This window comes from Gastrolobium bilobum, unplaced genomic scaffold, assembly GCF_033153095.1.
Source record: "Gastrolobium bilobum isolate Gb01-03AN ecotype WA unplaced genomic scaffold, APGP_CSIRO_Gbil_v1 utg12170, whole genome shotgun sequence".
Lineage (NCBI taxonomy): Eukaryota > Viridiplantae > Streptophyta > Magnoliopsida > Fabales > Fabaceae > Gastrolobium > Gastrolobium bilobum.
The window spans coordinates 433,553-505,641 of NW_026898901.1; the positions used below are offsets into that span (position 1 = coordinate 433,553).

The following is a 72,089-nucleotide window of genomic DNA, read 5'->3' on the forward strand; positions in this document are numbered from 1 at the left end:
AAATTATATTATATATGTTAAAAATATTATTTAATATCAAAACGTGTCATGACGTGTCAAAATATGTTATTTTTTGGAATTAACGTGTCGTGTCCCGTATCTCATATCCCGTGTCAGTGTTCGTACATCATAAAATATGACCTCCAAAGTTCCAAACCACTAAGCGCTTCCGACAGCCGCCCATTATTAACGACCGAATATGTATTTGCGTAACATATTATTGAGCAAAAAGATTTAAAAAAAATAAAAAGTCAGAATCCAAATGATACCATATCTTAAGGAATTTATAGTGCCCGCGTATCACTTCATCTATGATGAGTTATTTATTTATTTATTATTATTTATGAATTTACTCATATTATTTACATGTATTTTTTTAGTGCTCAGTTTTTTTTTCTAAGCGTAATATTTTTCTTCTTTTACATGACACAAATAATTTTTCTACACAAACATAAAAGTAGACCCATCAATTCTTTTACTTTTTTAATTTTAAAAATAATAGATCCCACAATTAGTTATCTCTATGACATGACTTAAGAATTTTTCCTACAACATAATATTTGTTTTCCCCTTCTTTTAATGTAACTGGTTTTGATGATAAAATACGTTTTTCCCCCTTAAATGCTCATATCATTTCACCACTCTGATTAAACTGCTGTGTGTTTTAAATCTAACAGTAAATTTATTTTTGCATTATCTGCATTTAATTTTCAGAAAAATATTTCTGAGTTAATGCAGATAAATTATTTGCATTTACTCTTAAAGTGATATTTTTTTGAGATTAAAATATTAAAAAAATTATAATTATAAAAACTATAAAATCCTGAAATAAATTAAAATTACAAAAATACCATGATTTTCGCCTCAAAACAACGTCGTATTGAACTTACTGTATATAATTTATATGCAGTAACTGCAAAAAAAAATAAACCCTCTAATTTTTTCATAAATTCTCAATTTTCTTTTCACGCTTTTAATTTAGAGGATAAAATATTTTTGATAATTAACTGTAAATATGTTCTCTTCCTATTCCTTATGAATTATGTTTTTTTTTTGGTTTTCCAAGGTATTCTTCCGCCGGGAGCCGAAGACTAATCCTTTCGAAGTGGGAGATCATATTAAGTGGGCCTTATGAATTATGTTCGGCGTTATTAAATTACTATCTCAACTAAAAGTTTAAATGGTTGACTGTTTTATTTAACATATATCTTGTATAAGAGTTTATTAAACTTAGGATGAACAATATATAATTTATTTATTTGTGCTAAGAAGATTCACAATTAAATATTTATTAAAAGAATGGAGACAGTAATATCATATAATGCAATCAATTTGACCTAATACCTTAAGTTCTATTACTATATTAAATAATTATCTCACCTAAAAGCTCAACTACTATAGTAGTTTTATATTAGACTTCTTTAATAAGCCCCTGCAAACAAAACAATATCCAAACATACAAACATTTCTTCATTGATAGGGGAGAACATGAGAGATGCGGTTGATAAAAATCAGCAATAGAATAGAAATTGAGAAGTATAAACTTAGGGGATTGATTTTCTCATGTTAAATGAGAATTCAATTCTCATGTTGTAGAGATAAAAAGCACGTGGGACTCAGGTGTTAGAAAAAATTATATGTAGGACCCATGTCAGCACGGAAATCGAAGGGTGTGTAGGAAAATTTGAATTCTCATGTTAAATGAGAATTATAAAACCCATAAACTTATAGTGTTGACTATGTAGTAGAAAGAAAAATTAGAGGTGACAAAACAGATAATTCAGTCAGCCTCTAACCAGCCTCAAAATAAGACAAATCACTCCGCTTCCTCCCATAATTTCAATCCCGCGTCGCCAACCCATCTATATACTAAGAGTATGATAATTTTTGAAAAATTATATCCCCATAAATGTAAAGAGTAATAAATGAAGACCAAAGAACTATAAAAAATCTGATTTTTTTTTTATTAAAAAAAAAACCAATCCAATGAGTTAATTTGTCCCGCAATTAGGGGTGTGCAAAATAACCAAAAAACTGAATCGAACTATGAACCGAATCGTCCTTAAAATAATCGATTTTTAAAAACCAGTTCATGAACCGAACCGATTTTTAAAAAACCAGTTCATGAACCGAACCAGTTTTAGAACCAGTTTAAGAACCGAACCATTTTCGAACCGAACCGAAATGTTTTCAAACGGAATCAAATTGATTTTTTATTTTTATTTTTTATTTTTTAAATTTTTATTTTTTTCCTTTTCAAAATAGGGTCGACTCAAACCGGTTCTGAACCGTTTCCAACCGAACCAAACCGAATCACTTCCGAACCGAACCAATTTTGATTTGAACCGAACCACTTCCGAACCTAACCATTTAAATCAATTCGGTTCGATTTTTCAAAAAAAAATCGATTCGGTTCGATCCATACACATTTCTACCCGCAATGAGGTCAACATATCTTAATCCATCCTTATTTGTGGTGGATTCAAATTAGTAAAGAATCTTAATCCAATAATGGATTAAACGGGCAACTCGCCCGAACATAAAATATCCATAACTTAAAAGCTAGAGAGCTAACACATAGAGCATTGTTGTCAAAAATTAGTTTAAAAATGTAAAAACGGTAAAAGCACATTGTAAAAATATGTTAAAACGTAAATAGAAATGACCCTTAGTATAAACAGGTAAGAACGCCGTGTAGAAACATAAAAGCGATAGATACGCAAATTTTTACATTTTTTTATCGTTTTTACTTAAACTCAATTTTTTTATTTTATTTTTTAAAAAATCTTATTTTATATTTTTCTAAATTCAATTTTCTCTTTTAATGTTTGTGGACTTATGTCTTATATAGTTATGTGACTTATATCTTTTTAATATGAAATTATTTATTAAATTTTGAGCAGTGATTTATATGAATTTTTTTTTACTTGCGCATATATATATAATTTTGTATCTTGACTTTTAAGTAAAAAATTTACGTTCTGTTTCATTTCTATCACTCCTTCTGTTTTTATGTAGAAACTCAATTTTAATTACATTAACACAAATAGCAAAGACATTTATAAAGAAAAACAAAACCCATCACTCCCTCCCTTACGCAAATAACCGCAGGAAAGGAAATTATACAAAAGGGCAGGATTGAATTCTAACAATAAAAAACGCGCACACACACCCAAGTAGCAAACCTGTCAATGGAGCAAATAAAAACGAAAACAAGTTTTGAACTTCAAATCAGCTAGCCCAGCATAACATACGTGACATTAAACATATGGTTTTACAAGAGTTATGTTTGCTTTAAAAAAGTGATTGTGTAATATTATTGAGATTCATTTTACGTGCTTTAATTTTTATTTTTATTTTTGTTTTAAAAAATACAGATCTCATAAAATATTATGTGTGTAGAATTTTTTTTTGTGTCACGTGACTAATAGATACAAACCCCTTAAACATATATGCTTATGAAGTTGCTGACACTGAAATGCTTTCTGTTATGCAAATGATGCTGACATTTACCGTGTAAAATGCGTGAGTCTTTGTAAATAAACCATACAGTCAGAATTCTCCTAATTTGTGTGAAATGATGCCTTAATAAGGTATGTGTAGGGCCCGCGTATATTACTTCATCCATGATGATGGGTAAGTTTTTAATATAACTGTTAATTTGCTTACATACATACATTTGTTTTTTTTTCTTTCTAATGCTCACTTTTCTTTCAATATAACTGATTTCGAAAATAAAATACATTCAAATTTATTTTTCTTAAATGCTCAAATTACTTCACCAATTTGACCAAATGCTGTGATTTTTTTTTTTCTTCATCTAAAGGATAAATTTACTTTTACATTATATGCATGCATTTTTATTTTAAATGTTTTCTTAAATCCTCAGTTTTCTTTTCATAACACTAATTTCGAGGACTAAATATTCTTAACGATTAACCATAAATAATCTTTATTTATACTTGGTGAAATACTAATTTCATGTTATAAAAAATTAATTATCTCATGTTATAAACACAAAACATATAAAATCCACTCTTTTAAAATAAATAAATAAATTTCATATGCTTTATGTCTATAATATGAAATTCTAGTCTCCTACACACGTGACTAATATTCCCCCTTATACTTATTTCAACTCCAACTCAAAAGACGAGGTACAATAAATTCTCAAGCATATCAATAATACGTTGTGTGGTAGGAATTATGTAAATTAAAAACAGCCTCAAATAACTGTGAGGATAAGTTTTATACCAATGAAAATTGCTACGCACATGAATATCAATATCCATAATCGGTTGAATTGGACTGCCAGTCACCAAATTTATAAGCAACCGTATATGGAAATTGTAAGCTTAAGTATTTTAAAGTAGTTAATTACATGTTGATTTATAAAACAAATAAAATAATAATTTTTATTTACAAAGTGTGTCATGCAACATATAAAAAGATGAATGAGGCTCACTTTTTTTGTTTTCTTTCTATTTTTTAGTAGATCTCAGCTTGTCTCATGCAATGAGAAAAATAAAATTTAAAAACAAATATGGATAGAAATATATAGATGCATATTTTATGAATTTAAACAAATATAGATAAAACAACTATGATTTCAAATAAAAGTTACCATGAAGGGACGAACCTATAATAATGACTGGTTTACTTGGTATGGATTATTGAATTACGCTTAAATAAAAATTAATTAATAACATGGTGTCTGTTTAACTAGAGCAACAACAGAAAGCTAAACGAGACATTTGAAACAACGTTGGTATCAGTTATCATAGGTGCGGCACTCATCAGTCTCCGGGTTGTCCTTGCAGAAGGCCTCAAGCGGGTCAGAACCCTTCTTCTTCTCCCTTTCGTGGCTCGCCGCCGCGCTCAGCTCCTCCACCTCATCCCACGCCGCCACGCATTCGCCGCTAGCAGCGTTGTCCGAGCAGGTCTCCTCAGCGTTCTTTATGCTCTCCTCCACCTTCTCCGATAAGCCTTCCGGTGCTGCGCGCACGGGTCGGATGCTCATCATCCGACCCGACCCGACCATAGTAGGCCGCCTTTGGCTGAGACTGAACAGTGGTGGGAACTTGATGGCTTGGGTCTTTTGTGGTGAGTCTGATCCCTTGGCAAGTACCCTTGGGCTTGAAAGGCTCACACCTGCTATTGTTGCCATTCTTTTTATTCTTCTTCTCTTGGATGCTTTGGTTTGAGTAACTATGCGTTGTAATAACGATGAGGTTTATTTAATAAGGGGATAGGATATGTGAAGAAGATATATAACCAAAGCTGGTATATAATTGTGTACGCATGCTTCTTATCTGGTCACAACCAATTGTTACCTTCCACGTTGAACCTATGTTAAGATATTTTATTTTTATGGGGACATGAAATGATTTTCTAGCTCTTATTTGTTTTTGCGTGTGTTCGTGGTGTTTCTAAGTTGTAATAGTCATAAAAAAAATCTTTGATATTTCGGTGCTCTTTTAGAAAAATGTTTGTTTGGACGCGAAAATATCAGCCGTCCATCAACACGTTCTCACATTTTAGCCAACCAGATGTTCTGATATTTGCCGTAAAATAATACAAACAAAATGATCAGACGACATGATCTAATATAATCCGGGCGTGAAAAACATCCGTTCTATATTTCTATTATGTAGCCTATTTTTTAGAGATATAACTTTTCTTTCAATTTTTATGTTCATGCATGAAAAAAAAAATTAAATTTTTTTTGAGTAAATATCCTTTTGTGTACTCAATAAAAAACACAAAACTTATTTTAATCTCTTAGAAAATAAGAATTCATATTAATCATTTTTCAGAGATTAATGTGAGCTTTTTTGAATTTTTGAAAGATCACAATTTCAAAGAATCGAAATTTTAGAGGGATTACAAATTGATTTTTTTTAAAGGATTAAAATGGGTTCTGTGTTTTTTTTTTAGAACCAAAAAGAGTATTTACTCAAAATATTTTGAATGGATTACTTATTTATTCTCTAAAACAGAAAAATAAATTATTTTATCTAACATAATTTTTAGTTATTAATTTTTCACAAATTAAAAATAGAGAAAAAAAAATGTTTTTAAGACACTCTTCGTTTGTGGAGAACTTTGAGTAAATTATTGTTAGTGCCACTGTATGTAAAAGATATAACAAAGCTGGAGAACCAAAGAACCTAAGTAGATGAATCCGAAAACAGAACAGTAAAGAAATGAAATTTTGTAATAAAGGAATAAGTGAATGATAATAAATGCAAAAAATTTAAACCCAACTGAAGTTATTCCCTCAAAGTAAATTTGTCCTGTCCACCAATGTAAAAAAACAGTGGACAGTTACCTCACACGGTAGAATGAATTTATCTCAAGCAAGGTGGCACTACCGATTAAGAACAATGAGGCACACAATCGAATGCTTAAAAAAGCGTACAAGTGATGAAACAATACAAAATAATTTTGGCAAAATATCGAACGTGGGATAAAAAATTAGTGAATTTTCTAAGGGAAATAATACTCTCATGCCATATGAGATACTCTCATTTTCCTACACAAATTCGTTTTCCGTGCCAAATAATTCTTCTTTTCTTTTTTAATATAAAATATGGGACCCACATTTAACTTCTCTCTACTTTTTTTCTCTCCTACAATCCTACAACATAAGAAAAGTTAAACCCATTTTCTAAAGCCATTGGGTTTTATTTATGGGTAAAAGAAGCACCATATCACAGGATAAATGTTATATCATGTCACTGACACAATATTTGTGGGACCCACCCATATAAATTTTTTTTTGAAAAAAAAATAACTTAATAAAAAAATATGTATGTGTTTGCAGGAATAAAAATGAAATTCCTGTAACATGACTACCGCAAAGCCCTTTATTTATAGAAATTGAATTATTGTCGAAAACAGGGCGAACCTCTGTGTGTGCAAGTGCACACACACAGTTTTTGGAGAAAAATAAAATAAAATATATTTTGGGTCATTAACAAAAATTACATGACCTAATTTAATCTCTTAAAAATAAAGTCGACTCGTAATCCCTTTAAATTCTAAAATAGACCCATGTTAGTCCTTTTGAGGAATTAATATGAGTCTTTTTGAATTTTAGAGGACCATAATTTTGATTATCTGGATCTATTTTTGAATTTTGAGGGATCACAAGTAGATTTTTTTTCCTAAGAGATTAAATTGAGGCCCGCAATTTTTGTTGAGGACCCAAAATATTCTATTGTAACAGTTTAATTGACTCATGATTACTTTTTTTATATTAAGTTAAAGTTTTTTTTTCTTTTTTTATATTCTTTTTTATTTTAATATATTTAAAATTTTCTTAATTTTTTTTTCTTTATTCTTTTAGTCTAAGTGTGCAGACATTAAAAAAAATTTTAGGTCCGCTATTGGTCGAAAATACATCGATCTGCAAGTGAAACGACACAGGAACAATCGCCATGTGGCCAGTTGGGAACCGACGAAAAGTTTAATGGCGAAGCCACTTGTATGTTAGACTCCAACTAATTTTTAAAAATGGTACAAGTTTTCTTAAAAAATTATGGTACAATGTTAGTACTAGATGAGTTTTTAAAAATAATACAACCTTCACGTTGGCAGAATTCTACCCGGTGAATCTTTTGACATTGATTGAGTTTTTTTTTTGGCCCTGGCCACTGGAAAAATTGTGATGATTTGAGAAAGAACAGTTGCGAACCCATTGACAAATTTGAATTTTTTCAAATAACGCTGGGGCAATTTTGAAAAATCCAAATAATATTTGAATTAAAATTAGTTCCCATATGCATGATAGCTAATGAGTGAACCACACGTTTCACCTACATCTAATTAAGGCAAGGGCAATTGGGACAAAAATAAAAACAAATTTTTTTAATATAATTTTATCTTCTACATGCACGTGCATAGCAGCTGGCTAGCTGCGTGCATGTATAATAGTATATATCACCTACACCCTCCCCTCCCCCTCCCTTCTTGCAAAAGTAGAATATCCTAAGGGGCAACCAAGGAGAGTGGAACTAGACCTTATAGAGACTTCTCCTTCTCCCTTTAAATAGTTTTTTCAAAATTTAAATATCTTTAATTTTTGTTAAAAAACACTTCTATATTGGCATTTAAATGGACTCTATTCACACTTTATCCAAGCATTTTTTTGAGGGCAAACATAAACCAAATATTTAAAAGACTTTTAAAGGGTGTTTGGTAGAGAGAATTTTTTAAGATTTTCGGAAAAGTGATAATAATAATCTTATTTATTCACGTTTAGTATAAGATTTCGGAATTTTTTTTTGGAATTTGATTTTTTTCAAATTAAGTTTTGTGTATAATTTTTCTTCCAAAATGCCATATAAGAATATCACCCCTTTGGTGGTATTCATAGAATCCCCCAGGTATTGAAATTTGTTTACACTTTTATTGAAACAAAATTCCGATAATATTTTAGTATACCAAACAATTTTTTGATAAATTCGAAAAAGTGACTTTCCCATCATATTCCTCAAAATCAAGATTTTCTGACATGAAAAAATTTCTCTTTTATCAAACGTCTTTAATATTGTGCAGGATCGGGTCAAGAGTCTTCACTTCAGAAGCAATCCCCAGATTCTCACATTGAAATGAGGAACATTCATCGTGATTTACATTTCTTGTCTAGTCAGACTTCGATACCAGGCCTTTTAGTAGAAAGACCGTTATGTGATATCCTAGCCAATTATAAAAGCTTACTGTAGGACAAACAGATGCCTATTTACATATTCAAGATAGCGCTCAGCAATATTTTTTTACTCCTAGTAACGAACTTTGCATTTGTAAAGTTTTTTAGTGTTGAAATTTAGGGATTGAATGGAATGGAGAACAGAGAATATATTTTACTAATAAGGTTCTGAATAATAGTCATGTTATGATATAAAACCTATATAACACGGACACGCTACTTTTTTGAAATTTTGTATGTCAGACACGTGTCCGACTCGGACATGCTCTGACACGCGTCTGATATGTGGTCAACATTTGTGGACACGCGGTCAACTCTTTGACACGTTCCGACACGTTTTTTCGACACAGTCAATTTTTTCGACACTCGATCAACGTTCGGACACGTTTTTTTTTTTGAATCTTAATTTTATTTTGTTAACTAAATATAAAAGAAATAATTTATAAATTAATTTTTTTCTGTTATGAAATTTGACATGAAAAATTAAAAAAGTACGAAAAAATATTTATATTTATATTTATGTTATGAAATTTAAATATTTGATTGGTTATATGACTTATTATGGACTCTTATATGTATTAAATATAAATTATATTATATATATTAAAATTTTATTTAATATCAAAACGTGTCTCAATGTTTCAAAATATGACATTTTTTAAAATTAACGTCTCGACGTGTCGTGTCATGTAGTATTCCGTGTCCGTGTCCGTGCATCATAGTATAAAACACTTACCTAATACATGTATACTATTATTCTGTGTCAAGCACAGGTGCAATGCACCTAGTACAAGCAAGCCCAGCCCATCAACAAATTCTAACATCATAAAAATCTCAACACAAAAGATCCAACTATTCTAACAACAGAGACAAATGAAAGGGTATCCATCTAGTATCTTTAAAGGCTATGGGTCATCTGGGCCCTTAAAGCCCAACTAGAATTTCGTTTGGGCGGTTATAAATCTAAGGACCTTTTCTTGTTAATAAATTTTAAATTAACTTTGGAAAACTGTTTCTTTTTCATCGTACAAGGTTAGCTACTGTTTCTGATTTTTACATTGTTAGTAGTAAAATAATGGGATTTGATTTTCTTATGTTGTATGATAATTGAATTATCATGTTGTGACTTAACTAGGGGTGGACTCCATATTTATTGAAAAAAAGAAAGAAAAGAAAAGCTTTTCACGTAAATCGAAAGGTCACATGAGAATTGAATTCTAATGTAACATGAGAAAATATTTTTCCAAAATTAATATATTGTCTTGCAAATTTTACCAATAATTTTTTTTGTGAGCTACCAATATTTATTTATTCTAAGAAAAAAATGTTTGTTCCTTTAAAGTATAGTTATTTTGTTTACCCAAAAAAAGTTGATTATTTTAGTTAAAATTTATATTTTTTATTTAAAATTTAAATTAAAAAAATAAATCAATTTCTTCTTATATGACTTTCATTGTGTATTTTTTCTATAATTTAAAATAACATAATTTAGTATCATGTAAAAGGACAAATATAAATTAATTCTTCTAATATGGGGTGTGTTTTTATCATAGAAATATTATTATAAAAGGATAAAAGATACAAAGTAAAATAGTTATTCTTAAAGGAAAAAAGTTATAATAATAAAAATAGTTAATAAAAAAATTAAAGTTATAATTGATATAGATAACATAAAGATCAAATTAATGTTTAGCTATTTAAAATTGTTTATTTTACACTATTGAATTAAAACACAAATTGGATTAGAGTGATTAAACACAATCTAGACAAAGAAAAAGGCTACCTTATATAACTATACTTTTTAAGTAAGACAAATAATACTAAATTTGTATACGCAAATTCAGTAGTGTAATTATTTATTTCTTTCAAGAGATAAATATATTTAAGCAACAGTTGTTTTTTTTATTAACGTAGATAAGTTATTTATATTGAGTCCAAAATAATATTGTTTTGAGACAGAAATTAAAGTATTTTTATAATTATAATTTATTTTAAGATTATAGTAGTATTTTTTATTATAATTTTTTAATTTTTTAACTCAAAACAACATTATTTTAAAAATAAACGCAGATAACTTTTATACATTTGTTATAAAAAACATTAAAGCCTTTTAAGTAAGGGTAGTAATTTTCTCGTGGAGTAAGAGATAACTATTATCTCCTAAAGACTCATTTATGTAAGTGGAATCCACTTTCAAATATAAAAAATAAAAATAAAGTGAGATCCATATTAAATTTGTGTGTGTAAAAAATAAATTATTTCTTATGCAACATAAAAATAATAAATCCCTTTAACTAATCAGTAAATATCTTTCGTATTTGACCTGACAAAATTTTCCAACATTGGCATTTTATTTAAGTAATCAATAAATTTGAAATTTCTATTCTCACCCTCCCTCAACCAAATTCTACCTACTACTTCTAACTTCTAAGTATCAAACTTGTACCTCGTTCTGTTCCCCTTAATTTTCAAACTTTGTTGTCACACGATCACCTAAACTCTCTCCCATGGCCCTTTCGTGGCTCTGTTCTCCAAAATTTCTCGGCTTCCTTGTACTCCTCTCAGCCGTAACCGTCGGCATCATCGTCTCGTTAGAACGAGCACAACCCACGACTCATGTCTATCACTACCACAGTACTGGCTGGTTCAGAGAATGCGCTAAGTGGGACCCTGTTCACCACCGCTTTATTGTGTCTTTCTTCGAAGGTGGTGTTGGTTCGGTTTCAGTAACAGATAAAAAATCGCCTGTGACATTATTGGAGGAGGTAACAGTGGTCAAAGAGCCAAACTTGTCAGGAAATGCATCTTTGGGTATGGTTATCGATACACCCGGAAATCGGGTTCTAGTGGTTCACGCTGACGTATTCGGAAATCGATATGGTGCACTTGCAGCCTATGATCTCTCCACGTGGAATCGCATCTTTCTTACCCAACTCACCGGTTCGAGTAAGCTTTTCTGCACTTAACTCCATCTTTTTCGTCCTTCACATATGCAGCTCAACATGTTTTTTTTATTTTTATAATCTGAACTAAATATTGGAAAAAATGGGTGTGATTTTAAAGGGGTGTAAAATTATGTGATTTAAAGAGAGAGTAAGGAATAGATAAAGAAATAGAGAGAATTGACAAAATAAATAAATAAAGGTGTATCTTCTTTACGAGAGTGAAATGATTCATGGTTATATCTGTGTAAAGTAGAGTGTATAGTTTTAAACGGAAATTAGGTCTAAAGTGAGTAAATTATTATCTTTTTCTTTTTTTAAAGAAAAAATATTTATTCTTTTAAATGACATAAAATAATCTTATTTTGAGAGAGATAGACATAAAATATTATTATTTTATTTAAAATTTAAATTAAAAAAAATTATTCACTTTTTCTTCATGATTTGTATTCTTTGTGTCTAACCTATATAATTTAAAATGACAAATATCAAATTCATAAATAAATAATTAAATAGATATTATTTGATTCTTATTTTAAAAAGCCCTTAACATCTTAATATTCTTTAATGACATTTGGAATTTAATGATGCATATGGTTTGGAATCTTTGTATAAAGCCGAACGATGCAAGATGCTCGTTTGCGAGGTGCGATCTCCTCGTGGGATTGGGGATATGTCTTTATTCGTATTTTTTATTCCACAATATATTTGAACTGCACGTTTGGTCTTCACTTTTTGCCTTTAGCTTCATGAAAACTTTTTTAAATATGCTCTACGTATATCTAGATGGTTGAATTGCTCACCGTTTCATGCTTGTTGTTATTCTTTTTTCAAATTTTTTAATACAAGGAAACGTTGTAGTGGGTTTTTTTTTTTCTTTGAAGTTTTTATTGAACCTAGATAAAATGTAAAGGGTGTAATTGCTATTGAACTACTGTTACAGTAAAAGGGACAAAAATAATTGCTATTTGTAAAGTATGAAATTATTCGATAAAATAACCATAAAGCTATTAAAGATGTGTGATGTGCATACCCACCCAATATTAATCTAATACAGTCATTTGGAATCCGCTTGGAATAAGCTACATAGTACCATTGCACAGGACAAGTTATGGTTGGTGCTTGGTAATGGTAGGTATGACATTCAAACGGTAATATATATATATATATATATATATATATATATATATATATATATATATAAAGGAAAATATTATTTACAAACTTATTTTCTTACAAATTTATAAACTATACAAAGTATGAATAGTTAGACTTCAATCAAGAGTGTATGACCGGTCACACATAGGTCAAACATAGTATAATTTGTAAAGAAAACGTTTGTAAATAAAAAATTTGTAAATATAATCTGCACCGTATATATATAAATATTGAGAAATACTTTTGTTATATTTTAGAAAAATAGTTACCTTATGTTGTAGAAATACAATTACAAGTGAGATCCATAGATAAGAGGAGAAAGAAAAAAAAGTGGTGGGACCAATCCCTCTTTTGTGTGTGGAGAAAAATTATTTTTCTCATATAAAAGGAGATAAATATAACCCATAAATATATGTTGTATATATGATAAAATTAGTTCTGCAATCGTTTTACGTACAGAGATGACAACAATGACAGGTGTGTGATTATGATTCTCCATATTTATTATTTTCATCTTTTATATAGTTATGATTCTTTACATTTAATACTTTCACGTGTATATATATATATATATATATATATATATATATATATATATATAGCAATTATTTGATTGTTTTGTAGAAAGCTTACTGTCACCGTTCTCACATCGTTTCTCGTTTTTGTTTTTTTTAAATAAATTTGTGGGTCTGGGGGTTCGCCCCTTAATGTTATCAAAAAAAAAATATATAAATTTGTGGGTCTCGATTTTTTGGTTTGTGTGGCAGACAATTTGTTTTCCGACACAACTGCATAAAACTTAATATATATATATATATATATATATATATATATATATATATATATATAGAGGTAGGATACTTTGACACCAGTGTCAAATTTTAAATTTGACATCTTATCTGATAATCGTTAGATCAAAAAAGATCAATGGTGTCACATGCTTGCAAATTAGAGTTGTTGATTTTTTTGATCTAATGGCTCTCAGATGAGGTGTCAAAGGATCCTACTTCATATATATATATATATTATATATATATATGAGAAAAATATTTCTCAAGCTGCTCCGGTAATTTCAAAACTACGTCGTTTTATTTATTTATTTTTTATATTAACTTTGAATCGATATGATTCTCTTTTTCTCTCTCTTCCTTTATCACTACCACCATTGATCCATTTTTGTGAGGTAAAAATTTAATAACCGGAGATAAAATTATCTCAAACAATTTGTGAAACGATAAGATATATATATATATATATATATATATATATATATATATTTTCGCTGGTTCGCTTCCAAGTTAGTTTGTTCATTTACTATTTTGTTGTTTGACATGTATATCAACGCCACAAAACATGTCTGCAAATGCACCAGTCTACTCCAGTGGGCATGAAATAAAAGAAAGGGAACATACGGATGTTTGTCATGTTACCTCAATGTAGGAAGTTATGAACTATGCATGCCAATAGACCTAAGGGAAAGGACATACCAACCCCAGTACCCGTTATTGACTTATTGGATGTCCTATTATTACATGTCCTATTATATTGTTGGCTCTTAAATAATGTATAACTTCCAAATTGTGTTAGCCTAGATACAGCTGGTTGATTGTGGTGACATTATGCATTATTAAATTTGCTGTTGGAAATTGCCCGCGAGTTGCAACGAAACTATTGTTTATTTTAAGAATGTCATGTTTTTCCATTGGATGCAGGCGATGAGAAATCTTTTGCAGACGATGTTGCAGTTGATGCAGAAGGCAATGCTTATGTCAGCGATGCAAAAGCCAATAAAATCTGGAAAGTTGGGGTGGAAGGGAAGCTTCTATCAATCATAAGAAGCCCACTTTTTACTCCAAAAGATTGGTACAATAACTTGGTTGGGCTAAATGGAATTGTTTACCACCCAGATGGATTCCTTATAGTGGTTCACACATTCAGTGGCAACTTGTTCAAGATTGATTTAACAAAAGGAGAGGAAGTGAACATTATAAAGGTAGAGGGAGGACCCCTTTATTTTGGAGATGGTTTAGAATTACTAACTTCTACTAAGTTGGTAGTTGCTGGGAATCCTTCTGCGAGGTTAGTGGAGAGTTCAGATGGGTGGAATACAGCTTCTGTTGTGGCAACATTCTCAGGGCCTAGACATCGCTTGGCCACAGCAGCAACCGTGAAAGATGGGAAGGTGTATTTAAACCATATTCTTGGAATTGGATATCCTAAAAGGAAGCATGCTATTGTTGAGGCAGTCTTTTGAATGATACTTTTTTCAATAAATCTAAACAGTGGGGAATTGGGGATATGTTGGAATCATACATTTATGATTTTAGTGGACGTTTTATTAGAATTTGGTGTGCCTTGGCTTATTTTTATGTTTGGTTTTGTAACATTTCTTTTCCTCAATGGTTTACGTTGAATCTGAACTCAACATTTGTATGTTAGATGCCCGAATAGGTGCTCTGTTTTGTTGTGTTGTCTTGATGGAAGGCTTTTCTCTATTTTTGTTTTGGGCCATTGCATTGGAAGCATGCGGAACTAATCATATACATTACCAAGTAATCTTTAGGGGCCAGTTGCACAGCTTATTTTAAATTCCATAATTAAATATTTTTACTGAAGTAGAATAAGCATGCACTGCTTGAAACATTCCTCTTTAGTAAGGAATAGAAACTTTAAATGTCGGATTACCATAGAATGAGTTAAACGGCAGAGAGGTTGTATTCACCTTCAATTAGCAGATCCTTTTTGCTTTTTGCTCTAGCAATTAGGGATGAAAGTAGACTGGGCTGAGCCAAGCTTTGTACCGAAAAGCTCAATCTCACGTCAAAAAATTTTAATTTGACTTGGCTCAAGCTTAGTATGAGTCTAACTATTAGTCTGGTTTGACCCATTTATAAAAAAACAAATGGCCTGGTCTAGCCTGTTAATTTTTAACTTCCAAGTAGAATCATGAATTAACTTTACAAAATACTGAATCACAACAAAACTCGTACAATCTGCATTTAAGTCAATTTCAAAAGCAAAATGTTCAAACTAAATAACATATATTTCATCAGATCCAACAAACAAATTCATACTATGTAAATTAAAATAACTACATGAATCCAACAAACACATCATGATGCTTGTAATATGATGAGATGTTGATTCTTCCTACATAAGAAATAAAATCTCAATCTAACATGATGAGATGTTGATTCCTCCTACATAAGAAATAAAATCAGATTTCTATTAAAATATAATCGAATATAATTAAGTTATAAATAATTGCAATTGATTAAATTTATATCTTTTGTTTTTTCTTCAAATTATACTTATTCTATTTTATTTTATTTAAAATAAATAATACAATATAGGTCAGCCTGTAGACTTATAGGCCAAACCTTGTGAAAATGAGCATACGGCCTTTTTATTAAACAAGCTTTTTCAAGGTCCAAACCTGACCTGTTTTAGGAAATATACTAGATCAGAACTGGCCTGACGTAGGCCAAGCCGTAAGTTCCTGTAGACCGATCCGGCCCACTTTCATCCCTACTAGCAATCAAACTTGCACAGTATCAACTACCTGGAGTTTGAACAAGTAAGTCTTGTGAAAATGTGGTATAATCCCCCATGTTTCCACGAGAATTAATTTCGTGGACAATTCAAATGGAACCAATATGAGAGAATACTTTTATTTTCTGGGTCAACGAAAACATGGACGGTGAATCAAAGATGTGCGTCATCCGCTAGTTAAAAAATTAAGACCCAAAAAAATTATTAAGACGCTAACTATCTTATAAAAATGGCTTGCCTCTCGGTTCAAACTATATCTAATAACATTTCAGCAATCACACGCATCCAGACATTTAATATGCCCTTTCCTTATCTTTATCAAATCCTTTAAGGGTAAAGGATTTCTCCAAGATAAATTATCTCCGGCGAGCTCAAAACGACGACGTTTTAGAACAGAAATTAAGATATTTTTATAATTTTAATATATTGTAAGATTATATTAGTCTTTATCATTATAATTTTTTAATCTTACAACTCCATAACGACGTTATTTTAAACTTACTGGAAATAATGACTGGAGAAATACTTTTCTCATCCATTATACAAAGAATTAGCAAGAAAAAAATCTTTATATTCAATCTCCATATTCAGTCCAAAGAGTCTAACTCCAATATCAGAGCCACAATGACTTCTTTACCTTTCCATAAGAAATTGTTATCCTTGAGACCTTGTTCTGTTGCTCTTTTCAAGAAGTTAAATTCTTGCACTTAGCATCTAATATATTCTATGTATCAAACTTTTTTACAAAATATTTACATTCATATATCATTGCACATCTAAGACACTGATTGAAATAAGAATGATTCGACTATTAAATATTTCATTTTTGCTTACATTTAAACATTTTTTTTAATGCTAGTCAACAAAATTAATAATTATAAAGTAAAAAATAAAAATAGACGAAGTATTTTTTTTTTTTCTAAAAATAAATCCAAAAGCATCCTTTTACTGTGTTTATAATATTAATGTTGTAAATTAAGAAGTAGAATATTCATACTATCATTTTTTTCTACTACAAATTCACTACCACTCTAATCATCATTGGATCAAATTTTTGAGTTGTTCAATAACTTTTTTTTTCTCTCTTCAATGCACTTTTTGCTGAAAAATTTGATTCATCGGTGATTAGAGTACTAGTGAGTTAATAGTAGAGAAAATATTATATAAATATCCTACCTCGTAAATTAAATGTTATTGTAGTAGAACAGTAAAGTTTTATTTGGACAACAAAACAATAATTGAGATAATCTAATCACAATTTCTATTTAAATTCTATTAAAATTAGAACCAACTATATACATATTTTTGTTATTATAGTATAAAGAATTAAAAGTTGGTATTATACTTAAAATTTTAATATTTCAATTTAGAGCTCAAAGTTCCAATTATAAATCCAGAAGTCTCTCTTGATTTTGTTTTATTTTATTTTTACGCAAGTAATTGCTCATATAATCTTGTATTGAAGCCCCAATGTAATAACTTAAATACTCAAATCTCTGTTGAATTCAAGTCCCTATAAACTATACATTCATACATACAGTCCTTTGAAGTTCTTACTTCTTACTATCAGCAAGATTTAAATCTTATTCATGAAAAAAATTGTCAAATTAGCTTAAGTGCGTGGAAAAATAAATATGCCAACCATCCTAAACAAAATTCTATACTTGCCCCCAACCGCCAGTATAATTTCTAGCTTATTGCCATCAACATTGATTTGCTTCATCTTTTGCCCAATTTATTGTTTATCTGTGTTATATTCATAATTTGAGGCATAATTTCTGAAATTTCATTTTGTGTACAATTTTTTTCTCCAAAATGTCATCTAAGAATATCACTCCTTGGTGATATTCAAGGAATTTCAGGTGTTGAATTTTTTTTATACTTTTTTGAAACAAAATTCTGATAATATTTTGGCCTACCAAATAATTTTTTGGTAACATTTCTAAAAAAATGACTTTTATCATATTCCTAAAAATCATAATTCCTGGCACAAAGAAATTTCTCCTTTACCAAAAAACCATTTAATATTGTGCAGGATCGTGTCAAGAGTCTCCACCTCAGAAGCAATCACCAGATTCTCAAATTGAAATGCGGAACATTCATCATGATTTACATTTCTAGTCTAGTCAGACTTTGTTACCGGGCCTTGGTAGAAAGTCGTTCATGTGATATCCTAGCCAATTATAAAAGTTTACTGTCAAAGCATAATCAAGAAGTCACGTAACTGTACTTGCCGAAAATAGGTCCTCAAATAATCAAAGATTGATATCTGCTCAGTGGTTTTAGGATTGAAATTTCTTCCAGCAACTTGTAAACACATCCAAACTACGAATCGTAATTTGAGAATGACTTCAAAATGCTATAGTGGTCGTTCATCTCCATTAAGCTCAAACGGCTCAGAACTATATTTAGTGTAATTTCGTATTCGTGTTCCTCTAAAAAATGCAGCAATGCATTTTATTTTTACCAACCGTACTCTCCTTAAACCCAGAATTTTACTGTGCTTCTAACACATCCTCTTGTAAAAACTACCCTAAAACCCTAAACAGTGGCGGAGCCAGACAAGAATTTTAAGCAGTGCCAAAAAATATAACCCAGCCATTAAACCACTAGCAAATTATGAGCACAAGCATGGCAATGAGGTAGAATATTAGGAGTCAAGAGATTCTCCAAAAGGCTCCAATGAAACCTGCCAGATCTACAACCAGGATTAGAACCCCTAGGATGATTACAGGTCATTGTAGAAAATTGACACAGGTATTGGCTGGCTCATTTGTTAGCCAGATTCCAGCACCAATGATTGGGGTTGAGAGTAGCACGACAACGAAGTTGATTACAGTCTATAACTGCAGTTTACTCAAACTTATTTGAATACATTAAAAAGAAAAATATTGTACAGTGCATAACTGTAAATCATAGAAGAGTCTCTCATACAAGAAAATTCTCACATACCTTAAAAAGGAAGAAATTTTCTTTCTACAAGAAAAATTGCAAGACCAAGTATATTCAAGGGTGGAATTGCTCTTGGAGGAAGAATAAGCATATAGAATCTCGTAAACCAAAGATTATGTACTGGAAAGACAAGTGCACACAAAAACATGCAGATTCAAAAGCAATAAAAATTAAAAAAAGTGAAAAACTTTTAGCCCAGCAGCACTAGGAGCCATGAGCCCTTGACAAAATTAGCCAAAAAAAAGCAAAATGTCCGACAAAAAAGATGCATTGACAACAAGCAAATAAAATAAGGATACAACCTTTTCAGACAAAAAAACCCAATCCAAGTTAAAAAGACCACCTTTCAAAAAGAAACCTTGGGTGCTCAGGATAGATATATCACAAATTTGATACGACCAATGTTCATTTTTTCCAGAAATACATTTGAATCAAAACTCACTAAAAATTAAAGGGGGTTGTGCCAATTTCAAGTCAAACACAAGTTCCCTGAAAGTTTCTGGTCAACCCAAGACAAGCAAATTCCCTTCATCCATGACTCAAACGTAAACAAATCAAGGTTTCGAATAGACAAAACAAGATTCGAATTCAAAACCAGATCTGTCATGACTGCGTGCAACTTGAGAAAGCAATAAATTAGATTGGTAACAAAACAAACCCTTAATGTAATTTCATTGATTTAAGACCCCAAACGTAAACAAATCAAGGTTTCGAATAGACAAAACAAGATTCGAATTCAAAACCAGATCTGTCATGACTGCGTGCAACTTGAGAAAGCAATAAATTAGATTGGTAACAAAACAAACCCTTAATGTAATTTCATTGATTTAAGACCCCAATCCCAAACAAAACACACGCAAGCTCAAATCTTGATCAAACCCTAGAAAAGCAATAAAGTTCAAGAACAGAAATTTGACCTGAAGCACTGATAAATTCCCTATGTAGAACTTATCGACGAGTTCTTTGAGGAATTGGGATCGAAAATCGGAGCAGAGTTTTTCAGAACATTGCTGCAAAACCTTGTCCAAGCCAATGCCAACAGGGAATTTCTCTCATTTCCCCCCTACCAGGATTACAGTCGACAATGGTTCTGTAGGAGCTGATGAAAACCAAGCCAGTGCGAAGGCACTAGCTGGTCTCAATGAGGCTCCGCCACTTACCCTAAACATTATAATATTTCAAACACATCCGGTAATGCAAAGTATGATCCCTTGAACTCGAAAGGAAAATAGTGTACGCCGCCGCTTTATGTTATGTTAAAATTCAACTAATTATTAGAATAGAGAGAGCAAAGATGAACTCCTTATCACTTGGTAAGAAAGATTTAGTACCATATCAAAGCCTAAGTGTGCATTTAAATGAGCTTTTGTAGACTTAATTTGAATAATCTTCATTTTGCTAAATTGATATCGGTTAAAAGCGAATCTGAAGTAATTTATTTTGGAAAAGTAAGTTTGTAGGAAAATAGAATGAAATTCTAAACCCAACGCAAAAGCTGCATTTTTCCTCTCTTTTTTGGTGCATGCATTTTTCAAATTTTAGTGAAACATGCTTCCAGAAGCAAACTTGATTTTTGTGCAGAAAATCACTGTATCACACAATCGGGCATTTGAGATATGTATAGCATATCCAAACATAAGACTTACGAATAACTTTATAATATCTCTAACATCCCAAGTCACCAAAATCGGAACCATGAAATATTGCCCCGAAAGTAACTGAACAAACATCATAACAATTAGGGTAGCTTCTGCCACCAATAGAAAGAGAATGATTTCCTATTGTTATCAGCCAATTACCTTTTCTTTTTGTGCAAATAACAAAAGCTTGAAGCCACACAGGAGTTTACAGTTAAGAGTCAAGCCTTGGGATATGCCGCGCTTGGGAGGGATTATATATCCTGGACAAACAGATGCCTATTTGCATATTCAAGATAGCGCTCAGCAATATTTTTTTCTCTCCTAACGAACTTTGCATTTGTAAAGTTTTTTAGTGTTGAAATTGAAATTTAGGGATTGAATGGAAAGGAGAACAGAGAATATATTTTACTAATAAGGTTCTGAATAATAGTCATGTTGTGATATAAAACACTTACCTAATACATGTATACTATTATTCTCTGTCAAGCACAAGGGCAATGCACCTAGTACAAGCAAGCCCAGCCCATCAACAAATTCTAACATCATAAAAATCTCAACACAAAAGATCCAACTATTCAAACAACAGAGATGCCTCATCTATGATGTTACTTCTTGCAACTTAGCTGTAGAAAACAAGTTACGAAAATCTACAGAGCAAACAAACGAACATATAACAACATCTACACTTGTACTGCAACCAGAAAATAACTCGAGCACTAAATAAAACTTAACTTCATGAATTTTCTACAAGCCAACATAGTCCACAATCAGTGCAAGAACTTATTTTTTTCAATCTCAGAGTAAGGCGGCTCATTTACATATAAAGAGCCAATTGAATATAGCAGGGGAAAAAAGCCTATAAATGAAGTGCATAGCACCAAGCAAGAACATTCTTACTCTTCCTCTGCAACAACAGTAATCTCACCTCTTTCCAGTAAATCATAAAAGGCCCTGGTTTTTCTCTGTTCATTCCATTGATGCATCTTCCAGACACCACCAGCAGCTAAACCGAGTGCTATTCCAATTATTATCTCCTTCACAACACTTGGTCCCTTCAAGGTAGCATGAGCAAGCCTAGGACCAGCCATTTACGTCTCTTTCTTTAAGCTTGTGAATTCTACAAGATACAAAACATTGGTTTATGAAACATTTAAATATATCAAACTTGGATACAGTTCAAAACAGGCCTGACCAATGTGACAGTATGCTCAGATTCAAGAGAACGAAGGAAAAGTAAAGCGCAGGGAAGGAGAAGAGAATTTTCATTGACTTGCTTTCTCTTTAATAAAAAAGGGAGACGAACACACTCATAGTCCCTTATTTACCCCAAAGTTAGTTCGACACACCCTTAAACATGGAGGACAAAAATTCATGGATGGCCCCTAAATTTTCACCCCCGTTTATAAAATAAAAAATAAAATAAAAAGTTTGCTCATAAATCAAAGTGATCAACAGAATGAACAATCGATTTGTATGAACTAAGAATAATAGAAAGGTGTTGTGTGTGCGTTGCTAGGGTTTGAAGATCTATAACACAGAGAAATGATAGAACTCACCAGAGGCGAAGACGAAGTTGTCGATGGACTTCGAGAAGACGACATATAAAAGGCTATCCATATAGTATCTATAAAGGCTATGGGTCATCTGGGCCCTTAAAGCCCAACTATAATTTCGTTTGGGCGCTTATAAATCTAAGCCTGTAATTATTTTTTCCCCCGAGGTAGTTAGTTATACACCCAAATTTAAATTAAATTAGGGATTAAATAAAGTCCTTTTCATGTTAATAAATTTTAAATTAACTTTGGAAAACTGCTTTTTTTCATCGTAACTAGAGTGTAAATGGGTTAGGATGGCCTACAGGGACCTACGACTAGGGGTGTAAATGGGTCAGGCTGACCCAGCCCAGCCTACAGCCCAGCCTACATTAAGCCTGACTTGGCCCAACCTTTAAAAAAAGTAGAGTAGGCTTAGGCTTTTAAGAAAGTTTTTTTAACAAATAGGCCGTAGGCCAATTTTTTCAAGCCTGGCCCAAAGCCTTGTAGGCTGACCTATTTAATTTATTAAAAATAAAATAATATTTATTTTATGTGGCATGACAAAGTACCAATACCAACCCTAATTTTTAGATGAATGACATTCTCTTGTAGACTTTATTTCAGCACCCAATAATTGTATTTTTCTTATTTTTCTCATTTCTTTGACTCTATTCCTCTATGATATACATCAATGATGCACGGACACGGACACGAGACACGACCGACACGACACGATGACACGTTAATTCTAAAAAATATCATATTTGGACACGTTAGGACACGTTTTGATATTAAATAAATTTTTTAATATATATAATATAATTATACATGTTGATCTTTGCAATCTGTCATTGCTGTCATGTCACGTGATGGAGAAGATACACTAAAATTAAATAAATTTTAAAGGTTACATTACAGGGGATAAGGGAACAGTAGTTATTTGTTAGTGGTTATTTAGCTTTTAACAGTAAATATATACAATGGAACACCCTTTTATCCATTAGTCAAAAGATTGAAGTTAGTAGAAAAAACACTCAAGTGAATAGTACCAAAAACAAAAAGGCAGAAAAAAGAAGTAAGATAGGCATCGCATCGTACATAGTAGAAAAAGCACTCAAGTGAAGAGTACCACAAACATTGATGGCAACAAAAACACAGCAGGGTAAGAGTACATAAAAATAGTAAGAAAATGAACAACAGTATTGGCTGAGCAGCCAACATCAGCATACCGGAGACGAGGAGGGTGTTATAGATCTGCAATGTACAAATTAGGAATCCCATTAATAGATGGGATATCAAGTGGTAGGAAGCGAAGGACTGATAATCAAAAAGGCGAGAACCGAAAGAGACTTACCGGAGACGACGACCGACGATTGACCGACGACGAAAGAAGAGAAGGACGGGGACCAGGCGACCAGCAGCCTCCACTCTCCGGCGCGAGAGAGGATTAGAGAATAGGGTTCATTTTTTATTTTTATTAAATAATTTTTCTTTTTTTTAATTGTAGTTTTATTTATTTTTTACAAAAAATATGCAAAACGTGTCCAGATACGTTGACTGCGTGTCGGATTCAGTCAAACACGCGTGTCCCTCAAGTCAACGTGTCCTAAAAAGTTGACCACGTGTCGGACGCGTGTCCGAACGTGTCCTAACGTGTCCGTGTCCGACACGTGTCGGACACGCATTTTTTTTCAAAAAACACGTGTCCGTGTTTCATAGATATACATTCTAAAGCTGGGGTATTATGTTGACTCTTTCTTGTTTGTTATTTTTTTCTTATGAGAAGTACTATTGCATTCATGAATGAAACTTTCTTTGCTCTATACAATTATTTTCTTTTCTTAGTATCTACAGTGGTAGGCCTACAAGGCCTGTAGGCCATGTCGGGCTTTCTTATTTTTAAAAATAGGCCGAGCTTGGCCTACAAATAAAGCCTTTGATAGGCCAGTAGGCCAGATAGGCTGAATTTTTTTTACGTAGGCTTGGGCCAGGAAGGACAAAGCCCAGCTCATTTACACCCCTACCTACGACCTAACTTATAGTAGGTCAGGTTTGGCCTATTATAAATTGTAAATAGAACAGGCCTAGGTTTTTAAAAAAACATATTTAGAAAACATGTCATAGGTTTTTTTGTACATGTTGGACCTATAAACTTATAGGTCGGCCTATATCATATTATTTATTTAAAATATAATAAATAAAATTATTATTTTAATAATTTTGAATAATAAAATAATATTATTTTAGTTATTCTTTTAATTGTTGAATGTTTAATAAGCTTAAACAGGCTAACAGGTCTAGGTCAAGACTTTTATTTTTTAAATATAAGTCATGCCAGACTTGTAATTTAGGGCCTACACAAGCTAATAGGCCAGGCCATGCGTAATGATTTTTACACAAACCTAACCTATTTAAGCCAAAACCTAGCCTAGCCTATTTACACCCCTAATCGTAACTATTTCTGATTTTATTATATTGTTAGTAGTAAAATTAATATATTGTCTTGAAAATTTTACTAATATTTATTTATTCTAATATGCGGTGTGTTTTATCATAGAAATATTATTAAAAAAAGATAAAAGATACAATTAGGAATATAGTTATTCTCAAAGGAAAAAAATAAAAATAATTAATAAAATAATTAAGTTATAATTGATATAGGAATTCTTTTATCGAAAAAATAACATAACGCTCAAATTAATGTTTAGCTATTTAAAATTGTTTATTTTACACTATTGAATTAAAACACAAATTGGATTCGTGTGATTAAATCACAATCTAGACAAAGAAATTACTTAAGTACTGGGTATGTGATGCACTTGAGTCAGCATAAGTTATTATAATTGCAGACATTTTAGTTTTAAGGCCTTTTATAATTTTAATAATTGGAGACGTTTCAGTTTGCATGACTTTATGTTTGGTTTATGGCTATTTCCGTTTTGTATTAGTTTTAAGACCATTGATGGTCATTTATTGTCAGTTACTTTTTGTATTGCCTGATTAAAAGGCTTCTTAGAAGAATGTGAAAGGCAGACTTTTTTATTGTTAAAGAATAGTAGTATAGCAGAAAACTTCTGCATTTTGCCTACTTTCCCTATAATTTTGCATCATTTGGTATCAGAGGACGAAGAGGTCGTGGCGGCAGAGGATGCAATCAACCTACCGATGACGATTATTATATTGATGCGAGAGATGCTGAAATTGAGGAAAAGGACAGATGAATCCAAGAACTCGAACAACTGCTTGCAGAGGCACAGTTGCACGGGTCAGAAGGGAGACAGGAATTTGAATTGTCATCTCCAGAGGAAGAGGAGGATGAAAATCCATTTTGGAACCGCGAAAGACCAAGGAGAGGTCGAACCGGTGATCAACCCTTCATATCCAATTTTGGGATGAAGATCGAGATTCCAGAATTTGAGGGATCAACTCTCCCTGACGTATTCATCGACTGGTTACACACCGTCGAGAGGGTTTTTGATTTAAAAAACCTCACTGATGAGCAAAAGGTGAAATTAGTGGCAATCAAATTGAGGAAGCATGCCTCAATCTGGTGGGAACATGTCAAGAAACAAAGAATCAGAGACGGAAAGTCTAAGATTCAAAGATGAGACAAGATGAAGAAATTGTTGCAGCACAATTTTTTTCCTGCTCAATACAGACAAGAGGCCTTTATTGAGTATCACAATTTCAGGCAACGTGACCTTACGGTGGAACAATACACCTCTGAATTTGATCGTCTTCGAATGCGTTGTGACATGGTCGAAGAAGATGAACAAGTGATTGCTCGATATCTAGGTGGATTGCGGGATGAAGTTTCTGATGTTGTGTACCTACAACAGTATTGGTCTTATGAAGATGTGTGCAAACTGTCCTTGAAGGTGGCAGGACAATGTAAAAGAAAGGGTGAGAGTTCGAAGTTTCAATTAAGATTTCCTAGAAAGGAATTCAGAGCTAAATCAGTGAGTTCATCAGCAACTTCACCTGCGGAAAGGAGTTCACCTGTTGAAAGGAGTTCTACGCCTCAAAAAAATATTCCCAACAAGGAAGGGTCGAGTAAAGGAAGTAGTGCAGGGAAAAAATGTTTCAAGTGTCAAGGAATTGGACACTTTGCTGCAGATTGTCCAAATAAACAGATTGTGACGTTTGCAGATGCTCCAATTTTTGATGAAGAACCAATTTATGACAATGTAGATGAACAAGAAGAAACAGAATCTGAAGAGGTAGAAATTGTCTATGCTGATACCGGAGAATCATTAATCACTCGAAGAGTCTTGAATGAGGATTTGGTGAATGATGAAACGTGGTTTCGGCACACCATTTTCCACACCAAGTGCACCAGCGGGAGAAAAGCATGCAGTGTGATTATAGATGGAGGGAGTTGTGAAAACGTTGTTTCTACCACTCTGGTAGAAAAATTGGGGCTAAAAACAGAAGCACACCCACAACCTCGTTTGCAGATGCTCCAATTTTTGATGAAGAACCAATCTATGACAATGTAGATGAACAAGAAGAAACGAAATCTGAAGAGGTAGAAATTGTCTATGCTGATACCAGAGAATCATTAATCACTCGAAGAGTCTTGAATGAGGATTTGGTGAATGATGAAACGTGGTTTCGGCACACCATTTTCCACACCAAGTGCACCAGCGGGGACGGAGGGAGTTGTGAAAACGTTGTTTCTACCACTTTGGTAGAAAAGTTGGGGCTAAAAATAGAAGCACACCCACAACCTTATAAGTTGTCGTGGCTAAAAAAAGGAAATGAGGTGAGGGTAACCAAAAGATGCCTCGTGTGTTTTTCAATTGGGAAAAAATATTCAGATGAGGTATGGTGCAATGTCGTTCCTATGGATGCTTGTCACATTTTATTAGGTAGGCCATGGCAATTTGATAGGAAGGAAAAACATGATGGTTTCAAAAATACTTACACCTTCAAAAAGGATGGTCACCTTATTACACTAGCACCTTCAGATTAGAGGAAGGAAGCAAAGAATTCTTTGCTGTCCAAGTCAGAGATTTTAGAACTGACAAAATTCGCAGATGTAATGCAAGAAGAATTGCCGCCTGGATTACCACCTGAAGAAGTTGACGTCAATAAAGACGACGCAGATTCGAGGGCGAATCTTTTCGTAGCGGGGGAAGATGATGCACTTGAGTCAGCATAAGTTATTATAACTGAAGACATGTTAGTTTTAAGGCCTTTTATAATTTTAATAATTGCAGACGTTTCAGTTTGCATGACTTTATGTTTGGTTTATGGCTATTTCCGTTTTGTATTAGTTTTAAGACCATTGATGGTTCTTTATTGTCAGTTACTTTTTGTATTGCCTGATTAAAAGGCTTGTTAGAAGGATGTGAAAGACAGACTTTTTTATTGTTAAAGAATAATAGTATAACAGAAAACTTATGCATTTTCCTAAAAGCCTACTTTCCCTATAATTTTGCATCAGTATGGTTATGAACATTGTAGTGGATATTTTTATTTTTATTTTTTGAAGTTTTTTTTGAACCTACATAAAAGGTAAAGGGTGTAATTGCTATTGAACTACTGTTATAGTACAAGGGAAAAAAATAATACTTACCAAAAAAAAGGGAAAAAAATAATTGCCATTGGTAAAGCATAAAATTATCCGATAAAATAATCATGAAGCTGTTAAAGATGTGTGATATACCCACCCAATATTAATCTAATGCAGCCATTTGGAATCCGCTTGGAATAAGCTAACATTGACATTGTGGAGGACATTCATATTATTATTTTTTCTACTGCAAATCTGCTACCATGTAGTTGAAATGTTATTGTAGTAGAACGGTAAGGTTTTACTTGGACAACAAAATAATAATTGAGATAATCTAATCACAATTTCTGTTTAAATTCTATCAAAATTAGAACCAACTATATACATACTTTTGTTATTATAGTATAAAGAATTAAAAGTTGGTATTATACTTAAAATTTTAATATTTCAATTAGAGCTCAAAGTTCCAATTACAAATCCAAAAGTCTCTCTTGATTTTGTTTTATTTTATTTTTACGCAAGTAATTGCTCATACAATCTTGTATTGAAGCCCCAATGTAATAACTTAAATACTCAAATCTGTGTTGAATTCAAGTCCCTGTAACCTATACATTCATACATAGATATATGCATACATACATTCCTTTGAAGTTCTTCTTACTATCAGCAAGATTTAAATCTTATTCATGAAAAAAATTGTCAAATTAGCTTAAGTGCGTGGAAAAATAAATATGCCAAGCATCCGAAACAAAATTCTATACTTTTGTCCCCAACCGCTAGTATAATTTCTAGCTTATTGCCCTCCACATTGATTTGCTTCATCTCTTGCCCAATTTATTGTTTATCTATGTTATATTCATAATTTGAGGCATATTAGCATCTGCATAACAATTATTTGTTTCCTTCCTCGGGACAGTTGCTAACTCTTTCCCATAGGATGTTACGAGTTTGTCTCTGTAGAGAAATATAATGGTAGAAGCCAAAAATTTGTACATGCTGGACCTTGGCCGTGGCTCATCAATGTGATTGATGTTTCTTTGCTCTGCCTTGAGAAACTGCTGATTCGTCTCTCTTAGAACCCTCAGGCTTACGAGCCCATGGGGGTGCTTGATCTGGACCATAACGATAATCATAGAATAGCTCCTCACTAGCATCAATATGTTCCTTGGCGAATATGCCTACTCTGTGATCTCCAGCAACCAGCATCACCTATAACACCAATCATTGTGACAATTCAAAGATCATGTTCAAGCTACCGAGCGCAAAGGGTAAGTTTTAAAGCTCCACAAAGCTTGAGCTTCTAGACTCACCTTTGCATAGCAGTTGGGGTTTGATGAGTGGTTCGCAAATTTCAACTTGTCTCCTTTGCGATAAGCATCAAGAACGTACTACGAAGAAACAGATAGCAGCTTTAAGGTCTTAAATAACCAGAGTTTGAAGTTCCATTATGTTATAGCTTGCCATGAAAGAAATGTAAGGGAAAATAATAGATTGGAAGAAGAGGTAGAGCAGCCCAGTTTAAGAAAAAATGTAGGTCATGGGAGACACTTGCCTGATCATTCAAGTCAAAAAGAAAAGAAGAGTTTGCACGATCATATATTTTCCCACGCTTATCGGCTTCTCGGTGGGAGATCAGTTCACCTGTGTACTCTCCAAGGTAGTCATTTTTGTTAACTGGGTTCTGAAATGTCATCATCAATTTGTGAGGGGAACAAGCTAATGTTATTAGTAAACAAACAAATCCATTAATCTTAACCTTCAAAAAGGCTCCCCATCCTGCAACATCAGATTTTGCCAAGAGAATCTGACAGACACAAATAAAAATAATGTGAGACACAAGTTCATGCATATGCATTCATGATTTTGATTCATGAGAATGAAATGCGGATAATTTTAAACCCCAAGCTCAGAATTACTAACCCTCTGTTGTTGCCTTAAAAGAAGCCTCATATTTCCACATTGACCCTCTCCACGCCGAGGTGGCTCCCCTAACGAACCATCTCCGCAACTGTATAAAGAATGTAATATTTAAAAGCATTGTCAAAGATTTAAGGGGTAAGGGAGACTCCAGTGTCCAAATAACATATAAGCGAGAAAAAGGTTAAGAAAGTTTTAACCTATACACAACTAAAGGGAAAAATAAAGCTGAAGTGTAGCATGGTTTCTAGAGTTTCCTTTTTTTTGTTCGGGGGGGTTGATGGTGAGATACTGAGGTGTTTAATTTAAAAGAAAAAGTATCTGTCCAGGGTTTTACCTAATTTTTTTAAGAGGTGCCTTACATTTTTGAAAAGGATAAATTCTACTAAAAGTTATAAAAGAAACCAACACTCGTAATCAACATAGTTCAGTAAGAATTCAAAGGAGCTTAGGACAGTTTCAAGTCACAGATGAAAGGAAGCTTTTAGCTTTATAACAGAAAATGGACACTTCAGCTCAACCACATTGATTCATAGTTGTAAAAGATACAAGGCTTTGCCAGACCCTGATGTCGCAGAAGATGGAGGTGGTGGAAGGGCCATATTTTGTACATTTTTCACGGATGAATCACATGCATCCTACATGTTTTAACCCTACCTTTTATTTTTAATGGGTTGTAATATAGAACTACCCAAAGGTCATCTTCAAGATTCATCTCACATTGAAGCATTTCTTTCATTGATAAAAGAATTTTATCGAAGCATAGGTACTAAATATTAATTTTTGGAAATCATACAGATTTGTGATGCACGTGGCTATCGTATGAACAAATGAATATTTGCTGAAACAATATCATTTATATAAACCAGAAATAAACCAAATTTTATCTTTGGTTTCTCAAATCAGTTAAGATATATGGAAATACACATGCCAGATCAAGGATACAAAAAAAAAAAAAGTTCACAAAGGTTTGCATTGATATACCTAAACAAGCAAAAAGAGTAGATACTACTGCATTATTGGGTTAAAAATATTACTTGAAAATAATGACTTTCTCAATCAGATGAAGTAACAGAAGCGAGATATGTAAATTCAAAAACCTAGGAGGCATAAAATCAAGTTCACAACCAAAATATTTGACACATTACCTAACCCAGCAATTTCGGCAGACATCTGGGTCACATTCACGTCCAGCAGCAAAGCATGGGCATTGTCGACTTCTGCATTGACTCTTGGCACAATGACATCCTCTGAATCGGTTTTTGCAGCTCTTTGAACAACTGAAGTAGAATAGCTAATTTATTAAATTTAAATCATAATTTGTTAAAAATTATATTATTCAAGTCTGTACTTTGTAGAATAGTTTAAAATTAAGTAGAAAATGCACTTTTAGGAGCCTTCCCAGACATGGAAGAAAAAAAAGTTTTGAAGAAATAGCTTTACATTGATAGATATACATCTCTGGTCACTCCGAAAGAAATGATTGTTTCTTGTTTTATGAGTTCGACAACTTAGCTAACTAAACCAAGTAATTATATTTGACCATCTATCCAGATCATCTCATTAGATTTCCTCCATGACCTCATAGATTGCTGACAAATAATTCAAGCAGACCAATACATGGCCACGAGAAATATGGAATGTTGTTAGGGTCAGAGAAGATTAAATCGTTAAGACAGTTAGATTGGTTAATTAGTTAGGATAGTTGTAGTAGTTAGAAGGGAATGGGGTTTGAGTGGGAAAGATTGTTAAATAAATGGGGAAAGGACAGAAGGGGGAGGCAGATATTCGTTTTGTGTAAATTGAGTCTAAAGACTCTGTGGAAGGGGAAACCCTTGCGAATTGTTCAATCATTTCTCAATAACAGACGTTGCTCTTCGTTCCTTTCCAGTTTCCATCTCTGTTTTACTCATCTTTAGCTTTCAACATTCAGAACCCATTTCAGGTTCGTAACAAATATCCTGTGATTTTCTCTTCAATTTTATCACTAGAAAAGCTACATAATTAAATGAAAAGCAACATACCCACAATATTTTTCACAGCAAGTTCCTCCATTAACACAAGGACATTCCTTTCCACACATTGGCTGACATCCACATGGTGTATACTGCTTGCAAGATTGGTTTTTTCCATCAGCAATTCTTTTCCATATTGATGGGTGGCCAGCAGACTTCCAAGAATATTTAAACTTCCTTGTTTTGCCCCTTTTCCTCAAGAACCGGGACCTAGATGACATCTCTTGGTCCTATTATGAAAACCCAGATTCAAAAGGAATTTTTTGGTATCTAACTTGTAGGGTACTCGAAGTTTGGTAGAAGTTGTCAGAACAAAAATTTGAATAATAAATTCAAGTATGGAAAGCTGAACATTCACAAGAATAATTTTTAAAAATAAATAAATAAAATACTCAACATCAAAACAGGAGGATCTGGAATCTTCCCAAGGCTACAAAGAAATTAGACAGGTAATAAAGAAGAAATGAATATATATAGCTCAAAAGAGCAACTCAATCTCTTTGCATGTAAAATCTAGAAACACCCTAATTATTAGGCAACTAAATATAAAATGCTAGAAAATCTCCTACAATTAAAGATAATAACAATTCACATTTTTTTAAAGTTTGATGCCCAATCAGATGATTGTGATACCACTTCTCGTATATGGCTAAAAAATTCCAGAGTATAACGATGTTAGTTATATATTTGTTTTTGCAATAATAAATTCAGTTGTAACCTTTTGGTAAATTACAACAAACAAGCCTTAGCCCACAGGGTGGGGCCTTCATCAAGCCTTCCCCCAACCCTCCCCCCACCCAAAAAAAAAAGGAAATAATAAAAAGACAATCAAGACAACAATAGAAGACTGAAGAATGTAGGGGAAAGAAGATGGGAGCAGGAAAGCTTGTAATTCTCACTGTACACTCTGCATCAATTTTCCCCTTGTCGTCTATGATTGAACTCGGTGCAACAATAGATCTGTGGGGCAGTGACACTCCTCCAGCATGCATATAACTAGCAATTTCCATGCAAGTCTTCAAGCCAGAAAGTAAGTTCCTTGCTATGAGGCAACTGCAGAGTATGATTCATATGACATTAGCGCAAACTTAACAAAATTAGACCTCTACATATAGTACAATATTTATGAAGGGAAAATGAACTATGCTTTATTTTCATTTACTTATGAACCATTAGTCACAATTGGGAAAGTTAACTACAAAGTGTTTTCTAATTCATGCATTTTATTAGTTGATTATTACTCACAGTTTAGACAAAATCAAGTGCTAAAAGTGCATTTAAACTTCAGTAGTTATTATTGATTGCTTAATACAATGAATAGGGCTTTAACAGAAGAACCCAACGCTTGCACAAGAAACAAGAATATTTTACAAATGCATAAGCTCAAGCATGATATGTTTATGGATATAGTATATGTTAAAAATATGACAAATTCAATTGGCAACTGTGAAGAAAAGTTTTTGATTTCAGAAGTACAGCCTGGCATTATCAGGATGCAGTTACTAAAACAAATCTGTTATACTATTTTGTGATAGCTAGGAAAGGGAGGGGGTATTACAAGAAGACAAATGTAGTCTCTTTTTAGCTCTATCTCAACCCATTTGTTTGTCCCCCAATCCTCTCCCTTCCCCAATGCCAATCCTAGCATGTGGGAGGCAGGTTCCCTCTCATCTACATATGAAGTCTTTATTTTTCCCATACATATGAGGTCAAGTGTAGAATAGTTTCTTCGAGAACACAATTTCAAGATAATTCGTTACTTTAAAGAAAAGAAAGATAACCGATTTATTATGGGAAATAATCATTTTTTTCTAAAAGCATGGAAACTGCCAAAAAAGAAGCTATATTTCTCCAAAATAAGCTAATCCAAACACACATTTAATATACTTAGTAAATAATGCACACGGAAAGTACAATCAAAACTTACAAACTTCCAAGTTAATGCCTTTTCTCCCATAACTACTCAGGTCTTCAAGAAGATTAACTGAAATTGAAGCTAAAAAAAAGGATGGGTTTGTAGGTTTAACGAACAAAAAAAGTTACTTCCAACACAAAGCAAAAAATATAGGTGGATATACGGTCATACAAGGATGAATAAGGTAAGAAATGAAGATATTCAATGAAAGATAGGAGTAGCACTGATGACTGAAAAGATGAGAGAACATACATTGAGATGAATTGGGCATATAATGCGAAGAACCCTCAATGTTCCCGTAAGAACAAAAATTTGTTACCAAGAGCTTGACACAAAAAGTGGAAGAGGTCGGTGTTAGCTCCCAAAAGTGGAGAGCTATCTTGTGTACTCATTGTTAATTTCCCCACTTTTTGTTGTTATTTGTGTCACTTAGAACCAATTTTGCATTTAGGAGCACTATATTGCAATTTGGGCTAGAGCAATTCTTATTTTGAGGAAGCAGGGTGTGATCGGGTGTAAAATAGCTTAATTTAATTATTTTTCGGCTTGATTTGTTATTTTACATTTCAGGGGGCCCAGAACTCATTTGGAGGAAGCCCAATTCGGATATGAAGCAAACTTGGAGAAAAAGAAAGAAGAAAAAGACAAAAAAAGAGACAAAAAGGACAAAAGCAGAAAAATGTGGCATAAAGAGGAAAAGACATTGTTGTACTTGTTGTCCTTACCTGAAAAAGTGATGCACCACCTGGAAACATGCCAGACAAGCATGGAGGAGTATTGCACCATATTTTGTAGCGCAACAACATGTAAAATTCAGCAAAAGTCGAAGAAAAAGAGGCTCAAATGTATACTTCAAGGCTGAGCTGGAAGGAAGCACGTCCTTTATTTGAGAGCGAAATGTAATCTGGACCATTGATTTCAACCAATGGCCAATATTAATTTAAGGAGGACCTATCACCTATAAATAGAGAAGGAGACACTACCTTCAGAAGCTTTTGGAAAGGAGTCAAAGGACTCATCGTCCTTCTTAGCGTTCTTCTCTGTTTTTCCAGCTTTTATTTTCTTTTGTAATTAGGTTTTAGTTATGCTCCTTAGTATAAGCTAAGTGTTTTTAGTAGGCAAAATGGGAAGTAGAAGTATCCCTCTTAGTCTTAGGTTGAACTTAATCTGTAAGTCTATTCTTATTAATGGAATTTGTGATGTTTCTAGCTTTAATGTTCCGGTTGATAGGCATTAAGGGAAGTCTTAGGGTATTTGCTTTTGGGAAGTAGGAATATCCAGAATTAAGAAACACTGTTGTGTATAGAGTGTTATGGAAACAACAAATTTTGCAGCTAACTTAAGGATAAGAGGCAGCACAATCTCCCTTGGGTCTTAAATTAAAAGGACTCTTAAGATTGTTTGGAGCATAGGGGTATGCACAGACCGCTTTAGATAACAAAACTTGGTGCTAGAGGAATCTGTATCCAAGGCCATAAAGAGTACTCGGAGCTAATACCATTTTTTGGAGTAGATAGAGTTTTAGGAACGACCAACAGGACAAAAATACCAAGAGTCTACGCTTTTTATCTTGAGTCAAAGTCATTTTTATTTTTCTTTTGTTACTTGTTCTTAGTTGAAGCATATCAAGTATCAACCCTTCTACAACAATTTTCTCTTTTTGCTCTCTAATTTCTATCCTGTTCTCAACTTAACATTTTTTGTTTTTTCTCTCAAACTGTAATCTTTTCCAACTCTATTCTCAACACTACTGATTTCCAATTTCTGTTCTCAAACATTTCTACTTTCAACTGTAACGTTTTCCAACTTTTTGCTCTCTACTTTCAGTTTCTCATTTCAACTTCAACATTTTCTAACTTCTTCAAGACGAAACTCAAACTAAGTTTAAGATTGACTTTGTTCAATCGAGCTGGTGACAAGCATTTTTTGACTAACTTTAATCTCAGGACAATTTGTTTTCTTGAAGCAATTTGCTCATTACTTTCTGTTTGTTTGGAATTAACTTGTTTTCTTCGTTTACATTTCTTTCGACGCATCTTTTACAACTTTTCCCCGAGGACGATAATTTGGGGCTCATAAAAACCCTATATTACCTGATGTGTACGCTTACACAAATTTGATAGATTTGCTCTTCAAATATATACTTGCTCCTCATATATAACACTTGCTTCTCATACTTTGATCCCACTTAGCCTCGAGCAGATCTCGGCCCAATAGTCAGCCAAAACTCACTTGGGAGAAAGTAATAAAACAAGACTTAATGGAGTAAGAATTAGATTAGCAGATGGGGTATCTTAGGATGGATTGGAGGAAAGTTGTTAGCACTGTGGAAGGGTAGACCAGTTTTTCTGCATATGTTCCAGACAATCCCTGTCTAGTCCTTTTTCCCTTTCTCTCTAATTTATATCTCTTTTATATTTTCTCTATATATTTATTTCATTATTTTTTTCTTTTCTTTCATCTTATTCATTTTTCTCTCTTATCTGTCTTTATTTCTTTTTAAATTTAAAATTTAAATATTTATTTATTTTTATTTATTTATTTTCCCTTCTTTTCCTACAATCTTTTATTTCGGTTCATCGATTACAGACCCCAACTAGTTTGGGATAAAGATGTTGTTGATGTTGATATTAATGTCTAATAATAATAATAATTAATAAATAAATAAATGAAATGAAAACAAATGTGACTTAGCCAGTGCACAAAATGGGCAAGACAAAACATATACTAGAGACAAGAAGGTGTCCACATACACACTTCAAACCAAATTTGATGCCATCCTAGCATTTCTCAACATAAGTGTGAGGTCAAACACAGAAAGCTCCATACCTGTTTCTGCCAAACATTTCTACACCCTTCAAGTATAATTCTTTCTCTAGAGGTTTCCAATCCGAGAGACCTAACATCCCATCAACTTGCCCTTCCATTGAATTGGAAAACTTCTTAAATTCTGTCTCATTTGTGACATCTTTTGGTCCATCCCCATCACTTTTATCTTGCTCACCATGGCAAGTGCTAGAAGAAACTACTAATTTATTTGAAGCATGTTCAACAGATTTGTCCAAAGGTGCACAAGTAATTGTGTGTTTACTTTCATCACATGCACCCAAATTTAGGTTCTTGCTATGATCATTAATTACAGTAACTACATCATCTGAGATTCTCTTCAGCTTTTTCCAAGAATTCTGAGAATCATCAGGAGGCAATGTTGAGTCACATAGTGCTGTGTCTGACTGATCTGTGACCTTTCGTTTCCCCACACTTTCTGAGACAGGAACATTTAAATTGATATCTCCATGACAATCAGCTTCTGTCAGAAAAGGTGTAGTACTCTGATTACCAGGTTCTGCTGCACCAGAGGTTGCCAATATCCCATCTTCCTCTTCCATAATTGCAGTTTTCTTATCCTGAAAAGACCCAGGAGTTGAATCTTCTGACAAACGTTTGACAACCTTTAACTGCTGGAAAATGAAATGACAATTAGGGGGTGTTTGGTAGGATGGAAAAAAATATTTAGCCAGGAGAGTGGGGTGGGGAAAAAAGTTGGCTGTGTTTGGTACGTGGAAAAGTTAAAAATTGATTTGGAAACATTTTTAGCTGTCAAACACATTTGCACTTGTTTTCTTTATTAAAGTTTCCGTCCAAAGGTATGGTAAGTATTCTTTCCCATGCGGTGGGAACAAAAACTGAAATTTACAAGACAAAAATACCCCATGCTTTATTCTTCCATTTTGTGTGCTCTCTGGTGTGGCTACGACTGAGTACTGCATGTTGTATCCGTTCCCAACTCCTATCCTTTTTTTGTGTATGACTTGCGGCTTTGGCAAAGGAGATAGTTGTCAATAGTTGAATTTAATCAGAAAAGAACAGCTGAGACATCTTTTGTTACGGTTCTATACCAACCTGGTGAAATTGAAATAATGTATCTAGCAGATGCTTTTGTTTTATGCTTTACATTATATGAAGGATATGTAACCATGACTTACAAGTCCATTGGCTTTTGTAATTATGGTTTATTTGTATACTTCAATTATGCAGAATATGCAAGTTTCAACCAGTTTTAGTTTCAGTTTCTGAGATCAACGTTTTTCATACGGGTAGTGCCATATAATGACCTTTTTCATACTGTTAATTAGTAAAGGGGTTATGTAATATAAGACTGCACATTTATTTATTCAACATTTGTTATGTCTTATTGGGCAAAAATGTATACAAAGAAAGATACGTGTAAAAGAGAGACACACAACCCAGTTGTCAAATAATAACGTTTTTATGACAAACACATTCAATTTTCAAATTGGGGGTTATTAGGTAATTTTGGTACTTTTTCCCATCAATATTTTACCATCATCCAAACATAATATCTGTAAAATTCATCTAACTTTCCCGGTGAAATTTTGGCCTACCAAACACTTTTTTTAACTTACCCGGTAAAAAAAACTTTCCACTTTTTTTCCAACAAATATTTGTTCCCAGCAAAAAAAAATTTCTCCTGTACCAAACGCTCCCTTAGTCTTTACACATTTTCCCTATCAAATATATAAGAAACATTGATGAGGTAAAATTGTACTTGGGTGCAAAAGTTGGCTTATGTAGATACACATAGAATCATTCATCATATATGAAATGGAAAGCATGTCTTATTACGGCTACATGCCTCATGCGAAATTTTTGACTAGAATTACTTCCAATATTGATCAACAGAACATAGAAATGCCACCATATTTATTGTATGCTGATACTACGGTCAATGATAACATTCTAAACAAAATACCAGCAGAGGAAAAGAAATAATTTGACAAAACCCATTTTCAACTCTTTGGGTATTGAAAACAAGTAAAAGTTCAATTTTCTCACCTGCATCAAAATATAATTTTATTTTTTTTAAATCTTAGACAAAGTAGAAGAATACCTGAAGGTAACACTGATCACTGCATGGTTTCCTGTCACCTTCAGGCTCAGACCAAACTGTCTGCTTTTCACTCTGTGAAGTGAACCATCCAATTAACTTTATGGATGAAGTAATTATGAATTAAGTTTAAAAATAACATAGGGAACTGTTCCTTACAGGATATGTTAAAGGTTGAGAACAGCCATGCAGGCGACAGTCAAAAATCTGCTGTAGGAAAGCAGAAAAGTATAGACGCACTCACTATGACAATGATAAGAATGTTAAAAAGGTAATGCTTTAGTATGTACCAGGCACCGGCGACAGAAAAGGTTATCAAAAGAATCTAATGCAGCACCCAGGCTTTTCCCTGGACATATGCCAATTGGAGATTCATATTCTCCTGAGCCTTCTGAATACTGGTCCAACCTACCAATATTCTTTTCCTTGATACTTTTGTATCTCTCCTGCATATTTTCATGAAAACAATTTCTCCCAGAAATTAAAATGGCTTCTCACCATAAATCCCCATGGTGCAATTTATATTTTCCATAAGTAAGGTAAAAAAATAATCAAGGCGCATAACATATAATAGTGTCCACAAGTTATTGATTACCTGAATTTCTAGACTGGTGCCCCCAACAAACTGGCTAACAATATTCAGTACCTCGTCATTTAACCCATATTCCTCAAATGCCATCCTAGTAAATTCAAGAGTCAAGACAGTAGTTCTGGAAAAGAGAAACTTCGAATGTTTGAATAAAGATTGAAAATTATGAGGTACAAGTTTAAATATGATATCAAAAGACTCATGTGGTCATGATACAAGTCTTATTTCCTGAACACATGAGCAGCAAGGAAAAACATTTAAGCTCCAATGAAGCATCTATGTTAATTGTCACTATATATGTTAATTAAGGATTTATATAGCCAACCACAAATGTTATAATCATACTTGTGAATAGCCCCGCTTTAGCGCGCTATAACGGAGTTGCGTTGCGGTGCAGCGGCTGGCCGCCACAAACCGCGCCGCGACGAACAGGAAAAGTGTAGCGGATGTAGCGGCCGTTATTGCGGCTGAATCGCGGCGCTATTGTGCTACTACAGTAGTTTCTACAAAAGTGTTATTATCATAGAAGGAAAAGATTTACAACTTAGATACAAGTGAAAGTGAAGATGAAGATTTGGATGTTCATGATTTCAATTATGATTAGTTCCTTAAGTTCTTTAATTTTGACATTTCACTTAAGTGGCAGTTTGAATTTTGACTAATTTTACCACTTTATTTTGTTGTATTACATTATTTGATACTTTAATTCCTTCAATTTGCTTATGATTTGAATTTTAATGTTTGAAATCATTTATGTTTTGAGTTTAAAATCCTTCAAATTTGTTTTTTATATCACATTTTCATATTTTAAGTTTTATATTTGTGGAGTACGATTTAGTGTATCACTTAGGTACACTTTGCACGGTAGCATTGTAGCGCTACCCGCTATAGCGCTATAGCAGTTTGGAGGGTCAGCTGCTACGCGCCGCTATCCGAGATTAATAAGTACGGTTATAATCAGGATCAATTATTCTTATTTCGTTGAATCTTCCTTCACAGATAAATGGACCTTATTCAGGCAACTCTATTATCTTCATTTTAACTTACCATAGAACACGGTCCTCAGCCTCAGAAAATTCATGTTTTTCTTCTTCAGGTTCTGTTGACTCTTCCTCACTGTCACTACATATCAGTGCTTCACTTCCATGTTGATCATAGTAGATACGTCTTCTTCCAACAACTGACTGGTCTTCGGCCATCCTCTGATTTCTGATGTGTGTGAAAGATTTTAAAATAGCAAAAATACATTAAATAATATGCATACTAACTTATTAATAGGTTTTGAAATCTCAGTTTCAATTTTAAAATGGAATACAATTCAAGAAGCAGTTACTTTCAATTTGGAAAGAAACGCACATCAGGCACAAAAGGACAGAAAATTAAAATAATTATAAGTCAAACACCTGTCCAAAAATATCCAAGATGTATATGGTGGCAATCTTTCAATACATGGAATCTTGACACTTGTAGCAGATAAAACGTCTTGATTGCTGTGGTCTTTGTCTCCTGAAACTTGAGAGAAACCACTGAATATGCATAAAGGATGGTCAATTCTTGAAGAAAGCATTGGAGTTTTCCTATTTTCCTCCGTCTTTGAAGAGTCTCCTACTGATATTGCTGACATGACCCCTGAAATATGACATTGTAGCTTCTTCTCATTCCTCTGAAGTTTTTCCTACAGAAATATAACTAAGATTAATTGCAAGCTGACTAAAGAGGTGTACAAAAAGAAGCCATCTCAACCATAAACTGTTCAGTTAAATAAATTCAGGTTCAAATTAGCAATCATAACATAAAGTTGTACCACGACACACAGCTTAAGTAAAACTATTGCTGGAAGCTCATATAAAAGGATTCAGACCCATATAACCAAACAAACCAGAAAATTTACCACGATGTAAAAGCAAAAGGAAATAGAAGGATTTCTTGTGGTACCCTTATAGTTAATTTGCATGTTTTATTTCTAATTATGTGTTTTTTTAACTCATGCAGTATCCAAATCCAATTCTCCACGGAAAAGGTCAAAGAAGAATTCAAATAACAATTCTACAAAATCAAGTTTGACAAGAATAATAAATGTTACCGGGTTAATGCCATTTCCCTCAATTAATAGTGAAAGAAAGAACAAGTTATCTGGCCAGCAAACAAACTAAAAAGCTGGATCCTTTCAAAGAATGAAGCCACAGGAGCATCCACCCAATCGCAAACTTACTTTAATTGATACAATTCTCTCCGCCTGGATTTGCTTTTTCAACTGATTTATCTTGATGGACAAGGTTCCAACAGCATCATTTGCTGACTCCCCATATTGTTTCTGTCAACATTGTACAACAAAACACTAACATATTGCTTCAAAAATCAAAAAACAGAGTTACAAACATTTAAAATACAAAAAAATTAAGTCCGGAAACAAAATCCTCCGTATGTAACGAATGTAAAAGTTAAATTATCATGCGATGCAGCAGAGTAACTATGAACTATGTATCGATCTTAAAAGGAATTATCGGCAACCAAAGACAGACCCAAACTCAAGATTGAAAGTAATCGGAATTCCCTACTCGTGAATTCAATTGCTGCAGTATTCCGCAATCAAGTACAGAAAGAGAGATAGAGGAACAGAGAGCTCTTAAATCAGCTCGTGACTATTCATCCGATTAAATTCAAGATTCTAGGTAGGTAATAATCGAATTGTGAAAAACATAGTTACGAAAGCGATTCCGAGGAATCAGAAAAAACTAATTGAAGCACCTAACCGAGTTGTCATTAGTTATTGTCGAATTGAAGAAAGAGGTTATGGGAAAAGAAACTGACTCGAAGTTTGGGAGCAGAGTCGGTAGGTTTGGACACCATGGATGTTCTTCTGTGCTGTGTGAGGAGCAGAGCAAGTTGATCAAAGGATGATGATAATGAAGAAGAACGAGAACAAGAACGAGAGAGAAAAGACACTCGCTCTCAACTCGAGTCTCTTTCTAAGTGTGTTTTGTAATAAAGAAGAGGAATTAACGCTTTTGACATGTTTGGCGTAGGCAGTGACATGGCCTAAAACGCAACACAATGTATGTTGTCGTTTACTGTGCCTCATTAGTTGTACGCACCACGCACGCACCATCGAGGGCCACTGTTTTCTTTCATTATATTTTATGTTACTGCAAACACACGCATTCTCGCTCCATTAACTATGGGAGCTAATCACCTTGAGATTTGGTCGTTTGGACGGATCCTCCCCTTGGCTTATTGTCTTTTTTTCTCATGGGCCATGCCTGATGCTTTAGGAATAATTTAATACCTTTGTTTTTTCCACTGTGCCAAAAAATGATTTGTCTAGCGCCAAAGCCAAGTGTGTTGGTACATATACAACTTGGTATCATGTTAAGCATTCACTCAACCTAACCCGTGGGCACCTTCATACGGAACAAGTTAAAAATGTGTCCTGCAACGGTGCGGTGTGGGTTTGGAATTCATAACAAAACAATGATCCAATTAACGTATGAGTAGTATATTTCAAAATTAAAAAGAGAAAAAAAAAATTACGAAGAAAGTATGAACACAAGCAACAACTTCTACTGTTCAGTTTCTAGAGCTGGGGGGGAAGTGGGTTTGTTGGGCATATGGACTTGGAAGAATTAGTACACGGATCTTTGGGCCACGAGCCCACGAGGAAAAAGGTTCTAAGTGATCATTTTGTCACGCCTGGCAAAAAAAATTTACCAGTCACGTCAAGAGTAAATTTTTTCAAAATGACACGCAGCATATTTCGTTGACTGTGTAGCGAATTATGTTTGGATTCTGTCTGCTTAACACGTGTCATTTTTGCTGACTGTGCAGTCTTATGCTGGATATCTTACACGCAAACTTGTTGGGGTGGTTCATATTTCGCTACACTGTGTGGCATATTTCGCTGACTGTGTAGCGAATTATGCTTGGATTCTATCTGCTTGACACGTGTCATTTTTGCTGACTGTGCAGCCTGACATGGCATATTTCGCTACACTGTGTAGCGAATTACATGCAAACATATTTCGCTACATAGTAAAACGAAATATACCGCGTGGCATTTTGAAAAAATTTACTATCGACGTGGCAGTCTGGTAAATTTTTTTGACAAACGTGGCAGACGACAGTGTTTCGATTAAGCATTCTTCTAGACAACGAACGTAGAAAAGAAACAATAGGCAGACCCAAAAAAAAAGAAGAGATATTACATGAAAAAAATTGACATCATGCAACCACTACCGACAACACAAATCTTTGAATTCAATGCATTTTTCATTTTCTTTATTATCATCTAGTTTGTCGTTTTCTTTTAAGGAAAAAAAAAATTATTTCTGTCACAGGACAAAACCAAAGTCCAAAAAAAACGCTCTGTTTGTAACTAATAATGCTTGTGAAGAGCTGCAATAACATTCATATCCTGTAATTTTATTTTATTTTATTATGGTTTGATTATTAATTTTCATCGTTTTATTATATAATGCAAAGTTTTGTTGATGAAACTAAAGATTTCAATCCGATTAAAGCTATATAAGAGTACAGTTTCCCTGATATTCAGAATACATAGATTAAACAAGCCATGAAGGGGAATTTTAAACAATTGAATGAAGTTATCTATATAATCTCCCCAGGCCCTATAAAACAATCTTAAAGAAACTTCCAAGCTGAGATTGAATGAATTGGGCTACCCTTCCAACCAATTATAAGACACTTCCCGTTTTGGTCTAGAGTGCAGAAATTCCCACAAGCAAACTTTTTGACAACCAAGTAAGCTTGGTACAAAGATGACTCGCTAAATCCAGTTTCCACCATTCTGTACCTTGCAAAGAACCTTCTCCAAACATCTATCTTTACATTCCTAACTTTCCTTTCTCCCTCTTCCATAGCAACAATGTTTCGTATCCCTTCAGATAATATTGCTTCGATTTTCATTCTGCACTCATAATCCTCGTTTAGGCAGGTTTCAACGCAGTCAAAATAAGCGGAGAAGAAGAAAAATGCTTCGATGAAGCGATTCACAAAGGAGGGTGAATTATGGTTTGCTTCCAATTCAAGGACTATCATTATACATGGTCTGATTTTTCTTATCACCCGCATCAAGTTGTCCAAGGAATCAGAACTTGATACCATAGTCCTCAGTATATATGGAGAGTAGATAGCCACAGCTTCATCATCATCGATTTCAAACTGATCTTCGTTGATATCTATGATGTCTGTAACAAAAACGACCTTATATAAAAAGGGCAAGTTCAAGGATTCAGCAAAACTCACTAACCTTTTTCCTGTCTCTTCTAGCTCAATCTTGCCTTTAAGACCAATGGCAGTTATCTTAAGAAGCTCAACTGGCCTTTCCTTTCGCTCTGCCAGTGCTTGCATCAAAGCTGTGCACATCACCCCACATCCGATAATAAGATCTATCACATGGATTTTGGTTTGGGATGCAACATGTTCCACTATAGCCTGTACACCAGCGAACTGCATTACTTGATTGAAAGGAATTTTTTGATGGCATGTAATGGCCATGTTAGTATCCAATTCCAAATTCTGAATCATTTCCCTTTCTTTATTTTTCTCACATCCCTTTAATGTCATCCTTCCCCCTATTTCCTTGTTGATTCTTTCTCGGAGTGCTTTAGCAAAATGAAATATAACTCTCTGAAGAGAGTTTCCACCATCTGATGAATTCCATGGAGAATGGAAAAGTAACACGCTTGCACGTTCAAATTGTTGGCAGCCTACTCTGTCAGCTACTGCCAGAAGAAAGTGAGCAAGTTCAACGTCTCTATTTTCTTCCTCAGACAAACCTCCGAGACCAAATCCATAAGGGTGCATAGGAACACAAAAATTGTTGTCCCATTGTGCAGGGTGCTGGATATACCTTGCTGCAGCAGCTCTTATTATTTCTTCAGTTGACAACTTCTGAGGAGGACTCACTGAAATTTCAGTACTGTTTATATTTTCCCCCCTTAGCCTCTTGAACCTGTTTCTGTAATTTCTCAGGAGCTCCAATGATGCTAGAGAAGATGGTGGCACCTGCTTATTGTGTCCAACAAGCTGTGAACTTGACACTCCCTGGTTATTTAGCTCCTTAGTTTCTTGAGATGGATGTTTTGGTTGTAATTGCAAAGCAGGTCCAAAATTGAACTCTTGTAACATGAAGTTGTAAAATTCGGAATCATGTTTCTGCTGCTGGTTTTGCTCTTTGAAGCAATGGGCTTCGTTCTCATGTTCAGTAGTAGGAAGAGGGTTGATTACTCCCATTAACTTCATTATTGCAAAGGTACTGTGTTCCCTGTGGAACACAACTTCCTCTTGTATAGAACCGTTACCGTCCTGGAATCTATTGAAATTGAAAGCTGTGAGAGAAAAACGATCACTTCCCATGTCGCTTTGCAGCAGAAATCAACAAGGCATCAGCAACTTATGTTCAAGACAAAGAGCTTATCTAATAAACATCGAGGTTTTTGTGTTTGCATTATCATCATTCATGGTCGAAAACGAATATTAAAATGTATGAATTAATGCTTGAAGAAACTTCATTATCATGGAATATAAATGTGAAAAGGAACATGGGAGGAATCATGTTACTTTGATGGTGATATTTCGATATTTTCATTAATGGTAGCCATCAGCAATGATTGATTTGTCTTTATTAAAACAAATGCAAGGTTCAAAACAAACCATGAAGTAACACCTTAAGTATTTTATGCGTTACGTGTTCCTAAGAAGTTCAGCCCAGCGTGACTATGGGGTTGTGAAAATGATGGATGGCCCTTCTTTCAAGATATAAGGGATTCTTTAATTCAAATAAATCAACAACACCAAACTGAAACTGACTTCATCTGCAGAAAAATATGAGGAATATGCTAAGTAAGTTGCTATGATATATAATGTACAAACTACTAAAAGATAGCGAAAATATTACAAATAATTGTGTCTCTGCGGAGTCGGGGTGAGTGAATGAATACTTTATAAATTTGATTATTATCTGCCCACCAACTTCTTAAAAAAGGACAAATATAATAAAAAAAACTTTAAAAACAAGGAAATTTTCCTCTTCAAGGATATAATTATGTGTAGGAAAGCCAACGATAATGACAATAAATGAAAAGAAAAAAAAAAACAGGTGGATTCCCCCCTCCCAAAAAAAAATAAATAGTCACGTTACATGTAAGGGTGTAAATAGACCAGACTTTAGGTTAAATAGGTCAGGCCTGTATAAAAAAATATTGAGTATAGCTTGGCCTGTTTTATTTTGGCCTAGGCCTATTAGCCTATTTAAGCATATTAAACATTCAACAATTAAAGAATAATTAAAATAATATTACTTTATTATTTAAAATTATTAAAATAATGATTTTATTTAAAATAAATAATATAATATAGACCGGTCTGTAGGCTTATAGGCCCGACATGTACAAAAAAAGTCTATGACCTATTTTCTAAATAAATTTTTTTAAAAGCCTAGGCCTATTATATTTTACTATTAGTAATAGACCAAGTCTGACTTAATATAGGCCGAGCCATAAGCTCAGGTAGGCCGGTCTAACCCATTTACACCCCTAATTACAGGTGTGATTGTTCAACATGCATCCAATAGTGTTGGCTTTTTTTTGGGGCTGTATCAGCAACAATGTTGGTCTTGCCCCAATTCATCTGAATGAGCGAAAATAGAAAGATATTAGAGTTGATCCAACCCATCAACCCAATTACAATTACAATGTACGTTCAAATTAACATTTCTCATATTGCAAATTAGCAACCTCGTGATATATTTTACATTTTAAGATTTTTTTATTAAGAAATAATAAAAATTGTATATTTTTTTCTCAAATTCCCAAACACTTCCCCTTTTTTGGTAATGTGTAGAAGATCCAAATTACAAAAAAAATCAAGGATCCCAAGCACTTCCATAACCATTGGCTCACTTACGCATAGTCCATGACCGAAAATTATGCTCAGCCAAAATGCCCATCGCCTTAGGTGACTTTTTTAATAATATAACTCTATTGTACACAATTATTTATTTACAAGCCACAGGAAGTTCAACGTTAAGGTCTCCTGTATGTTTGTGACTTCACAACTATTGTCTAGGAAATGAAATTTAAAAGTGGTTGCCACGTGCATCGTTTTCTTAGTTGACATTTTACATGACATGGTCTTCGATCTTTTTAGATATTTAGACCACTTAAATAAACACGGGCTCACACAAATATGTATTTATGTTATAGAGGATGGATATTTTAACTACTAAAATTTTTTACTATCAACTTATTACTTATCTAATCATCATTAGATTAATATTTTTTCTCTCTTCAAAAACTTTTTAACATTCTATATCTTTGATCCAATAGTAATATGATGTGATGTGATGTGATGAATAGTAAGTTAGTAATGAGAATTTTTTGTAGTTAGAATATCCTCTCTGATATATATATATATATATATATATATATATATATATATATATATATATATATGAATTATATCAAGTTTATCTTTTACGGCTTATTGGTTTGGTATGGCATGAACACTGGTTTGAATAATTGGGCTGTTTGGCTGCAAATTTGACAGATGAGGTTCCGTAATTTTTGTTAATGAAGCATAAATAAATTATTTTCGCCTAAAATGGTTTTCTCATTATCTAAGTTAATTTCAAATACTTTTAATCATTTGATAAACATTTAAAAATAGATTTTCATGCTAGGATTGAATTTAAATGTCAAACGATGATTTAATGCATGTATTTGAAAAAAAAAAGCTTTGAGCTTTGTTCATGTAAGAGATCACTTTCCTTTCAAATAATCCTAAGTCCTAAGATATATTACTTTGAGGTTACTTGGACTTGGAGTCTTCTCTTGAAGCTTGAGTCTTGATCTTCTTTAAATTTCTTTTTGATGGTTGCACTTTAAGCTTTTTTTACATGCTTGTTTGTTATCATCAAAATTCTTGAACCTTCATGATATTTACATTGAATGCATTGGTTCCACAAACCAGACGTGATTAACATAGCGTTCATCATTTATTTCAACGTTCGATTTTTTCTTTATGCAATCTCATTTGATTGCGGTGAATATGGAACTGTTGTCTGGTGTATAATACCAGACTCTATATAGAATTCCTCGAAGGGACCATCATATTTGTTGGGCTTCCTCCTTCAATGCTAAGCCCAAGCCCATGGAGGGGTTTCCTAAAAACCCTAAACCCTAGATCTCACCTCCTCTATACATTCATTAGTTGAGGGTGGAGGCTAGGTTAAGAGATTAAAAGAGAGATTAGAAATTTGAGAGAAAATTGTTTGAGCAAAGCTTTATGCTTTGTATTTGAGAGATCTCTAGAGAGAGTTTGAGTGAAACATCTCTAGGGAGGTTTGATTATCACCATTGTTGGAGAGGTTGAGTTAACCACCACATTGGTGATTCTGATTATTTGTAACCATTATTTTCATAGTGGATTTTTGATCTGGACTAGGTCCCGTGGGTTTTTACTTCTTCATTGGAGAAGGTTTTCCCACGTTAAAACTGCTTGTCTTCTCTCTCTCTCTCTCCTTCTCTCTCTCTCTCTCTCCCGTTTTTGTTTTGATTTTCCGTTGCGCTGCCCGACCTGGTGTAGTTCAGGCCGAGGTATTGCCGAGATCTGAGATCAGGATCTTGTTGATTGACTTCCGCAAAAAGGCTGCTTAGCCGATCCCAACAGTGGTATCGAAGTCCGAGTTCGACGGGTTCTAAGGGAGACAAGATGGAGACCAGTGGCATAACCAATGATGGAGACATGTTCAAGCTGACCGCAGACAATTTCACCTATTGGAGACCGATGATGGAAGATCATCTCTACTGCAAATATTTATATGAGCCCATTACCCTTGAAAAGAGACTGGAAGGAAAAACCGATAAGGAGTGGGAGATTCAGAGTCGTAAGGCGGTAGCTACGATAAGAAAATATATTGACAAAAGCCTCTTTGAGCACGTGTCTGAGTTTACAAACGCGTACGAGTTGTGGACGAAGTTGGAGTTCATGATTCAGAAGAAGACTCTCAGGAACAAAGCACACCTGGTTCGCCGAGTTGTGAAGCTTGAATACAAGGACGACATGAGTATGATTGAACACCTCAACACCTACAAAGGTATTGTGAATCCGCTGTCAAAGGTTGAGATAAAAATTGATGATGAGATGTAGGCCTTGCTGCTGTTGAGCTCGCTACCAGAAAGCTGGGATACTCTGGTGGTGACCTTGAATAATTCAACCCCAGATGGAAAATTGAAGATGAATGTTGTGACAGACAGCCTCTTGGGTGAAGAAGCCAGGAGAAGAGAACGAGGTATTTCGAGCACGTCTGAGGCCAACGTTGCTGAGAACAAAGGGAAATCCGACTCCCGGGGTAGAAGCAAAAGCCGTGGTCGAGATCGTGATAGAAGAGGAAAGTCCAGAGGTCAGTCAAAGTCGAGATATAAGTTGAAGTGCTTTTACTGTGGAAAGACAGGCCATAAGAAGCCAGACTGCTTGACCCTGTAGAATGACGAGAAGAGCAGCTCTGTGAAGCCGGATCAGATTATTCCCAAGAAGAGGGAAGACAAGAGCACCACTGCGGTGGCTGCCAACTCGAATGTCGAGATATTCCTCCTAGGTGAGGATAATTATTTGAATGTTGCATATGATGACTGCACCTGGATTGTTGACTCTGGTGCCTCCTTCCACATTACTCCACACAAAGGTTTTTTCTCCTCTTACCGAGGTGGTGATTTTGGAATCGTGAAGATGGGAAATCTAGTGACTAGTAAGATTTTTGATGTCAGTGATGTAACCCTGACCACATATGTTGGATGCCGACTTGTGTTGAAGGATGTGAGGCATGTACCTGACATGCGATTGAACCTAATCTCGGTAGGCAAACTTGACGATGTCGGGTCAGTGAACTACTTCGGTAGTGTTAGATGAAACCTGGCTAAGGGAAACTTGGTCGTGACTTGAGGTAAGAAGGAAGGCTCCTTGTACGTGATGCAAGGAAAAATCAATGGCGGAGAAGCCAATTCTGTCCGAGATGAACCTAGCTTGGAGCTATGGCACAAGCGCCTCGGCCACATGAGCGAGAAAGGGCTCCAGATCCTGAACAAGAAAGGATCACTGACCAGGTTGAAAGGTCAAGCGTTGGAGAGTTGCACGTACTGCCTAGCTGAAAAGCAGCACTGAGTTTCTTTTGTGAGACCGGATCAACCCAGACGACGCAGGTATATTCTTGACCTCGTCCATATTGATGTCTGCTCCATGTCGGAAAGATCCCTTGGAGGAGCTCAATACTTTATTTCATTCATTGATGATCATTTCCGCTAAGTGTGGGTATATTTGTTGAAGTCTAAAGACCAGGTACTCCAATCCTTTAAAGAATTCCATGCTATGGTTGAAAGGGAGACTGTCAAGAAATTGAAGGTGGTCCGATCTGACAATGATGGTGAGTATTGCGGCTCATTTGATGCATACTGCAAAGCGGCCGAGATTCGACTCGAGAAGACGCCCCCCAAAACTCCACAGTTGAATGGACTGGCTGAGAGGATGAACCGAACAATTGAAGAGAAGGTCTGAAGCATGTTATCCAATGCTAGATTACCGAAATCATTCTGGGGAGAAGCCGTCAGAACTGCTGTTGATTTAATCAACCTCTCACCATCACAGCCACTAAAAGGAGAAATTCCAGAAGAAGTCTGGACAGGTCGAAAAGCGGCCTATAAACAACTGAAAGTGTTTGGATGCCGAGCCTTCGTGCATATCCCTAAAGATGAAAGGGAAAAACTTGATGCAAAGACTAAAGAATGCATTTATCTTGGTTCGCCGAGATGTGAGTTCGGGTTCCGACTTTGGGATCCAATCAATAAGAAGATAGTGATAAGCCGAGATGTGATCTTTCATGAAGATGAGACCATTCATGACATCTCGAAGCCCAAAGTCCGGGTTACTGTCAGACGTGAAGAACCTGTTCCTCCTGTCCGAGCTGAAGCAGGGGGAGAAAATCAAGAGAATGAAGAAATTGATGACCAGCAACAAGCTGAAGATGACCAAGACACTGAGGTCCGAGTTGATGTTGAGATTCAGGATGAGAATGATGAACTGGGTTCTCAAGCTGAAGAACAGCCAAGATATCCAACTCGAGAAAGAAGACCCTCTACAAGATACCCATCTGATGAATACACCGTTGTTGCTGAAGACGGTGAGCCCTAGAGTTATGATGAGGCTGTGACGAGATCAGAGAAAGAAGAATGGAAAAAGGAAATGCAAGACGAGATGAAGTCTCTGTACGAGAATCAGACTTATTAGCTGACCGAGTTGCCTGAAGGAAGACGAGCTCTGAAAAAATAAATGGGTCTACAAGATTAAGAATGAATAGAACGGGGATACAAAGCCCAGATTGTAGTGAAAGGTTGCAATCAGAAGAATGGTGTAGACTTTGAAGAGATTTTTTCTCCTGTAGTGAAAATGACCTCGGCCCGAACTATGTTAGCCATTGCGACTTCGATGGACCTCGAGGTAGAACAAATGGACGTGAAGACGGCATTTTTTCACGGTGATTTAGAAGAAGAAATATATATGGAACAACCTGAGGGATTTCGAGCCCTAGACCAAGAAGACTTGGTATGTCGATTGAAGAAGAGCCTCTATGGCTTGAAGCAAGCACCTCGGCAGTGGTACAAGAAGTTTGAATCATTCATGACTGATCACAAGTTTGAGAAGACAAAATCCGACAACTGCGTATTTGTGAAGAGGTATGAGGCCAGAGATTTTCTGATATTGTTGTTATATGTTGACGACATGCTTATTGTAGGGAATGACAAATCGAGGATAGCCGCCCTGAAAAAGGCATTGAGCTTGTCCTTCACAATGAAGGACCTCGGCCCTACAAAGCAGATTCTCGGAATCAAGATGATCCAAGATAGACAAAAGAAGCTATTGTGGCTGAGTCAAGAGAAGTATATTGAGAAGATTCTGAAGAGATTCAGCATGGACAAAGTCAAAACAGGGAGCACCCCCTTAGCCAGACATATAAAGCTGAACCAGAAGCAATGTCCGAGATCTGATGAAGACAAAGATGAGATGATGAAGGTCCCGTACCAATCCGTCGTCGGAAGCTTGATGTATGCAATGGTTTGCACTAGACCCGACTTGGAGTATGCTGTTGGAATGGTAAGCCAGTATTTGTCAAACCCTGGCAAAGAACACTGGGAAGCAGTGAAGTGGATCTTCAAGTACCTCCGAGGTACGACCGACTTATGTCTCCGATTTGGAGAAGGCAAATTCGAGTTGCAAGGCTACTCGGATTCTGATTTAAGGGGAGATTCCGACTCGAGGAAATCGATGACGGGATACATGATGAGATTTGCCGAAGGAGCTGTCTCTTGGCAATCAAGACTGCAGAAGTGTGTTGCACTATCGACAACCGAGGCTGGGTACGTTGCCGCTACAGAGGCAAGCAAAGAGATGTTGTGGATGAAGAAGTTCCTCATGGAACTCGACCATGATCAAGACAAGTACGAGCTGGGTTGTGACAATCAAAGCGCAATCCATCTTGCGAAGATTTCGACCTACCACTCCCGCACTAAGCATATTGATGTGAGGTATCACTGGATCCAGGATGTGGTGGATGGTGGAGAGCTCGAACTTGTCAAAGTGCACACTGACCAAAATTGGTCCGACATGATGACAAAGCCGGTTCCAGCAAGGAAATTTGAAGACTGCTGTGAAGGAGCCGGGTTGATGCTGAAGCCGACGCATTGAAGTCGGAGGGGGAGATTTGTTGGGCTTCCTCCTTCAATGCTAAGCCCAAGCCCATTGAGGGGTTTCCTAAAAACCCTAAACCCTATATCTCACCTCCTCTATATATTCATTAGTTGAGGGTGGAGGCTAGGTTAAGAGATTAAGAGAGAGATTAGAAATTTGAGAGAAAATTGTTTGAGCAAAGCTTTATGCTTTGTATTTGAGAGATCTCTAGAGAGAGTTTGAGTGAAACATCTCTAGGGAGGTTTGATTATCACCATTATTGGAGAGGTTGAGTTAACCACCACATTGGTGATTCTGATTATTTATAACCATTATTTTCATAGTGGATTTTTGAACTGGAATAGGTCCCGTGGGTTTTTACTTCTTCATTGGAGAAAGTTTTCCCACGTAAAAACTGCTTGTGTTCTCTCTCTCTCCTTCTCTCTCTCTTTCTCCCGTTTTTGTTTTGATTTTCCGCTGCGCTGCCCGACCTGGTGTAGTTTAGGCCAAGGTATTGCCGAGATCAGGATCTTGTTGATTGACTTCCGCAAAAAGGCTGCTTAGCCGGTCTGAGGAAACCGAGTTCCCAACAATATTCACCCCCACAATCGCTTCTTACTATTTTAATTTTCTTATTAAGCTGATTTTCAACTTCACTTTTATATTTCTTAAAAGCAACAATAGCTTCATTTTTACTATTAAGTAAATACACATAAAAATATCTACTACAATCATCAATACAAGTAATAAAGTATTTCTTATTACCCCTTGATGGTATAGATTTCAGGTCATATATGTTAGTATGTATTAAATCTAACAACTCGGTTGATCTTTCAATGGATTTAAAAGGTAATTTCAAAAATTTTGATTCAACACACACTTGACAATTATTATTTATACATTCAAATTTAGGCAGTAAATGTAAATGAATTGAATTCTTAATTGATTTTAAATTAACGTGTCCTAATCTATTATGCCATAAATTAGAAGACTCAAGCAAGTAAATAGAAATAGTAGTATTATTATTATTATTTACAATCATCACATTCAGTTTGAAAAGGCCCTCACTAAGGTAACATTTCCTACATACACATCATTCTTAGTAAATACAAACTTATCAGAAACAAATACAAGTTTAAAACCATTCTTGCTCAATAAATATCCAGAAACTAAGTTCTTGTGAATATCAGGCACATGGAGCATATCATTAAGTGTCATTATCTTGCCATATGTCATCTTCAAAACCACTTTCCCCACACCTTAAACTTTTAAAGTAGATGACTTACCCATATAAAGCTTCTCATCATTATTTGTAAGAGTATAGGAGGAGAACATCCACTTGTTTGAACAAACATGTCTGGTGACACAAGTGTCCATCCACCATTCCTTAGTATCTCCCACCAGATTGCACTCTATCACCACCGCTGCCAGATTTAGATCTTCAACCTTATCAACAATATCAACCATGTTGGCTTGGGTGGTCTTCTTGTTGTTGAATTTTTGTGGCTTCCTCTGATCTTTCTTTTGTTCCTTCTTACAGTCCCTTGCACGATGGCCAAAATTCCCACAATTGTAACAATTGCCTTTGAACTTTTTGCCTTTTCCTTACTTAGCATTTCCTTCTTCAGAATATTTCCGCTTCTTTGACTTTGATCCTTCTTCAAAAATATTGGCCTTAGAGACCATAGGGTTGTTGCCATTTTTCTTATCGAAAATCTTATTATCTTCTTCTATCCTCAATCTCATGATTAGATCTTCAAGTGAGAATTCCTTGCGCTTATGCTTGAGATAATTCTTGAAATCTTTTCAAGAATTTGGTAATTTTTCTATGAAAGCAGCAACTTGAAAAAACTCACTAGGAGACATTCCTTCAGCATGAATTTCATGCATAATCACTTGAAGTTCTTCAACTTGACTCACAACATATTTGGCGTCTTGCATCTTGAAGTCCAAGAATCTGCAACCTATGAACTTCTTTAATGCAGCATCCTCGATTTTATACTTCTTGTCCAGACTATTCCTTAGTTCCTTACTGGTCTTCAGGGTACTATACACATTATATAGTGTGTTGTCTAGACTATTGAGAATGTAGTTTCGGCAAAGGATGTCAGAATGCTTCCAAGCATCAATGACAGCAACCTTTTCCTTGTCAGGTTGTTCTCTCTCATCCAACTTAGGAGGATCTTCTTTGAGGAAACGTTCTAGACTCAGTGTTGTCAAATAGAATAACATTTTCTGTTGCCAACACTTGAAACTTGTCCCATTAAGTTTTTCGGGTTTGTCAGCATGCATTGGAACAGAAGCAGTGGGATTAGCCAAGTTTGTACTTGCACTTGCCATTTCTGTTACACAAACATAAACTTGAATTAATCACACAAATTAATACAGTAATCACACAGTAAATAAAAACATTATATAAAAATAGAAAACAAAATATACTGATCATAGGTTCAAAACACCAAATTGTCTTAAGATTGTTGTAAAGAAGACAGTGGGTGATAATTAAAATCACTAATAGATTTGAACCTGTGTAAGAAGCAGATGAAATTATTAATCATGAACACAGTGCAATGTATAAAATAAGGAATAGACTTACAGTATGCCAGATTACTAAACAGAATGAACAATGTATGCAGGATAGTGTAAGAAATTCGAGCCCACAAAAGTGTCTCCTTAAGATAATTTGCCCCCTCACTGATGTCGAAGGTTGATAGACCTTTGTCTTCCAGGATAGAACGAATTGCGTCTGAAGATTAGTGGTATTACCAGTCAACAGGCCGAACGAACACAACAAGATGGCAGAGGAATTACAACGAAAAATGGAAGGAAGTTTGCAAAAATCGAATGAAGGAAAAAATCCGGCTGAGCAATAGTGCAGGGTTCTATTTTTAGACACTGGCCGGACACGAACCGTCGCGACGGACGGTGGCCAAGCAATGTGATCGGTTCGAATTTAACCGAACACACTGGTTGGGTTCAAAATGAAACCGAAAGGTAAGAAACGGTGGGAAGAAACCTTTGGCTTGGAAGGTAATTTTGGACAAAAAAATTACTTTTATTTCACTCACACGAACCGAACTGGGCGGGCGGCGGCGCGCTTGGTGGAACAAAGGCCACATAGTTCATCTCCACTCCATAAAAGTGTAGTGCCTCAAGGGGAAATTTAGGAGTGTGAGGTGAGAGGGCTTTTTGACCATTGTAGCCTTTAACTAATAAAAAATTACTATCTTGCCCTCGTTTATAAACTATTTCAAAAATTTAACCTTCTCAACAAACATAACACCAATCTAACCTTGTTTGACCGTTGGCCACCCAATTATCCGGGTAGAAAATTATTTACCCTGGTACATACCCAGTTACTCTGGTACATACCCAGTTACTCTGGTACATACCCAGTTACTCTTGTACATATCCTTATTTACCCTGGTACACACCCGGTTATCCTGGTACATATCCTTATTTACCCTAATACACACTCGGTTACCCTGGTACATATCCTTATTTACCCTAGTACACACTCGGTTACCCTGGTATTGAAAGTAACCTTTTGTAGGCCATGAACATAAAAGAGGAAAAATTAAAAAATTTGTGCGGAATAAGCAACATTTGTCCATCCTCATCTATGTTCAACCCATGAATCATGCAATAGACACGTTAGGGGTTTAAAGTTGATACCTTTATTTGGATAACTATTCCTGATCAGATGCGCTCTTGATCAATTCTTCAGACTTGAAGAACACAAGTCTTCCGATGGAAATCCACACCATCTTGTTGTCTTGTAAGAGAAGAACACTTCTTCGAATGCCCAATATCCTTCAATTGAGGTTGCTAGACTCAAGAGAAAAATAGAGATTGCGTGATGCCTTTGGTTATTCCAAGAGAAAGATAGCTGCCACACTTATGTGTGTGTTAGCTAAGGTTTTAGTGAAGAAAATTAGAGAAAAAGATATACAAAACTAAGGAAGAAAAGGGGCTATATATAGATGTGGCGCCTCATTAACCTAAAATTAGGTCAAATCAACGCCCTCATCAAATCTCAATCTTATTGGGTAATTTTATTAATTTTATCAAATTATTCCAATTGATTGGTTTCCCCAATTTTAGCCAATTAATTTAATTAATTGGTTTCCTTAATTTTATCCAATCAATTGGATTGATTGGTTTCCTAAATTTTGGTCAATCAATCCAATTGATTTGTTTCTCCAATTTTAGCCAATTAATTTAATTAATTGGTTTCCTTAATTTTGGTCAATCAATCTAATTGATTTGTTTACAATTAATCTAATTGATTGGTTTCCAATCAATCTAATTGATTGGTTTCTTTTATTTTCTCCATCTTCATTAAATCTAATTTAATGACTATATTTAAATTCAAATTTTAAATTCAAAATTATAATTTAAATTAATTTTATTTAAATTCAAATTTTCAATTCGAAATTCGAAATCAGAATTTAAATTATTTAAATTCAAATTTTCAATTCCAAATTCAAAATTAGAATTCAAATTAATTTCATTAATTTAACATTTAAATTAATTAGGTCACATCATGGATCAAGTCCAACTTGACCCATGATGCCACTTACCCTCTCTTAGCCTAATATGTGGGCTTTTCCAACTTAGGCCCATTATACCTTATTGGGCCCAAACCACATATGCTAGAATTCAAGACAACTTAAGGTATTTGTGTATGACCCATCAGGCCCAATATAGCCATTGACATAAATGGGCTTGGGACCATTAGGCCCAGTCCATCTAATGACAACACAGAGCATTAGCAATGCTTTGTTGTCCCAGAGCTAGTTGAGTTCATCAAATGATCAACCTGTTATACCTATTTGGTTATCGTGTGAATTGTCCTTTCGTCTCGGTTATCCATCCCATTGACCTAGGTCAAGGAAAACATATCAATCCCTGCGGTCTAGGGTTAGCCTTTTGCTTAAACATGGACTTGAAAAAGGGTATTCTAATATATTATAGAATTGTAAATATTCTGTACAAAGGGTTCTCTATTTATAGAGAATATTTGACATACTTTTAACCTAATGGGCTTGGCCCAATACAACAAAGGGATTGGCCCAATACAACAATAAATGACTAAATAAAAACTAAATAATAACTAAATCAATATTATTTACAACACTCCCCCTCAAGCTGAGGAATAGATATTTATCATTCCCAGCTTGCTAGTAAGTTCTTTAAATCTGTCTGAAGGAAGCCCCTTTGTTAATAGATCAGCTAATTGACGCCCAGTGGGAATGTATGGAGTGGTAATCAACCCGCTATCAAGTTTCTCTTTCATGAAATGGCGGTCAACCTCAATATGTTTAGTCCGATCATGTTGAACTGGATTATGAGCTATACAAATAGCGGACTTATTATCACATAGCAGCTTCATAGGTCCCTCACATTTTATTTTGAGATCATCAAGAACAATTTTCAGCCATAGTAACTCACAAATGCCTTGAGCCATAGCTCGAAATTCAGCTTCTGCACTTGATCTGGCAACCACATCTTGTTTCTTACTTCTCCATGTCACCAAGTTACCACAAAGAAACATGCAATAACCAGTGGTAGAACGATGGTCAGTCACGGATCCAGCATAATCAACATCTGTGTAGACTTCTAAAGATAGATTGCCATCACGTCGGAATAACAATCCTTTACCAGGAGTACCTTTAAGATACTGAAGAATTCTCTCTACTGCCTGCATGTGTTTTTCTTTCGGATCGTGCATAAACTGACTGACAACACTAACAGCATAAGCTAGGTCTGGTCTAGTATGAGCCAGATATATCAATTTCACAACTAGTCGTTGATATTGTCATTTATCAACTGGAGGACTCTCTTTTTCATAGCCCATCTTGTGATTCTGCTCAATAGGAGTATTAGAGGGTTTACACCCGAGCTTTCCTGCTTCTTTGAGAAGATCAAGAACATATTTCCTCTGGCTGATAAAAATTCCTTTGCTTGAATGAGCTACTTCTATCCCTAGGAAATATCTCAGTTTCCCAAGGTCTTTGATTTCAAACTCAGAGGCAAGCCGTGTTTGCAGAATCTGTCTCTCCACAAAATCATCACTTGTGATAATAATATCATCAACATATACAAGGAGCACAGTAAGCTTCTCACTTTGGGAGTGCTTGAAGAAAAGAGTGTGATCTCCTTGGCTCTGTCTGTATCCTAAGGTCATCATAACCTTAGTAAATCTTTCAAACCAAGCACGAGGTGACTGCTTCAATCCATACAAGGCCTTTTTTAATCTACAAACTTTATTTTCCCCCTTCACAGAATCAAAACCAGGCGGGATTTCCATGGGGACTTCTTCTTCTAACTCACCATTGAGGAAAGCATTTTTCACATCAAATTGATTTATATCCCAATTGTAATGGGCAGCAAGGGATAACAAGATTCTCACTGTATTCATCTTTGCAACTGGAGCAAAGGTTTCTTCATAATCAATGCCATAGGTTTGAGTGTAACCTTTGGCCACTAATCGAGCCTTATATCTCTCAAGAGTGCCATCAGAATTATATTTCAGGGCATAAACCCATCTGCACCCTACTGCTTTCTTTCCGTTGGGTCTATCAATAACCTCCCATGTTTTATTTTTCTCCAAAGCATTCATTTCCTCTTGCATGGCTTGAGCCCAATTCCTATCTTTCAAGGCTTCATGTACTGATTTTGGGATTGCAATAGAATCTAGTGCTGAAACAAAGCTTTTGTGCTGCACAGAAAGATTAACAGAGGAAACAAAGTGGGAGATAGGGTATTGAGTACAAGAGGGACAGGAGGAACAAGTTTTCTTGTGACAAGATCTTTTTCCTTTTCTAAGAGCAATAGGTAAGTCATCAGAAGTAGAAGCAATGGGTAAGTCATTAGAGATATCAGAAGAAATAGACAAATCATGAGAGGAAATAATATTAGAATCAGAAACAGGAGATTCAGGAGACTCAGAAGAAATAGGAGATTCAGGACTTACCAGTGGTTCAGACGATTGAGGTTGCTGGTGAGACAGTATGGGTTGTATCTCAGGTGTATTTGAAGGTTCTGACACACCAGGAGCAGACACACTAGGAAGAGAGAAGATTGATCCAGACTCAAAGAAGGAAGGGGACGAGTCTTCTGAAGAACTATTCTCCCCCTGACGATGAGGACCCAGGAAATAAGATTCAGATTCTTGAAAGGTGACATCCATAGAAACAAAAAATTTCCGACTTGGTGGATGATAACACTTGTACCCTTTTTTATAAGGGTTATAACCAAGGAAGACACACTTAAGAGCCCTAGGATCCAACTTACTCCGATGTTGTTTATGAACATGGACAAAGGCAACACATCCAAACACTCTTGGTGGAAGGCTCTGCAATATGGGAAACAGAAGGAAAGAAAGAAGTCATGAAATGAATAGGACTGATATTGTTAAGGACCCGTGAAGGTAAACGGTTGATCAAAAAAGTTGCAGCTAATACTGCTTCTCCCCAATAAGAACTAGGAACAGATGTCTGGAAAAGTAGAGCTCTAGCAACTTCAAGAAGGTGACGATTTTTCCTTTCAGCAACCCCGTTTTGTTGAGGGGTATCAACACATGTGAGCTCATGAATCATACCTCTGTCTGAAATGAATTGTGAAAGGCGTTGATTGACGTACTCAGTACCATTATCAGATCTGAGTCTTTTAATACCCTTACCAAACTGAGTCTCAACCATGTGATGAAACCGAATAAATATCTCTGGTACTTCAGACTTGTCTTTCATCAAGTATATCTATATTATCCGAGTACAATCTTTAATAAAAGAAACAAACCACCTTGCACCTGAAACACTGTGCACTTTAGAAGGGCCCCAAACATCAGAATGGATAAAAGAAAAAGGTCCCCTGCTTTTAATAATGCTAGAAGGAAATGACACTCGATGGTGTTTTGCAAATTCACAAACATCACAATGAAAGGTCTCAACCGACTTATTGAGAAACAGAGAGGGGAACATAGACTTCAAAAGACTAAATGGTGGATGCCCGAGACGCTTGTGATGGAGCCAAATCATAGACTCTGCAGTAGAAGGATGACGTGTCATTAATAACTGATTTTTGCTAGCATGGTCTGGAAGGAGATGATACAACTCATCCTGTTCATTAGCAACTCCAATTGTCTTCTTCGTGGTAAGATCCTGAATAAGACAATGAGAAGGAAAAAATGTGATAGAACAATTCAAATCAGTTGTAAGTTTTTGAGTGGAGATAAGATTAGTAGAAAGCTGAGGAACATAAAGAACATTTTTAAGAAACAAGGAAGGTTGAATTTGAATGTTACCAGAACCAATAACTGATTTATGGGATCCATCAGCTACGGATATAGTATGACTACCAACAGTAGGATGATAAGAACAAAACAACTCAGTACGACAAGCCATATGATCAGTTGCACCAGAATCCAAAATCAATGAGGTTTTAAAATCAGTGCAAGAAGCAAGAAGAGATATAGAACGTGTGCTCTTACCAGATAAGATCGAAGAACTATCATGCTCAGCCATTCTTTAACAAAAAAAGTTAACAACCAGCGATAAAATCAACCAAACAGAATATCAAATGACCTCTGATCAGAAAAATAATTACAGATCCAGACAGAAGACAAGAAGACGAGAAGAATGGTGGTGGTCCGGTCCAAAAACACAGCCGCACGCGCCGGAGAAAGGAGCTGCGCGGGGGATTCACTCGCCGGGAAACGGGCGGCGCGTGAGAGCGCGTGGATGGGCTTCGCCGGCTGAGATTTTTCTGGTGTGGTCGTCCGGTGAGCGCGCACCTGTCTGTGGGCGGTCGCGGTTGAAAAGTCGCCGGAAAGTGGTCCAAACGGTGAAGACAGATCTGATTTGAGGCGATCAGAGGTGTTTCGGTCGTTTGTGGCAGAGGAACACTGTGTAGAATGATAGATCGGAGGAAAAATAAGGTCAACAATGGTCCCCTTGGTCCAAAAGGTCCCCGAAAAAAATTTCCGGTGGCGGCTAATGGCGGCAAGAGGCAAAGAAATTAGGGTTTTGTTAAAAAAGAAGATAATATATGCGGAAGCAAAGCCCTCAGATCAAGAGCTCTGATACCAACTTGAAAAAGGGTATTCTAATATATTATAGAATTGTAAATAATCTGTACAAAGGGTTCTCTATTTATAGAGAATATTTGACCTACTTTTAACCTAATGGGCTTGGCCCAATACAACAAAGAGATTGACCCAATACAACAATAAATGACTAAATAATAACTAAATCAATATTATTTACAACACATGGAATCTTCATTTACGGACTCTAAAGAGCGGGCCATCTCATGATTCCTTTACTATGCATAGATTCCTGAGTCCCGTAAATGTCATCCCGGTTTCATCGGTCTACGGATAACCTAATCTCTCACAGAGATTGACGAATTCCTTTAGCTTGTCACACTAGTCCTGAGTCCTTAGGGCATGTACAAGAGTATGCCTATGAGTCTCCATGTTTCAGGAAGACAAGGTATACAATCAAAACAAACCTTCCAGAGCACATGTCTATATGACAACGTCAAGTCTAAGGAAATACACACCCAAATAATAAGAGAGATTACCTATTGATACTATCTGTGAGATTTCCTTGTAGTGTCTCTTTGTGGGTCAGTTGAGTGCGAGCTATTCTCTAATAGGTCCACCCACGAGTCAGCTAAGACATCTCCATGTTTGTGGCACGAGGACTCTACCTTGCATCTCCATGCAAGTAGTTGAGTCGTGCTAGTCTTACCCGAGATCACCAATGCCCATTATCGGTATCTCTAGACTAGGAACATATTTCTGGCAATGGACATGTGGTGTCATTAAGCCCTCATGATCGTGATCCCTATTACAAATCCTCAGTGTGACACATGTTCCATTCCAAGGGCTTTATCCAGTTACTCATATTCAATGTTTGAGACATGCAATATGAAACAAGATAAATAATGCTTTTATTCATAAAATTTATTCATAACAAATAAAGAAGTACATGGATCCATCTGACTCTCAGATTGTCTCTAGGACACCTATGTACTAACAGGTACACACCCAGTTATTCTGATACATATCCTTATTTTTCAAGCCCAACCGTGAATCCAACTCAAATCCATCATAAAGAAAACGTGGTTAAATGTGTTTGTAATTTGTATAGAAAATTTGTGAAGAAAACATTCCATTTAGCTACAGCGAGTGTTAGTGAGGTATGCACATTGAGTTCTTCGTCTATAAGGCTTAAAGGCACCATTGCATATCCATAATTTTTTGTGAATAAGAGTGAAATTATGAATATATTTTAAAATTAATATGAAGTAAGACGAAATTTTTATAAAAATTAAAAGCTTTAATATTAACTGGTTAAAATATAAAATATAATTTTTGAAATTTTCAAAATGATGGGGTTAACACGGCTTTTTTTGTAATTTGGTTATGTGAGATGGCCATTGGATTGTACATTCATGTATGTTTTACATGTTTTTTGTCTTTTGGTTCTACCAAATTCCTATTCTTACTTTATAGTTTTTGTTTGTTTTTTGAGTTGGATTCACGGTTGGGCTTGGAAAATAAGGATATGTATCAGGTAACCGGGTGTGTACCGGTTTTTTGTTTCTCTTTTGAGTTGGATTCACGATTGGGCTTGGAAAATAAGGATATGTATAAGGTAACCAGGTGTGTACCAGGGTAAATAACGATATGTACCAGGGTAACCGAGTAAATAATTTTCTACCCAGGTAACTAAGGTACCTGAGTGTGTACCAGGATAAATAAGGATATGTGTAACCGGTTAAAATATAAAATATAATTTTTGAAATTTTCAAAATGATGGGGTTAATTAACACGACTTTTTTTGTAATTTGGTTATGTGAGATGGCCATTGGATTGTACATTTATATATGTTTTACATGTTTTTTGTCTTTTGGTTCTACCAAATTCTTATTATTACTTTATAGTTTTTTGTTTGTCTTTTGAGTTGGATTCACGATTGGGCTTGGAAAATAAGGATATGTATCAAGTAACCGGGTGTGTACCAGTTTTTTGTTTGTCTTTTGAGTTGGATTCATGGTTGGGCTTGGAAATTAAGGATATGTATCAGGTAACTGGGTGTGTACCAGAGTAATAAGGATATGTACCAGGATAACCGGGTAAATAATTTTCTACCCGGATAACTGAGGTAACTGGGTGTGTACCAGGGTAAATAAGGATATATGTAACCGGTTAAATTTTTGAAATAGTTTATAAACAAGGGCAATATGGTAATTTTTTATTAGTTAAAGGCTACAATGGTCACAAAGCCGAGGTGAGAGCTTATATACCGTCTCACCTCTTATTAGTTGTTCAATGTGAAATTTCTTAAAATCCACACACCGGGTAACTGAGGTAACTGGATGTGTACCAGGGTAAATAAGGATATGTGTAACCGGTAAATTTTTTGAAATAATTTATAAACAAGGGCAAGATGGTAATTTTTTATTAGTTAAAGGCTACAATGGTCAAAAAGCCGAGGTGAGAGCTTATATACTGTCTGACCTCTTATTAGTTGTTCAATGTGGAATTTCTTAAAATCTACACACCCCTTCAACTTTCCTCTTTTCTTTTCTTCCTTAACCCACTTCTTATTCATAATCCTTAGGATGTATTTATATATGGGATATGATCCGTTTACAAACTTTTTTTGCAAATTACACTAAGTACGACCGGTCGTACACTGCATGATTAAAATATGACCGGTCGTACTTAGTGTAGTTTGTAAATATAATCTGCCACTTTATATATATCTTCCAACCCTAAGTTGGGTGATCTGGGGCCCCGGTAGGCAAGAAACACACCGTCTCATCAGACTCTGACTAAGGTGCTAAGCTACGATTTCCAACATCTACTGTAAGTGTAATGGCGATTAATCTAACCCAGAAGTGGATTCATAACCCAATTTCACAAAACTTGTTGGACAGCAATTGGTGGAATAGAGTTTTTTATTTACCCCTTCGATTTCTTTAGCTAAACATAATTATGAAAGAAAGTATTAATGTAACTCTATGATCATAGTATTGTACACAATTAACTATTTTATAACATATAAAAACCAAAACCATCCTTGGAAGCTACTCGAGTCATTATCTATCGTAGTCACATTAACTAGTTTCATTTAAGGGTGTCAATTATTAGTTCGACAATTATTTATTTTATAATATACAAAAGCAGAAATCGAACTTTGAAGTCCTTTGTAGCTATCTATGGTAGCCACATCAGCATATAGAGTTGTTAATATCAGGCATTAGCTCAGTGCAAGTTATGTCAAATGTGGATTAGCCCGCAATGAGTTAAATATAATCCGAATTAGTAAGTTTCTGGTTGAGTCCAATTCTATGCAAGTTACAGACTATTCAGGACGTTAGTTGGTTTACATTGACATTTAAGTAAATTTTAAAATATTATACATTGATTATGATATTTTTAAGCTTGTTGGTCCCTGTCAATCGCAAGCTAGCTTGTGAAGGATTGGGCTAAATCAAGCTCGTCCAAGTTGATTAAAAACAATTTGTTTTGATTTTATTAACTTAACTGACATTTTTATTTTTTTTGAATTATTTGAGTTAACTCATTGACATGTACTTTTTTTGACATCCTTGCTTTTACCGGCATAATTTCACTTTTCTCAACCAATGCGAATTCTATCTTTCTTTCTAATACTTTTTTTTTGGATAACAAAAAGTTTAAGTGGGATTAGACACCGGTATTTTACTAGAGTCCCACTAAAGTCATGGAAGACCCTCCAACCTCTTTAATGATTTTTGAGAGGGATTATATATCACCCACCAACAAAGTCCTCACATCAGCCAGCGGGGTTGAACCCTCACCCTTGAAGAATATGGACCAAACCTTTAGCCAAGTGTGCCCAAATTCATTATAACTTTATATTACTTCATCTCCATTTGTTAATTATATTAGTTTCACACACCAGAGTTTCATAAACTCCTTTTTTTTTTGCCAAGAGTCATTCTTTCTCTCACCTGCCAATTTGTTGATCAATCAACTCCAGCAAACGGTACGTTTTTTTTTTTTTCCTTCTCTTACACCGCACTTCTTCCTAGCTGAGATGGCTATTTTTACAAATTACTTCATATTTAATTTTTTTCTATTAATTTGTGGGTAAACTAAATCACACTATTTTACTTTTGTTGCATAATGTTGCAAACTTCTCCATTTCACTTTTGTTTGAGTCTAGCATTCATTAATTACAACATGTTTCTACAGTTGTAATTAATTACAACATGTTTCTATTAATGAAACGTGGTGCAAACATGTTTCATTAATTACAGCATTGACACTATCAGGGACCGGCCGGGTTTGTATTTCTACAGTTTCTCCTTTGCACTTTACATTTCACATTGCTTTGTCGTCAGTCATGCCATCACATTAATAAAATCATCCAAGAAAACATGTTGGAATTAAAGAACCATGTTAGACATATTAAAGAAGTAATTATGAACACGTTGAGCAATATTATGCTATCAATACAAGATTGGGTGCTTCCAATTTTTAAAAGGTATACAATATTGTAACGTCTCTTGATCAGAGAATAGAATGACAAAAAGAGAGAGAGAAATTACAGAATTGGTCCAAATTCACACCTTGTCATCGTTCTGACTTGATTCCACATGGGAAATCCCTGTCACCCTTCTTCTACATAGAGAAATCATGAACATCCACATGAGACCTTTCACAATCCTTACCATACCAATTGTGACAGTTAGATAATACAACCACCATCCAACAAAGTCACCAATTCCAACATCCATTAATTGCTCTTTCTTTGCTTCAGCCACAACCACTAAGGTCTCCACTTCCTCTCTCAACCTCCACCACCATAAGGTGCCTAAGCTTGCAGCCATGGCCACCCTCTCAAACCATCTTTCTTTTCTTTCAACGCCGAACAGAGTGTTATCCACCACGGGCCTCACCACCATTCTAGTCCAAACTTGAGTTGTCTCGTGCATTCCCAACAGAAAAAACACCCTGCTTAAGAGGCTTCTCTCAGCACCATAACTCGGGTCAGAGTCATAAACTCCAGCTGCAATGCTTCCCTCAATCCCCAAACCAACGAAAACTTGGAACATGCAAAGGAGAATCCACGCTGTGTGGAGACGAGGTTGTAGAACAGAGCTACAAGATGACTCGCTGAAAAGGGTGATTTTACCCGTTAAACCATGGATTAAGGTAGCTACGCTTACAATGGAAACAAGAATGTAGAGAATAGATGGGTTGATATACAAGACAAGGGATAAAAAATAGAGAAAGGGTTGTGGTGAATGGTACCAAGTGAGGGTTTGAAGATAGTATTGAGCACGAGAGAGAGTTGCCAAGAGCAAGAAAGAGAGAGGGAGGAGAAGGTTGAGAACTGTTATGGTGAGGAGGTAGAAGACCCCTTTATGGGTGGGAACACCACAGTTGAAGAACTCTTTTGCTTTTTTCTGCCACCCCATTTGTTTAGAAGCAATCATGAGTACTCGAACCAACACCACCCTCTTTTATTTACAAGCCAAGGGAAGTTCAACGTTTAGGTCTCTCTATGTATGTTTGTGACTTCACAACTATTGTCTGGGAAATGAAATTTAAAAGTGGTTGCCACGTCCATCGTTTTCTTAGTTAGTTGACAATTTACATGACATGGTCTTCGATCTTTTTAGATATTTAGACCACTTAAATATAAATACAAACTCACACACTTTTATTTTTTATATATATATATATATATATATATATATATATATATATATATATATATACATGAATTATATCAAATTCAATCTCAAGTTTATCTTTAACGGCTTATTGGTTTGGTAGTTTGAATAATTGGACTGTTTGGCTGCAAATTTGACCGATGAGGTTCCGTAATCTTCGTTAATGATGCATATAAATAAATTCATTTTTCTAGATAAGAATTTATGATGTAATATAATGGAGCAACCCTGCAAATAAGACTCATAAATATCCTTTTTAATTATATCTCCGTGCTACAAATATAAATGTTGTCTTAATTAATAGGAGTTAATATAATGTGGTGTCGTTGTCTTGATTTTATATATGAAATAATGGATGTTACCACATAGACATCAATTATGAACCAATCAAATTCTTTTTCTTTTGGCTTGAATTAGATAAAATTGCTGTTGATGTAGCATACTCTGATAGGCTTCAGAACTGTATCCGTTTAGTTTTTTAGTTGTTTAGTTGGAAGTAGGGATCTACACTTACAATTTAGCCCGTTTGTTACAAAAGGAATAGGAGGAAGAAATTAAATGAAGAGTGCAATACATTTTGGCTGAGGTAAAATTAATTTCATTTTCTTATTTACCAAATGCAAAAAGGTTTAATATAATAAAATCATATGTATATAGTTTAGGGTTTGTTTTTTCTGATGTTACTTTAGATAACTTTATCTAATGTACATCAAAACAACGTCGTTTTGGGACGAAAATCATGGTATTTTTATAATTTTAATTTATTTCAGGGTTATAATAGTCTTTATCACTCTAATTTTTTAATTTTTCAATCTCAAAACGACGTCGTTTCGATGAACATTAGATAAAGTTATCTAAAGTAACATCGAAAACTTTTTTCCCTATAGTTTATTATACATATTTTGAATTAAATCAAACTAAAAACACTATGAAGACGAAGCAAAATAATAGTGGTGAGACCAATTTGATTTGGTTTGATTCCATTTAATGTTTTTGTAAAGGGAGACCGTACCCGATACTTTAAAATAATATTTTCAGGTTGTATATTTAGAAATCGATTGATTAACTGATTTTGTCGATATTGAATTTATAAAAGGAAAACTGCCAAATAAATTGACCATCTCACACGTCTATGATTTCAAAAATGGATGAAACCCATTTTCTTTCTTTATCTTTTTTTTAATAGATTTTTCTCAATTTTTGTGTGTTACATAAGATAAATTATCTCATGCAATATATTTAATGTTTATAAAGTGAATGTAGATAAGTTATCTACATTCGCTCTCAAAACGACATCGTTTTGATTTGAAAAATTAAAAAATTATAATGAAAAAGACAATTATAACCCTGAAATAAATTATAATTATAAAAATACTTTGATTTCCGCCTCAAAACAACATCGTTTTAGGCTCAATGTAGAAAAGTTATCTACATTGACTATAGAAAAAGCGAACCCTATGAACATATTTCCCTAATTTTTAAGGGTTTTTGTAGTTTATATAAGGTCAAATGTTAAAATCTTAGTGCTCATATATATATATATATATATATATATATATATATATATATATATTATTCACATATTCTTATTATGTACTTCGGAAAATACACACTTAAATATTTGTATTCTCTGGAGTACATGGTTGAATTTATAAGAGTTTATAAATAAAAAATTTATGGAAAAAGTATTTGTTATTTTAAATGACATAAAGTTATGTCATTTTAAGAGAGAGATAGACACAAAATAATTTTTTTATTTAAAATTTAAATTAAAAAAAATCATCCATTTTCTCTCTCCCATGATTTTTATTTTTTTGACACAAAATAATTTTTTTATTTAAAATTTAAATTAAAAAAAATCATCCATTTTCTCTCTCCCATGATTTTTATTTTTTTGTGTCTATCTCTCTCCTAAAATGACATAACTTATGTCATTTAAAATGACAAACACTAAACCCAAAGTTTATATATATTTACAAATTTTTTATTTACGGACTCTTATTATGTACTTCGAGAAATACACACTTAAGTATTTGTATCCTCTAAAATACATAATTGAATTTGTAAGAGTTTATAAATAAAAAATTTATAAATATAACCTATTTTTTTATTTATATGTCTGTGTGTAAGCAGTTACTTAATTGAATAGTTCCTAATTTGATCTTTATAAAAGGTTGTGAAGCTTCCATTAATTTGATTTTTGCATCTTGAACTACCACAGTAGCACATATGTATCATTTCGTCAATGTAAACCTAATAGAAGGAAAAGGATATGATATTTGGGTCTGTTTAATGGCATTTCAACTAATTTAACTGCTTGGTTTGGTACTTTGGTCAAAGGTGAGCATTATCTATATTAGAATTAGGAAATTTATTATAAAATATTTACTGTAGTCTGACATCAAATAAGTAGCATAAGTCTATTATATAAATATTCTACATACATCTATAATCATTTCAAAATAAAATAGTGATATATTTCAGTAAGAAATAAAATAAAACTATGCTTTTGCGAAAAAAGAGAATATACATGAATTATTATCCATCATACGTTTAAGAAATATAACTTAAAATTTCATCTGAATTTTACAATAAATCATGAAAAGGCCTTAAATATAATAATAAAATTAAGAAATAAATAAAGTGTAAAGTTTAATAAAAAAATTTAAAAATTAACATTGAGAGTAATTAACGATTATAGCTAGACCAAAAGGGTGTAATCAATTAAATAATGATAAATATTATTTTTAATACTTAAGGCTAGTTAAGAGAAAATTACACTTACGTCATGTTAGGTGGATACAATTGTAACCGATGACACTTGACGAAGGAGAGTGACTGCCAGCAATACTGACTATTATTAAGTCTTAACTACCGCTGATTAATTCAGATCTAGACGAAGAAAAAAAGGTCGAAAGTCCTAGTTGCCCCTGAGAGCATATTGATTCTTTATTCTTTCTTCATTTATTTATGGGCTTCTCTTTTCTCATTTCACATAAGATAATATTTTTCATACTATAGAAACAACAAGTGGTAGGTCCACCACTTGTTAAAAAAATAAAAAATAAAAAGAAAATAGCACGAATTTCAATACTTCACAACATGAGAAAGTAATCTCCAACAACATGAGAAAATGATTTCCCTTTATTTATTTTGGGAAATCATTTCAATTTTCGAGCTAATGTGGAAAGTGCATAGAAGAGTGGCTGAAGTTAGAATTTTATAAAAGAATAATCATTCAGTTGTCAATTTCAATTAATAAAATAACAAAATTCAATTCTTATGATAAGGGTCATAAGCACTCTTTTGTAGACTAATTATAAATTGATCCAAAATTTAAAATCCTAAAAATAAGAAAAATTCTTAAAATGAATATTAAGGTAATTAATTTCTAAAATTAAAGAAATAGTTACAAATTAAATCATTCAAAACACTTCCTAAATTTTGGATCTCAAATCATTCTAAATGTGTTGCTTTTCTTTCCTTACCAAACAAATCACAATCATATTTATTGCTTTATTTGGATTTGAATTTGACCGTAATTTGTTATATTTCAAAAAACGGCTTCTTTTGACAAATTGGGCCACAATCCCTATTGACTCTGGACTTCTTGAATCAATGGTTAGATCATGTGCAATGGGTCAACTGTATGTGCATCACAAGTTGTTGCTTGCTCCTCAATGGCTGTTTTTTTAGTTAACTCAACCCTAATTATCTCTTTAAGACGAATTGGCTCCTCCGGTATCCCCACAAGCTTCTAATCTTTGAGCCGGCTATGAGACTAATTGGGAGTGCGGGGCCAGTGGCGGACCCACTTGCGGGCAAATGTCCACAAGTGCGGTCATAAAAAATTGTATTTCAATTTTTTTTCTTGGTTGCAGTTTCTTATTTGTCTCTTGGTTCAATATATATATTAGAAGTAAATACATTTTTAAGTCTCTAGCAAAAAATATGGTCCCCATTTTAGTCCCTTACAAAAAAAAAATTAGTCTCGAGGTTCCTAAAAAATTCAAAGTGGATCAATTTAGTTAAATTGTGGTTCCTCACAATTTAAAAAAGACCTACATTAGTCCCTCAAAAAGACCAAAATAGGTCCACTTTGAATTTCATAGGGACCAGGTGACTAATTTTTTTTTATAATGGACTAAAGTGGGTATCGAATTTTTTGTTAGGGAGCAAAAAAGATATTTATTCTTATATTAGTGAGCAACGTAGCAACGCAAATTGATTAGAGAGAAAACTTATTCTTCCTCCC

The 72,089-nt window shown here is 34.4% G+C and overlaps 6 protein-coding genes across 17 annotated transcripts; 1 reads left to right on the forward strand and 5 right to left on the reverse strand.

Moving 5' to 3' along the window:
* Nucleotides 1–4,546: 4,546 nt before the first annotated feature.
* Nucleotides 4,547–5,243, reverse strand: LOC133285230 (calvin cycle protein CP12-2, chloroplastic-like). Its single transcript, XM_061482438.1, has one exon. The coding sequence runs from the start codon at nucleotides 5,165–5,167 to the stop codon at nucleotides 4,772–4,774; it is 396 nt and encodes a 131-aa protein (XP_061338422.1). The 5' UTR covers nucleotides 5,168–5,243; the 3' UTR covers nucleotides 4,547–4,771.
* A 5,887-nt stretch (nucleotides 5,244–11,130) lies between these two features.
* On the forward strand, nucleotides 11,131–15,226 carry LOC133285254 (uncharacterized). Its single transcript, XM_061482464.1, has 2 exons — nucleotides 11,131–11,659; nucleotides 14,526–15,226. Exons 1-2 carry the CDS (start codon nucleotides 11,221–11,223, stop codon nucleotides 15,065–15,067), a joined length of 981 nt encoding a protein of 326 aa, XP_061338448.1. The 5' UTR covers nucleotides 11,131–11,220; the 3' UTR covers nucleotides 15,068–15,226.
* A 6,436-nt stretch (nucleotides 15,227–21,662) lies between these two features.
* On the reverse strand, nucleotides 21,663–22,591 carry LOC133285247 (probable cytochrome c oxidase subunit 5C-1). Its single transcript, XM_061482457.1, has 2 exons — nucleotides 22,514–22,591; nucleotides 21,663–22,074 (listed from the first exon to the last, which is right to left on the reverse strand). The coding sequence occupies exon 2, from the start codon at nucleotides 22,043–22,045 to the stop codon at nucleotides 21,851–21,853; it is 195 nt and encodes a 64-aa protein (XP_061338441.1). The 5' UTR covers nucleotides 22,046–22,074; nucleotides 22,514–22,591; the 3' UTR covers nucleotides 21,663–21,850.
* Nucleotides 22,592–28,671: 6,080 nt separating this feature from the next.
* On the reverse strand, nucleotides 28,672–42,318 carry LOC133285220 (histone-lysine N-methyltransferase EZA1-like). Of its 12 annotated transcripts, XM_061482415.1 has the most exons (19): nucleotides 42,167–42,318; nucleotides 41,568–41,669; nucleotides 40,759–41,030; nucleotides 40,403–40,564; nucleotides 39,362–39,446; nucleotides 39,057–39,212; nucleotides 38,926–38,976; nucleotides 38,770–38,841; nucleotides 37,568–37,675; nucleotides 37,198–37,318; nucleotides 36,687–37,122; nucleotides 32,842–32,995; nucleotides 31,952–32,172; nucleotides 31,076–31,207; nucleotides 29,931–30,018; nucleotides 29,767–29,814; nucleotides 29,563–29,691; nucleotides 29,321–29,398; nucleotides 28,672–29,219 (listed from the first exon to the last, which is right to left on the reverse strand). In XM_061482415.1, exons 1-19 carry the CDS (start codon nucleotides 42,203–42,205, stop codon nucleotides 29,028–29,030), a joined length of 2,646 nt encoding a protein of 881 aa, XP_061338399.1. In that variant the 5' UTR covers nucleotides 42,206–42,318; the 3' UTR covers nucleotides 28,672–29,027. The 12 variants fall into 12 exon arrangements, with proteins under 12 accessions (XP_061338399.1, XP_061338394.1, XP_061338398.1 ...); XM_061482410.1 differs by having other exon boundaries at nucleotides 36,687–37,318; nucleotides 38,926–38,973; XM_061482414.1 differs by having other exon boundaries at nucleotides 36,687–37,264.
* Nucleotides 42,319–43,985: 1,667 nt separating this feature from the next.
* Nucleotides 43,986–45,730, reverse strand: LOC133285245 (DELLA protein RGL1-like). Its single transcript, XM_061482456.1, has one exon. The coding sequence runs from the start codon at nucleotides 45,728–45,730 to the stop codon at nucleotides 43,994–43,996; it is 1,737 nt and encodes a 578-aa protein (XP_061338440.1). The 3' UTR covers nucleotides 43,986–43,993.
* Nucleotides 45,731–66,718: 20,988 nt separating this feature from the next.
* Nucleotides 66,719–67,576, reverse strand: LOC133285215 (uncharacterized). Its single transcript, XM_061482403.1, has one exon. It carries the CDS (start codon nucleotides 67,574–67,576, stop codon nucleotides 66,719–66,721), a length of 858 nt encoding a protein of 285 aa, XP_061338387.1.
* Between the last annotated feature and the right edge of the window lie 4,513 nt (nucleotides 67,577–72,089).

What these genes read in the sequence shown, in the direction of transcription:
- LOC133285230 (XM_061482438.1), bottom strand. Translation starts at nt 5,167, where the DNA reads ATGGCAACAATAGCAGGTGTGAGCCTTTCAAGCCCAAGGGTACTTGCC.
- LOC133285254 (XM_061482464.1), top strand. Translation starts at nt 11,221, where the DNA reads ATGGCCCTTTCGTGGCTCTGTTCTCCAAAATTTCTCGGCTTCCTTGTA. An exon ending in TACCCAACTCACCGGTTCGA is followed by an intron (nt 11,660 to 14,525) that starts GTAAGCTTTTCT and finishes CATTGGATGCAG; the next exon opens with GCGATGAGAAATCTTTTGCA.
- LOC133285247 (XM_061482457.1), bottom strand. Translation starts at nt 22,045, where the DNA reads ATGGCTGGTCCTAGGCTTGCTCATGCTACCTTGAAGGGACCAAGTGTT.
- LOC133285220 (XM_061482409.1), bottom strand. Translation starts at nt 42,205, where the DNA reads ATGGTGTCCAAACCTACCGACTCTGCTCCCAAACTTCGA. An exon ending in GCTGAGGACCGTGTTCTATG is followed by an intron (nt 39,447 to 40,402) that starts GTAAGTTAAAAT and finishes TGAATTTACTAG; the next exon opens with GATGGCATTTGAGGAATATG. An exon ending in TGCCGAAATTGCTGGGTTAG is followed by an intron (nt 30,019 to 31,075) that starts GTAATGTGTCAA and finishes TTCTTTATACAG; the next exon opens with TTGCGGAGATGGTTCGTTAG.
- LOC133285245 (XM_061482456.1), bottom strand. Translation starts at nt 45,730, where the DNA reads ATGGGAAGTGATCGTTTTTCTCTCACAGCTTTCAATTTCAATAGATTC.
- LOC133285215 (XM_061482403.1), bottom strand. Translation starts at nt 67,576, where the DNA reads ATGGGGTGGCAGAAAAAAGCAAAAGAGTTCTTCAACTGTGGTGTTCCC.